This window comes from Aegilops tauschii, chromosome 7 (assembly GCF_002575655.3).
Source record: "Aegilops tauschii subsp. strangulata cultivar AL8/78 chromosome 7, Aet v6.0, whole genome shotgun sequence".
Lineage (NCBI taxonomy): Eukaryota > Viridiplantae > Streptophyta > Magnoliopsida > Poales > Poaceae > Aegilops > Aegilops tauschii.
Genome location: NC_053041.3, coordinates 15487656 through 15559744, shown reverse-complemented (window position 1 = coordinate 15559744; position 72089 = coordinate 15487656). Strand labels below are relative to the sequence as shown.

At 43.4% G+C, this 72089-nt stretch overlaps 3 protein-coding genes across 8 annotated transcripts; 2 read left to right on the top strand and 1 right to left on the bottom strand.

Annotated features, from left to right (window-relative positions):
* Window positions 1-28672: 28672 nt before the first annotated feature.
* LOC109768940 (uncharacterized) lies at window positions 28673-33163 on the top strand. Of its 6 annotated transcripts, XR_012190366.1 has the most exons (8): window positions 28673-29300; window positions 29508-30596; window positions 30906-31118; window positions 31258-31610; window positions 31756-31847; window positions 32204-32308; window positions 32598-32695; window positions 32843-33163. XR_012190366.1 is itself a non-coding variant. In XM_073505975.1 (7 exons), exons 4-7 carry the CDS (start codon window positions 31272-31274, stop codon window positions 32917-32919), a joined length of 498 nt encoding a protein of 165 aa, XP_073362076.1. In that variant the 5' UTR covers window positions 28725-29300; window positions 29508-30596; window positions 30906-31118; window positions 31258-31271; the 3' UTR covers window positions 32920-33163. The 6 variants fall into 6 exon arrangements, 3 of the variants coding, with proteins under 3 accessions (XP_073362076.1, XP_020183260.1, XP_073362077.1); XR_012190367.1 differs by lacking the exon at window positions 31756-31847 and having other exon boundaries at window positions 28725-29300; window positions 31258-31489; window positions 32598-32769; XM_073505975.1 differs by lacking the exon at window positions 31756-31847 and having other exon boundaries at window positions 28725-29300; window positions 31258-31489.
* An 11138-nt stretch (window positions 33164-44301) lies between these two features.
* Window positions 44302-46111, top strand: LOC109768942 (uncharacterized). Its single transcript, XM_073505845.1, has one exon. It carries the CDS (start codon window positions 44317-44319, stop codon window positions 45832-45834), a length of 1518 nt encoding a protein of 505 aa, XP_073361946.1. The 5' UTR covers window positions 44302-44316; the 3' UTR covers window positions 45835-46111.
* Window positions 46112-46827: 716 nt separating this feature from the next.
* On the bottom strand, window positions 46828-48486 carry LOC109768939 (dolichyl-diphosphooligosaccharide--protein glycosyltransferase subunit DAD2). The gene is made up of 6 exons (XM_020327669.4): window positions 48289-48486; window positions 48013-48113; window positions 47865-47912; window positions 47334-47421; window positions 47200-47243; window positions 46828-47117 (listed from the first exon to the last, which is right to left on the bottom strand). Exons 2-6 carry the CDS (start codon window positions 48091-48093, stop codon window positions 47034-47036), a joined length of 345 nt encoding a protein of 114 aa, XP_020183258.1. The 5' UTR covers window positions 48094-48113; window positions 48289-48486; the 3' UTR covers window positions 46828-47033.
* Window positions 48487-72089: the final 23603 nt, after the last annotated feature.

Genomic DNA, 72089 nt, shown 5'->3' with positions numbered 1-72089 from the left:
TCAGAGGAGGAGGCTAGTTAAAGAGTTCGCTCTTCAGAAGATGGGCGAAGCATTCCGGAACTTCAAGAAAAATTTAACCCGTGACTATGTCAACAAGGGCAAGACTCCGGATTTCAGTGGACAACATGAGAAACTGAAAGATGATTGGCCAGAATTTGTGAGGCAAAAGCAATCAGAGCATTTCAAGGAAATATCGAAAAAAATAAGGATAATGCGAGTAAGAAAAAGTTCCATCATATTATGGGGCCAGGAGGATACCGCCTTTCGGAGCCTAGGTGGCAGAAGATGGAGGAGGACCTGAGGGTGCGAGGAATCCCTCTAGGTACAGAGGGATGGGACCCAAGGGCCAAAAGCTGGTGGTACGGGCATGGGGGATCGCTAGACCCGGAGACAGGGGTGTGTGTTCACCAGCAGAGACAGTTTGCTCCCACCCAAGCCCTTATTGCCGCAATGACCCAAGCTCAAGAGGGCTTGATCAAGTTCAACAGAGAGAAAGACGCACTGACAACAGCCCTCGGGAATGATGAACACGGAGGACGTGTACGAGGCAAAGGCAAAGTTCCGTGGAAAGAGGGTTTTCCTAGGACAATGACCCGTACTGTTACAGAAGCCGTAAGAGAAAGACGGACCGGGATGCAGATCTTATGACGAAGTTTGCATCGGAACTCCATGAGTTGAAGCAGACCGTGCATGAACTAGTAAAAGAAAAATCGGCTGCAGGGCCGCATGAAGATCATGAAGCGGATCGCGGAAGCCAGCAGCGGAGAAGCAGCGTGGCTTCCACGGATGCACCGCCTGGTGCTAGTGCACCGATGATCGAGATTCGTGCACCGGAGCCTCACTACCCCGTGGATGATGTAAAGGAGATGAAAGCATGTGATCTGCATTATCCCGTGGGGAACGTTTCCACGAAGGTAGCTAGCGGCAGTGCTTTACCCTGTACACCTGGAGCACTCCACCACAACAACCCCATTGCATATGGCTATGCTCGTGTCACGGTGGAAGACATAGTCCAAGGGTTTGAGGACCTGGAGATTGACAAACCTACACCCGAAGGGGAGAGAAGACTTGGAGATGTCAAGCGCCAGATCATTCTATGGAAAAAGAAGTACATAGTGTTTCCAGGCGAGGCGCCAAGGCTAGCAAGTCCACCCCCTCCGATGGTGGTGGTGGTGGTGGCGGTGGTGGTGGTCGTGGTGGTTCACCTACACCTCCTTCACGCCATTCGACGCCGTTCCCCGATCCACAACCTCCGGCGGGTACGACGCCCCCCAATCCTCCTCCGGCGGGTACGACGCCCCCCAATCCACCTCCGGCGAAGAAGCAGAAGCAGGCGGACAGCAAGGAAACCCGCTCCTGGACTATTAACCCGGACCCTTATGTACCTAAAACCACAAGGGTACCGGAGCCATCACTGAAGCCTCTCCTCCCAAGGCCTTGGGAACTTAGTGAAGCTGAAACCAAATTGGCCGCGTCTGCTGATTATGAGAAATGGAAGGCGGATATGAAGGCGATAAAAGAGCCTGAGCCCAAGCAAGTATTCACTGAGAAGCAAAAGAAGTGGGCTAAGGATTTTTTGACGACACCGTCCCAAGCCGAGCTGAATATGCCTGACGACTATGGACATGAACTTCGTAGGCAAGCAAAAATATTGAAGGAGGAGAAAGAAGAAAGTAAAAAAAGCGGGAAACAAGTTGACCAGCTCGGGATGCAGAAGAAACAATCGATCCCCCCGCTCATAGTGAAAGCCGGTCCGGAAGAGGACCCCGAGATCATAGCAGCTGCGGCAGCACTTGGATTGACTGTAGCGAGTGCCATGAAACAAGCGTCCGAGATGGGTTTGACTCTTCGTGCCTTCTTAGGCCTTGAGGATGCGCCAGTATGTGAGATAGCATTACAATATGTGCGGAATGGGCCTCTCGTCGAGCCTGCGCGGGAAAAGAGTCTACCACCACAAATGCGAAATCTGCTACGTTGGTACAAGCAATTCATAACATGGGCCGACAAAGAATATGTTTATGCGGATGTTACAGATGAGCATCACACCAAACGGTACTCTGTACAAGTTCATATGAGTGAATTGTTCCAGCTGTTCAATCTGCGCGACCTCGACAAATCTATGCTGAGTTGCTACGTTCTGTAAGTGATTTATTTCTACCTCATCTCGTTCTTCATTGCCTGCATTATATATATATATATATATATATATATATATATATATATATATATATATATATATATATATATATATTGTCCTAACTATATTGTTGCGTACGCTATTATGCAGATTGAAGATTTGGGAATGCAAAATAAGAAACATCCATGATGTTGGGTTCATTGACCCACATATTGTTAATGGACATGTGTTACAACATCACCCCGAAGACGTGGAGAAAGACTTGTACAAGTTTCTTAGAAAGCATCAACTCAAAAGTCATATTCTATTTTCTTACCATTTTGGGTGAGTGTTTCTCTCTTGTGCCCATTCTCTTTTGTTTACTCCATGCATGGTATGTCTAATCGATGAGTTATGCATGACTGTGCATGTAACGTGTCCGCAGGTTCCACTGGATTCTGCTAAATATTGAACTTCACACCTCCAGAGTTCTAATCATGGACTATATGGATTCGGATCCAAAGCGTTGGGCCGACATGAGAAAAATGCTGCAAAAGTAATTATTTTCAATCATTTGAGCTCTATATCGATCGGTCTCTTTCGTTCATTTCCTAATATCAAGTAACTAATAACTCCCTTGTTCATTTAATTTTCTTTGCCCTGTAGGGTTTGGAGACGGTTCTCAGAAGAAATTGTCGGTGAATTCAAACATGAGCTAGATTTCAGAAGGTTAGTTAATGTGGATAAGCAGCCACCGGGGACCAATCTATGTGGATACTATGTTTGTGAGAACATCCGGAGACACACCTCTGAGCGGAAGGCATCGGATAGCGTGCGGAACGCGACAGATAACTTGCGGAGGAGGCTTAGTCCAGAAGCTCGCTTCCGACCAATTCAAGAAGAATTAGCAGGATTTTTCATGAGGGAAGTCATCAATCCTAAAGGAGAACACTATACCGAGGACGAAGAAATTTATATGCATACCCGAGATTGAAACTTGTTCGAAGTTGTATATGGTCATCCATCCTAATTGTGTATGGAAACTTGTTCGAAGTTGTATATGGTCACCCGAGATTGAATATATATTATATATTCCTCTTGAATTCTTCTTGTTTGAAATTTCATATGCATGTATATAGTAGTGTAGAATATGTGTACTGAAACTTCATCAAAATTAAAATAAAACACAAAATAAAATATAAAAGAAATAAAACACTACAAATTAAAAAGAAACCAGGTTTAGGGGGGCTAAAACCCTAAACCTGCGGAGGAGGCCTTTAGTCCCGGTTAGCCACGAGAACCGGGACTAAAGGTCCTCCGCCCCGATGGACCCCTGGCGCCCACGTGGACGGGCCTTTAGTCCCGGTCCGCCTCCCTAACCGGGACTAAAGCCTTTAGTCGCGGTTCGTAAGAGGCGCGACTAAAGGGGGGGGGTCTTTAGTCATGCATATTTAGTCCCGGTTGCACAGCCGGGACTAAAGGCTGTTGCGAACCGGGACTAAAGGGCTTTTTTCTACCAGTGGTTGATCTTCCCGAATGGACAATTCATATATTTTTTTTCTCGATGCCTCCTAATCCCCAAAATATGTGTAGTGGTTTGTGAGAAAGAGTGGCATGGACACAAAAGTGATGGATGTGAAGTGTTACTAAACCTATGCTAGGATCGTTTCTGTTGTCGTGCATGTCTTGTATATGATGGCATGTGAGAATGGATAAATATTTAGAAGCACATGCACTCCAATGCGTCCTGGTACTTTCCGTGGCCCAAATATGCTCTACAGCCTAGTTGCACACTAGCATTGCTCATGTGTGTTTCTGAAGCTTTATATCAAGTTCCGACCTGGTCCATAGTAATTGTTGTAATATGCTACACCAACTTCAGTACCTTCTTAGATTATTTTTGAACTAGCAGTAGTGAAGTACCATTTGTTTCACATTATGCCTCTACATTTGTAAAGTGCTCACCAACTACATAATGAAATTCAAATAAATGTGAACTCCAAAACAAATAAACGACTCATATTTTATGTATTTCATAGTGGCAGCAAACCCACTAGTTGGTGGAGCATTGGAGACTAGAAATTGGAATCACATGGATGGTTTTCATCTACCGTGTGGATGACACAGGCATTATTTTCTAATGTGATAGCCCACCTTTGCATCATGATGTAGACAACCATAATTTATTGAAGTGCACAAGTTTTACGGTGAAGCTCAGTATAAATAAAAAAAATAGAACCACAACCGGTGGGCAAAAGGATACATTACTCAACAACATAATCTGTGCACCCTCCCACAAAAACTCTATAAGGGCAGTATGATCATTTGACCAACAGCCGATCCACCGGCCCATCAGACAAACCAGCGCCCACACTCTCGTCCTGGGCCTGGCCCATTTATTATTTTATTATGTTTTAACATTCAAAAAATAGGTGCATGAGATAGGATTCAAACTCCCAACGTCTTGATTTACTTCTACCCACTGTAAGCAATTGGGACAGCTCACTTCTCATGCCTATTTCTTCTTTTATTCGTCAGGTTGTGTATCTTCTCAGTCTGGTTTTCTACTTTTTTGGTTTTGTTTGGCCTTTTTTCTTCTGTTTTAATTATTTTTATATTTTTCTTTATCCCTTCTTCTCTTTATCCTTCTATTTCATTTTTTCTTAAATTCTTGAATATTTTAATAAATTCATGAACTTATTTTAAATCAAAACCGTGCACTTTTTAAAAATGAATAAATGTTTTTCAATTTCGTAAACTTTTAAAAATTTGTGAACTTTTCTTGTCAAATTCATGAACTTTTTTTCAAATCGATGATTTTTTTCATTTCAAAAACTTTTCCAAATTTGTGAACTTTTGTCAAATTCATGAAGTTTTTTTTTCATATTTGGTAACTTCTTTCAAACAGATGAACTTTGTGTTTCAATTTCTTGAACTTTTTTATCACATTCGTGTCCTTTGCATCTTAAAAAGTTCACAAATTTGACAATAAAGTTCGCGAAATTGAAAAAACGTACATTGATTTGAAAAAAAGTTCATGAATTTTATAAAAAGTTTATGAATTAAATATTCTTTTTACTGGAGGACGCCCGATTGGGCCGGTTCATTGCTGCCGTGAAAATAGCGATAATTAAAATAACAGTTGTATGTACCTATTTAAATTATGATTTTAAATACTTTTCTTCAAACCTGGTATAGATATATACCATGGGCATGCCCACCTTTTCTGAGAGCACGTTGTTGTCTCGACATCCTTCAAATGGCCCAAATTATTTTCCACTAGCTTCTATAAAAAATTCAAGGTACCATGACAAGTTGTTTGACTTTTTGACAATTCTTCCATTTTTTGGAGTTTACTTGGTGCAAAATGGTTGATAAATGGCCGAACATGACACAACTTGCATACTTTGTTGGAATTCGTTCAAAATTGGCATGGATGCCTACCATGGGCATATGCCCAATTGCTGAAAAAAAATTGTGTTATTTCATGCATCTCCAAAAGTAGACCATCTTCAAATTAGAGTTATTTCGGGTAGGCCTGAAGGGTCTATTTGAGAACATGTTTTTTTTAGCATCTGTCAAATGACCCCAAATTTTTTTCCATGAGCTTATATGGCCAATTGAAGGCAATATGCCAAATAAATTGGTTTTTGATAAATTCAGCATTTTCTAAAGTTTTGTCGGTCAAAAAGGTCAATAAATGGCCGGACGTGTTGCAACTTGCACATAGTGTCAGAAATCGTTTGTACCTAACATGGATGCCTACCATGGGCATGCCCACCTGGTTGCAAAATTTGGGGTCATTTCAAGAATGTCTAGAAGTAGACCATGTTCAACGATGGGTGTCTTGATGGGACAAAAGGCTCCGTCTGAGGGCATGTTGTTTCTAGACATCCTTGAAATAGCCCCAATTTTATCATGGCCTTGTATGACCAATTCAAGGCACCATGCCAAGTTGTTTTTGTTTTCGACAAATTTTGCCTTTTCTCGAGTTTTCTCGGTCAAAAAAGGTCAATAATTGACCGGTCGTTTCACAACTTCCATATTGTGTCAAAAGTCGTTCAAACCAGGCATAGAGTTGGATTCATTTGAGGGATGTCCAAAATTTGATCATGTGCAATGGATGGTGTTCGGGTAGGGTCGGAAGGGTCCTTTTGAAAGCACGTTGTTTTTCAACATCCGTTAAGTGGCCCCAAATTTTTTCCACCATCTTCTGTGACCAATTCAATGCGTCATGGCAAATTGTTTGGATCTTTTACTGTTGGGGAACGTAGCATGCAATTTTAAAAAAAATTCCCATGATCACGCAAGATCTATCTAGGAGATGCATAGCAACGAGAGGGGAGAGTGTGTCCACGTACCCTCGTACACCGAAAGCAACAGCGTTAGGATAATGCAGTTGATGTCATTGAACGTCTTCACGATCCAACCGACCGAACTACCGAACGTACAGCACCTCCGAGTTCAGCACACATTCAGCTTGATGACATCCCTCGAACTCTTGATCCAGCAGAGGGCCGATGGAGAGTTTCGTCAGCACGACGGCGTGGCGACGGTGTTGATGATGTGATCCGCGCAGGGCTTCGCCTAAGCACTACGACAATATGATCTTGCATCAACGTAACCATTTACGACGAGCTCTTTGTCACCTCCATAAACGAGAAACATATCCGTAGTCCTTTTCAGGTATTTCAGGATGTTCTGGACCACTGTCCAGTGATCCACTCCTGGATTACTTTGGTACCTCCCTGCTAAACTTATAGCAAGGCACACATCAGGTCTGGTACACAGCATTGCATACATGATAGAACCTATGGCTGAGGCATAGGGAATGACTTTCATTTTCTCTCTACCTTCTGCAGTGATCGGGCATTGAGTCTGACTCAACTTCACACCTTATAACACAGGCAAGAACCCTTTCTTTGACTGGTCCATTTTGAACTTCTTCAAAACTTTATCAAAGTATGTGCTTTGTGAAAGTCCAATTAAGCGTCTTGATCTATCTCTATAGATCTTGATGCCCGATATATAAGCAGCTTCACCAAGGTTTTTGATTGAAAAATTCTTATTCAAGTATCCTTTTATGCTATCTAGAAATTCGGTATCATTTCCAGTCAATAATATGTCATCTACACATAATATTAGAAATTCTATAGAGCTCCCACTCACTTTCTTGTAAATACAGGCTTGTCCAAAAGTCTGTATAAAACCATATGCTTTGATCACATTATCAAAGCGTATATTCCAACTCCGAGATGCTTGTGCCAGTCCATAAATGGATCGCTGGAGCTTGCACACTTTGTCAGCAACTTTAGGATCGACAAACCTTCTGGTTGCATCATATACAACTCTTCTTTAAGAAATCCATTAAGGAATGCGGTTTTGACATCCATTTGCCGAATTTCATAATCATAAAATGCGGCATTTGCTAACATGATTCGGACAGACTTAAGCATCGCTACGGGTGAGAAGGTCTCATCGTAGTCAACTCCTTGAACTTGTCGAAAACCTTTCGCAACAAGTCGAGCTATGTAGACAATAACATTACCTTCAGCGTCAGTCTTCTTCTTGAAGATCCATTTATTCTCTATGGCTTTCCAATCATCGGGCAAGTCAACCAAAGTCCATACTTTGTTCTCATACATGGATCCCATCTCAGATTTCATGGCCTGAAGCCATTTCGCAGAATCTGGGCTCATCATCGCTTCCTCATAGTTCGTATGTTCGTCATGGTCTAGTAACATGACTTCCAGAATAGGATTCCCGTACCACTCTGGTGCGGAACGTACTCTGTTTGACCTACGAGGTTCGGTAGTAACTTGATCTGGAGTTTCATGATCATCATCATTAACTTCCTCACTAATAGGTGTAGGCATCACTGGAACTGATTTCTGTGATGTACCATTTCCCAATTCGGGAGAAGGTACAATTACCTCATAAAGTTCTACTTTCCTCCCACTCACTTCTTTCGAGAGAAACTCCTTCTCTAGAAAGGATCTGTTCATAGCAACGAATATCTTGCCTTCGAATCTGTGATAGAAGGTGTACCCAACAGTCTCCTTTGGGTATCCTATGAAGACGCATTTCTCCGATTTGGGTTTGAGCTTATCAGGTTGAAGTTTTTTCACATAAGCATCGCAGCCCCAAACTTTAAGAAACGACAGCTTAGGTTTCTTGCCAAACCACAGTTCATATGGTGTCATCTCAACGGATTTAGATAGTGCCCTATTTAACGTAAATGCAGCCATCTCTAAAGCATAACCCCAGAACGATAGAGGTAAATCGGTAAGAGACATCATAGATCGCACCATATCTAATAAAGTATGGTTACGACGTTCGGACACACCATTACGCTGCGGTGTTCCAGCTGGCGTGAGTTGCAAAATTATTCCACATTGTTTCAAATGAAGACCAAACTCATAACTCAAATATTCACCTCCACGATCAGATCGTAGAAACTTTATTTTCTTGTTACGATGATTTTCCACTTCACTCTAAAATTCTTTGAACTTTTAAATGTTTCAGACTTATGTTTCATTAAGTAGATGTACCCATATCTGCTCAAATCATCTGTGAAGGTCAGAAAATAACGATACCCGCCGCGAGGCTCAACACTCATCGGATCTCATACATTAGTATGTATTATTTCCAATAAGTTAGTTGCTCGCTCCATTGTTCCGGAGAACGGAGTTTTAATCATCTTGCCCATGAGGCATGGTTCGCAAGTATCAAGTGATTCCAAAAGCCCATCAGCATGGAGTTTCTTCATGCGCTTTACACCAATATGACCTAAACGACAGTGCCACAAATAAGTTGCACTATCATTACTAACTTTGCATCTTTTGGCTTCAACATTATGAACATGTGTATCACTACGATCGAGATTCAACAAAAATAGACCACTCATCAAGGTTGCATGACCATAAAAGATATTGCTCGTATAAATAGAACAACCATTATTCTCTGATTTAAATGAATAACCGTCTCGCATGAAACAAGATCCAGATATAATGTTCATGCTCAACGCTGGCACCAAATAACAGTTATTTAGTTCTAAAACTAATCCCGAAGGTAGATGTAGAGGTAGTGTGCCAACGGCGATCACATCGACTTTGGAACCATTTCCCACGCGCATCATCACCTCGTCCTTCGCCAATCTTTAATCCGTAGCCCCTATTTTGAGTTGCAAATATGAGCAACAGAACCAGTATCAAATACCCAAGCGTTACTACGAGCATTAGTAAGGTACACATCAATAGCATGTATATCAAATATACCTTTCACTTTGCCATCCTTCTTATCCGCCAAATACTTGGGGCAGTTTCGCTTCCAGTGACCAGTCCCATTGCAGTAGAAGCACTCAGTTTCAGTCTTAGGTCCAGACTTGGGCTTCTTCCCTGGAGCAGCAACTTGTTTGCCGTTCTTTTTGAAGTTCCCCTTCTTCCCTTTGCCCTTTTTCTTGAAACTAGTGGTCTTATTAACCATCAACACTTGATGCTCCTTCTTGATTTCTACCTCCGCAGCTTTTAGCATCGCGAAGAGATCGGGAATTGTCTTTTCCATCCCTTGCATATTATAGTTCATCACGAAGCCTTTATAGCTTGGTGGCAGTGATTGAAGAACTCTGTCAATGACACTATCATCAGGAAGATTAACTCCCAGCTGAGTCAAGTGGTTATGGTACCCAGACATTTTGAGTATATGTTCACTGACAGAACTATTCTCCTCCATCTTGCAGCTATAGAACTTGTTGGAGACTTCATGTCTCTCAACTCGGGCATTTGCTTGAAATATTAACTTCAACTCCTGGAACATCTCATATGCTCCATGACGTTCAAAACGTCTTTGAAGTCCCGATTCTAAGCTGTAAAGCATGACACACTGAATAATCGAGTAGTCATCAACACGTGACTGCCAGGCATTCACAATGTCTACAGTTGCTGGGGGGTGGCACACCTAGCGTTGCTTCAAGGACGTAATTCTTCTGTGCAGCAATGAGGATAATGTAGGAGATATGCCCTAGAGGCAATAATAAATGATATTATTTATCTCCGAGTTCATAATTATGTTTATGTTCCATGCTATAGCTGCAATGATTCTCGAGTCTACAATATCCACGAGGCTAGGAAGACTCAAATGCACGTGTGGAATAATAAACGGTAAGAAGTATTCCTAGTCTGGCCTCTAAGACTAGCTCAAGTGTTGCATGATGATTCTGTTTTCCTGGTCATGGGCATGTCTATGCCAGCAACTTTGAGGGCACAATGTTAAGAGAACATTTGTGTTGAATCGACCCGGATTGATGTTATGCTATGAGATTCATTCGTCACAAGTTTATTGGTACATAACACAGAGATGGTTAACGTTTGCATGATTCCTTAGACCATGAGAGTATCGAGTTTCTTCATGCTTGCTTCATGAACTTTGGGGTTTGTTAAACGTCATCCGTAAATGGGTGGCTATTACGGCGGCTTACGGGTTCATGTAAAAGTGTGTCAAGTAACTTGATAGCTCAAGATTGGGATTTGCTCCTCCGACGATGGAGAGATATCTCTGGTCCCTCTCGGTGTTACGGTATCCATCATCGTCTGGCCAGACACTTTGTGATTTGATCACGGGGATGCCGGAACACGATAACGAGAAAAGAGAACAATACCGGTAACGAGGTAACTAGCATAGTGGACAAGTTGTTGATCCACGGGAATGCCAACATGTCTCACCTCGGGTATTTGTAACATATCGCGAAGCAACAGGAATAGCACACGGCAACTGGAGGTTCACTCGAATATTTATTCGTGTGGGTATAGGGGTCAATATGGGTGTCCACGGCTCCGATGTTGATCATTGACCGGAAGGGGTTCCGGGTCATGTCTATACTTCACCGAACCTATAGGGTCACACGCTTAAGGGTCATCTATCTGCTGAATTCTAGACAGGGAGTCTGAGAGAAAATCACCGAAAAAGTTTCGGACAGCGGAATCGTACCGCAGAGAGAGGTCATCGGATAAGTTTCGATGATACCGAAAAGTTGTTTCGGGATACACCATTAAGTCAAATTGGTTTCGGCACATGCCTGATAATTCTTGGAGGATGCCAGAATCATTCTGGAAGCTTTTTGGAATTTTCTAAGATAAAAACCGGAAATGTTCCGGAGCTGCCGGAGCCACTTCAGATGCGTTTCGCAGATGAAAATCACTAAAACCGGAATTGTTTCGGAACGCGTTGAAAATCATTTTAGTGGGTACTGGAAATGTTCTTAGCCCACATAAATATTTTCAGTTCGATCAGACGCTGAAAAATGTCGTCGTGAATAGTGAAAATCAGCTTTATGGTTACTTTATGAAAAGCCACATTTTGGGGCTTTGCTCCAAAAGATCTTGGGGATGACATGGATGGATAGGAGCCATTTTTTGGGCCCCTCATGGGGGTGTGGCCGGCCACATGGGGTATCCCCCCTTGGGGACCCTCTTGTTCCTTGGTTTCACTCCTAGGTCCTTGTGGAAGGACTTCATTCATGTGCATTTTGGGTTTTTTGTGAAACTACCCTACCCCCTTGGGATTTCCTATAAATAGAGGTGGAGGGGCAGCCCTCCACACTCATCCCTTGCTCTCATACACATGCCATGCATTATCTGGCTTCTTCTCTCCCTCCCACGAAAAGAGTTTCGTAGAGCCGTAAGGCTGTCTGGGTTCCGGCAGGAACTAGTTCTGGACGGCGAAGCCCTACCGGATAGATGACACCGTATGTGTGCAACTCTGTAGAGAGATCGTAGTTTCGGTCTTAGTTCGTGAGTGCCTCCCGAACGGCTGTCCGTGTGACCGTCCGAGTTTCGAAGGTCCTCCCGAAGGGCTGTCCGAGTGACCGTTCGAGGTTCGAAGGTCCTCCCGAAGGGCTGTCCGCGACACCGTCTGGGGGGCTGTTCGACCGCCTCCCGGAGGGCTGTCTGAGGAGCAGATGAGGGTATACATCCTCGCGGTTGGGAGGTTGTAAATCCTAGCTGCGGGGATCTGCACCGCCGATCGTCATCGACTCTACTTCCCGCTGCGCTACGAGTCGGTAAAGAAAAAGATCAAACCATGTATGCAGTCTCCATAGTGGTCCTGGGCTGGTGCGTAGGTCGGAAAATTTTTGTTTTCTGTCGCGTTCCCCATCAGTGGCATCAAGAGCCGTGCTATGCGTAGATGCAGGTTTCGATCTAGAATACATGGAGATGTATGGGTATTGCATAATATAATTAGGTAGTGGATGAGATCTATTGCTGAAAATTATTTATGCGGGTGACAGATGAAATCTGTTACCCGAGGTTCTTCTTGCTTCCCTAGAATTTGCGTTTGCTCAATCTCGAGACAGCATGGTGGAATTTGACAAAGTTCTGGCAATCCGTGATCCTGATTGATCATGGAAGTGCTATCAGTTCTTTGGGTTCTGCCGTAGTCAAAAGAAAGATGAAATTCGCAGATGAAAGGGCATTGCAGATATGATCTGCACGGGGGTCATGCGTATGACGAAGTTTAGTATGGGGCTCGAGATTTAATTATCCCGTGTTTCATACACCCCGAGATGTTAATCTAGCAACTTGAATAATCATACTTGATGATAAAACGTTGGTCGCTGCGGTTTAAGTTAAAACCTTAGAAGCCACGTAAAATAAATTTTGCATAAACCGATTAGAGGCGTCTAACTTGGTTTTGCAGGATGTGCATATGATGTGGTATAGCAGTGCTCATACTAATTCGATTATGTATGAGATGACTATATGATGTAATTTGATTAACATGACCTGCGTGTCATGATTCGGCATGATGGTTGGAGCCATATGATTGCACTTTAATGACCTGCGTGTCAACCTTGTTGTAATGCATTATTTTGTTAGCTATAGAGATAGCAATATTATCTGGTGCATCGACAAGGTGGTGGCAATCTTCGCGAAGGTGAACACCGACGCGAATGCCGAAGACGAAGAAATGAAAGACTTCTCCGTCAGAAAGGGCTATACCATATCATGCTATTATGAATTGCCTGAGATGTTTATCCCTTATGATGCACCCTTCTTGATTGCGCGGTAGTCGCTTTTATTAGGGTGATCTCTCACTTAAAATACCAAGTAGTTAGTGTTCTCCCAAGTGTAGCACCGTCACGGCACCTATCTTTTCGGGGTGCGCCGTGTCACACGGGTACGAACGATTAGAGAAGTGTGAGGCGGGTGAGTTGAGACCTCGCAGCGAGATCACTTGGTTGTCTTGACGTTCAGGCATGACCGTCATGAGCTCGGAACACACGCATCGAAAGATGAACAAGAGTCACATAGAGATGTGATTGGCAAGTTGGCCTACCGGTTGAGATTTTTTGTCATCAGTGGTGTTACACCAATGGCGAACAATTGAAATGTGGGTCTTGTATCACTCACAATCAATTTTGAGAGATATTGATTTGAGTGGGAGCGCACTGTTGAATTAACATGTTTAATTCTTAGTGCAATTAATTATGAACATTGTCTAAGTGTTATATGCAAAATAGTTGTAGAATAATGGCTCGCGTTTCCACCTTCCCTGTTAAAATGGAATAGCTGTTAAATATCTGGTTAAAACTTTACGATTGGTAGCGTAATATGAGGATTGTCCTCAAAAGTGCCGAGAAGGACTTTGCCCTATCGCATGCTTTCCGTATCCTCCCGCTAATGCTATGGATCATGTGACTCTCGTCCTTTGATCCAAAAGCTAGAATTCTGTTACGGTCAAGTGGAATATGTTTGCTTCCATGAAACCCAAACTTCGAAAGTTGGGATAGTTATATGATATTCATGGAACTGAAAATTATTTTCAGATACAAACAAAGCAATGTTTGTTTGCAAGTATTAGTAAAAGTGTTTACTATGCATTTGACTGTTGGGAAAGGGATCCAGAAGAACGCCTGTCATATAATGAAAGGTGAATAAAACAACAACTTAAAGAGAAAGGAAGTGTCCAAAGGGTGTTAGTATGACTTACACGCCTAGGAAGTCCGGGGCTAATGCCACTCTTAAGTTGGGTGCTTCTTCTGAGAGTAGGAGAAATACTAAAAGTTAAACTGCTAGAAGTATAAAGGCAAAAGGAAAGAAGACTGGAATATCCAGCTCATGTATGAATGTCATACAAGTTTTTGATGTATAGAAGGCTGGTCAAAGATATAGTTCTTGCGAATTATGGTTAAACATGTTAATCACTAATTCTTGGGTATTGTGAGTTCATCACAAAAATGCCCGCTCGATTGCATTCTGTTGCAACTCGATGTAAGAACTACTATGGCCTGAAAGACTAGCTAGAAATGAGGTTAAGGTATAGACAGGGAACATAGTAAATGTTACTATACCTTCCATCAGTGTATTGCCGTCTGTATTTATTTTCATAATTCATTTAGAGTTTTACAAACTCTATCCCATTTCATAAGGCATCTTGCAAGAAGGTTGTTCATAAGAGAACTTTTTATGTTCGATGTTATGAATAACACAAGGGCCATACTTTCATTATGAATGAGATGTATGTTATGAATATTGATAATAATACAATACCTCTGGGTTTACTTTCATAATTCATTTTAGAGTTTCATACACTCTAGCCCATTGCACAATGTTTGTTGCAAAAGAGTTGTTCATAAAAAGAACAATTGTTGTTAAGTATTATGAATAACATAAGGGCCATACTTCCATCATCGATGGGACGTATGTTATGAATATTGAGGGTAATATGATACATCCATAACACTGACGCTAAATGTCGCAAGACTAAAAGAATACCACACAAGTGGGGCACTACATTTGGTCACATTGGAGAAACCCGCATGGAAAATTCCATTATGATGGATTTTGAAGTCTTTTTGATTTTGAATCATCTGACACTTGCAACTTTCCACCGAAAAGTGAAGTGACTAAAATACCGTTCACAGGCCATAAGGAACGAACAACAAACTTATTAGTGATCATACATTTGATGTGTGTAGTCCGATAAGTGTTGTTAGTGGTGGATTTATTTATCTTCAGAAATGACTCAAGTAGATATATGAATATTTACTTGATGAGACGTAAGTCTGGATCTTTTGAAATCATTCGAAAGGTTCTCAAAAATGAAGTAGAAGTTATTGTAACAAGAAAATTATGTTTCTGCAATTTGATTGCACAAAGGAATATTTGAGTTACATGTTTAGCGAATGTCTGATGAGTTGTGAAAGGGGTTTCATAAACTTGCACCTCCCGGAACACCACTGCAAGTGGAAAGTCCGTGGAGATGTAATCAAACCATTTATGACATGGTAAGGTCAAAGATGACATAAATAAATTTGCCATTATCCCTTTTAAAGTGATGCTTTAGAGACTGCGGCTTTTACACTGAAAAGAGCTACATCGGGTCTGTTGAAATGAAGCCATGGTATGGTACGCCCAACCATGTTATATCTTTTCTTAACATTTGGAATACGGGGCTTGTGTAAAAGGTTACAAACCTATTCCAAATCAGACAAGTGCTACTTTGTAGGTTATACCAAAATGTTGGGTATTCCTCCCTCACTATACCGAGGCAAATAGTTTTGCCGCGAAACGGTGTGCTTTTAAAGAGAATGGTTCTTTCTAAAAGGTGAGTGGGAGAATAGTGCAACTCGACGAGATAAACAGTATCTTCATCAGACCAAAGGAAAGAGACCTTGGAAGAAATTCCAGAGTTTCCTACTGCGACTGATACAGAAGTCTCTACAATAAAATGTATGAACTTCGGTCGAACTTGCAGCTGAACCACGTAGGCAAGGCTCGTGCAAACCTCTCAGGTGCGCAAACGAGATATTGTTGTTAGACAACATTATACCTAGGATACACAAGGAAGCGTTGATGGGCCCTGACTCCGGAATTGGCTAAATGCCAATACAACCCGAGTTAGTTTCCATATAAGTGATTCAAGATTAAAACCTTGATACACCTTTCGGAAGACTTAGAGTCTAACGAATATTTATGGAACTTAAAACTGATACGGATAAAATGTTTTATCCATAAAGCTCGACTTGTTGAAATAATACGATGTTGTTTTCATCGTAGCGATGCTTAAAGTCGGTTCGGGTTGAACTAGCAATTAATACATATTTCAATCATGAGATATGAAACGTGGATGATAAAAGGATTTCCATCTGATGGAAATGAAAGCTAGGACTTGTATATGATACAGTCCAAAGTAATTTGTCGATCCAGAGGATGCTAGTAGGTATGCAAACTTCAGAGTTCCAGCAATGGACAGAAGAGAGCAAAATGGAGTTGGAATCTTCGTGTTTTGATGAAATGGTCAAAGGGGTTTTGATTTCATCAATGGGTAACGAAGATGCTTGCAATTCAAGAAAGTAAGTGGGAGCGTAATAATATTTCTAAAAACCTTATGTGCTTGGCACATTGGTAATTGGAAATAAATTTCTTGACACAAATTAGGACTTCATTTGAAAATAGTTTCTCGATGAAGTGCTTAGGCTAAATAGCCTCAATATTAGGCATGATGATCTATGGAGATAGATTTACCTAATGGGGCTAAGCAATGAATACATATTGACAAGATGCTAAAACCTTTTAGCATTTAAAACGCCAAGGAGTGATTCTTGCCAAAGTCACATGGAAAGAGTTTTTGCAAGACTCGGTGTCCCAAAACACTGATGAGTAAAATACATGATGCAGATTCCACACACTTTTGTGTTTGGATTAATCATGTATTCCATGGTATGTAAAACAACCAGATATGTCCGATACTCCCAAGGTGTTGCGAGTATGGATACCAAAGTGATCAAATTACTGATCATGGGACAACAGTGAAAGATGTCACAGAGTACTAGAGTAAGTACTGATGACATGGTTTTCTCGCAAGCAGAGATCATGAAGAGTTCGTTGTAAAATGTTACATCGATAGAGTCTTCATCTTTTCTCCATGCGATTTTCGATTTAAATTAAGGGTTTTGTGTAACACACAATGTGGTGGCACAGTTAGTTGGAATTTGTTCAAACTAGTTACTGTGGCGAATTCTATAACAAGGGCTAAGTATGTTGACGCTTTAGAAGCGACAAAGAAGATGTTGAATCATATAGTTCATTCGTGAACTTAGTATAGTTCCAAGATGGCTTTTGACAATGGGACACTACTGCAGGTAGTTGCTCCATAACTCAGTCTGAGGAATCCAGGTTCGACCTGTGATTCACATACATACAAAGCCAAGTCCACACAAACTATGAATTTTGTGAAAACGTCAAAACGCGAGGACATGCAAAGATACACACGGAACTGAAGTCGTCAGATCCGTTGGACATCAGGCTATACCACAAGCGAAGCATATTTACACCGGTGTGCCACAGGTGTGAAGTGCATTAGCATAAGCTAGATTATTGACTCTAGTGCAAGTGGGAGTCTGTAGGAGATATGCCCTAGAGGCAATAATAAATGATATTATTTATCTCCGAGTTCATAATTATGTTTATGTTCCATGCTATAGCTGCAATGATTCTCGAGTCTACAATATCCACGAGGCTCGGAGGAAGACTCAAATGCACGTGTGGAATAATAAACGGTAAGAAGTATTCCTAGTCTGGCCTCTAAGACTAGCTCAAGTGTTGCATGATGATTCTGTTTTCCTGGTCATGGGCATATCTATGCCAGCAACTTTGAGGGCACAACATTAAGAGAACATTTGTGTTGAATCGACCCGGATTGATGTTATGCTATGAGATTCATTCGTCACAAGTTTATTGGTACATAACACAGAGATGGTTAACGTTTGCATGATTCCTTAGACCATGAGAGTATCGAGTTTCTTCATGCTTGCTTCATGAACTTTGGGGTTTGTTAAACGTCATCCGTAAATGGGTGGCTATTACGGCGGCTTACGGGTTCATGGAAAAGTGTGTCAAGTAACTTGATAGCTCAAGATTGGGATTTGCTCCTCCGACGATGGAGAGATATCTCTGGGCCCTCTCGGTGTTACGGTATCCATCATCGTCTGGCCAGACACTTTGTGATTTGATCACGGGGATGCCGGAACACGATAACGAGAAAAGAGAACAATACCGGTAACGAGGTAACTAGCATAGTGGACAAGTTGTTGATCCACGGGAATGCCAACATGTCTCACCTCGGGTATTTGTAACATATCGCGAAGCAACAGGAATAGCACACGGCAACTGGAGGTTCACTCGAATATTTATTCGTGTGGGTATAGGGGTCAATATGGGTGTCCACGGCTCCGATGTTGATCATTGATCGGAAGGGGTTCCGGGTCATGTCTATACTTCACCGAACCTATAGGGTCACACGCTTAAGGGTCATCTATCTGCTGAATTCTAGACAGGGAGTCTGAGAGAAAATCACCGAAAAAGTTTCGGACACCGAAAAGTTTCGGACAGCGGAATCGTACCGCAGAGAGAGGTCATCGGATAAGTTTCGATGATACCGAAAAGTTGTTTCGGGATACACCATTAAGTCAAATTGGTTTCGGCACATGCCTGATAATTCTTGGAGGATGCCAGAATCATTCTGGAAGCTTTTTGGAATTTTCTAAGATAAAAACCGGAAATGTTCCGGAGCTGCCGGAGCCACTTCAGATGCGTTTCGCAGATGAAAATCACTAAAACCGGAATTGTTTCGGAACGCGTTGAAAATCATTTTAGTGGGTACTGGAAATGTTCTTAGCCCACATAAATATTTTCAGTTCGATCAGACGCTGAAAAATGTCGTCGTGAATAGTGAAAATCAGCTTTATGGTTACTTTATGGAAAGCCACATTTTGGGGCTTTGCTCCAAAAGATCTTGGGGATGACATGGATGGATAGGAGCCATTTTTTGGGCCCCTCATGGGGGTGTGGCCGGCCACATGGGGTATCCCCCCTTGGGGACCCTCTTGTTCCTTGGTTTCACTCCTAGGTCCTTGTGGAAGGACTTCATTCATGTGCATTTTGGGTTTTTTGTGAAACTACCCTACCCCCTTGGGATTTCCTATAAATAGAGGTGGAGGGGAAGCCCTCCACACTCATCCCTTGCTCTCATACACATGCCATGCATTATCTGGCTTCTTCTCTCCCTCCCACGAAAAGAGTTTCGTAGAGCCGTAAGGCTGTCTGGGTTCCGGCAGGAACTAGTTCTGGACGGCGAAGCCCTGCCGGATAGATGACACCGTATGTGTGCAACTCTGTAGAGAGATCGTAGTTTCGGTCTTAGTTCGTGAGTGCCTCCCGAACGGCTGTCCGTGTGACCGTCCGAGTTTCGAAGGTCCTCCCGAAGGGCTGTCCGATTGACCGTTCGAGTTTCGAAGGTCCTCCCGAAGGGCTGTCCGCGACACCGTCTGGGGGGCTGTTCGACCGCCTCCCGGAGGGCTGTCTGAGGAGCAGATGAGGGTATACATCCTCGCGGTTGGGAGGTTGTAAATCCTAGCTGCGGGGATCTGCACCGCCGATCGTCATCGACTCTACTTCCCGCTGCGCTACGAGTCGGTAAAGAAAAAGATCAAACCATGTATGCTGTCTCCATAGTGGTCCTGGGCTGGTGCGTAGGTCGGAAAATTTTTGTTTTCTGTCGCGTTCCCCATCAGTGGCATCAAGAGCCGTGCTATGCGTAGATGCAGGTTTCGATCTAGAATACATGGAGATGTATGGGTATTGCATAATATAATTAGGTAGTGGATGAGATCTATTGCTGAAAATTATTTATGCGGGTGACAGATGAAATCTGTTACCCGAGGTTCTTCTTGCTTCCCTAGAATTTGCGTTTGCTCAATCTCGAGACAGCATGGTGGAATTTGACAAAGTTCTGGCAATCCGTGATCCTGATTGATCATGGAAGTGCTATCAGTTCTTTGGGTTCTGCCGTAGTCAAAAGAAAGATGAAATTCGCAGATGAAAGGGCATTGCAGATATGATCTGCACGGGGGTCATGCGTATGACGAAGTTTAGTATGGGGCTCGAGATTTAATTATCCCGTGTTTCATACACCCCGAGATGTTAATCTAGCAACTTGAATAATCATACTTGATGATAAAACGTTGGTCGCTGCGGTTTAAGTTAAAACCTTAGAAGCCACGTAAAATAAATTTTGCATAAACCGATTAGAGGCGTCTAACTTGGTTTTGCAGGATGTGCATATGATGTGGTATAGCAGTGCTCATACTAATTCGATTATGTATGAGATGACTATATGATGTAATTTGATTAACATGACCTGCGTGTCATGATTCGGCATGATGGTTGGAGCCATATGATTGCACTTTAATGACCTGCGTGTCAACCTTGTTGTAATGCATTATTTTGTTAGCTATAGAGATAGCAATATTATCTGGTGCATCGACAAGGTGGTGGCAATCTTCGCGAAGGTGAACACCGACGCGAATGCCGAAGACGAAGAAATGAAAGACTTCTCCGTCAGAAAGGGCTATACCATATCATGCTATTATGAATTGCCTGAGATGTTTATCCCTTATGATGCACCCTTCTTGATTGCGCGGTAGTCGCTTTTATTAGGGTGATCTCTCACTTAAAATACCAAGTAGTTAGTGTTCTCCCAAGTGTAGCACCGTCACGGCACCTATCTTTTCGGGGTGCGCCGTGTCACACGGGTACGAACGATTAGAGAAGTGTGAGGCGGGTGAGTTGAGACCTCGCAGCGAGATCACTTGGTTGTCTTGACGTTCAGGCATGACCGTCATGAGCTCGGAACACACGCATCGAAAGATGAACAAGAGTCACATAGAGATGTGATTGGCAAGTTGGCCTACCGGTTGAGATTTTTTGTCATCAGTGGTGTTACACCAATGGCGAACAATTGAAATGTGGGTCTTGTATCACTCACAATCAATTTTGAGAGATATTGATTTGAGTGGGAGCGCACTGTTGAATTAACATGTTTAATTCTTAGTGCAATTAATTATGAACATTGTCTAAGTGTTATATGCAAAATAGTTGTAGAATAATGGCTCGCGTTTCCACCTTCCCTGTTAAAATGGAATAGCTGTTAAATATCTGGTTAAAACTTTACGATTGGTAGCGTAATATGAGGATTGTCCTCAAAAGTGCCGAGAAGGACTTTGCCCTATCGCATGCTTTCCGTATCCTCCCGCTAATGCTATGGATCATGTGACTCTCGTCCTTTGATCCAAAAGCTAGAATTCTGTTACGGTCAAGTGGAATATGTTTGCTTCCATGAAACCCAAACTTCGAAAGTTGGGATAGTTATATGATATTCATGGAACTGAAAATTATTTTCAGATACAAACAAAGCAATGTTTGTTTGCAAGTATTAGTAAAAGTGTTTACTATGCATTTGACTGTTGGGAAAGGGATCCAGAAGAACGCCTGTCATATAATGAAAGGTGAATAAAACAACAACTTAAAGAGAAAGGAAGTGTCCAAAGGGTGTTAGTATGACTTACACGCCTAGGAAGTCCGGGGCTAATGCCACTCTTAAGTTGGGTGCTTCTTCTGAGAGTAGGAGAAATACTAAAAGTTAAACTGCTAGAAGTATAAAGGCAAAAGGAAAGAAGACTGGAATATCCAGCTCATGTATGAATGTCATACAAGTTTTTGATGTATAGAAGGCTGGTCAAAGATATAGTTCTTGCGAATTATGGTTAAACATGTTAATCACTAATTCTTGGGTATTGTGAGTTCATCACAAAAATGCCCGCTCGATTGCATTCTGTTGCAACTCGATGTAAGAACTACTATGGCCTGAAAGACTAGCTAGAAATGAGGTTAAGGTATAGACAGGGAACATAGTAAATGTTACTATACCTTCCATCAGTGTATTGCCGTCTGTATTTATTTTCATAATTCATTTAGAGTTTTACAAACTCTATCCCATTTCATAAGGCATCTTGCAAGAAGGTTGTTCATAAGAGAACTTTTTATGTTCGATGTTATGAATAACACAAGGGCCATACTTTCATTATGAATGAGATGTATGTTATGAATATTGATAATAATACAATACCTCTGGGTTTACTTTCATAATTCATTTTAGAGTTTCATACACTCTAGCCCATTGCACAATGTTTGTTGCAAAAGAGTTGTTCATAAAAAGAACAATTGTTGTTAAGTATTATGAATAACATAAGGGCCATACTTCCATCATCGATGGGACGTATGTTATGAATATTGAGGGTAATATGATACATCCATAACACTGACGCTAAATGTCGCAAGACTAAAAGAATACCACACAAGTGTGGCACTACATAGTGGTCCTGGGCTGGTGCGTAGGTCGGAAAATTTTTGTTTTCTGTCGCGTTCCCCATCAGATAATCCTCAAGTTACGGACCCAGTGCGTGTAGTTGGTACATAAAAGTAATTTTTGTGGCTTACGATTTTAATAATCCTTCTAGTCATTCCTAGCCTGCTCGGCTATGTCATTATTGTGCCGATTTTAACTGTGCTACCTGGACCTTCCCAGCACACAAATTTCGACAGTGAGCTAATCTTGCGTCGATCTTCCTCGTCATATCACTTCTCCTTGAACTGCAAACTTGATTTCGAGTTTGTGTCCTAACCGTGGTTCCAATAACCTTTCACTTTCATCATTCCTTTGACTTGATGTCATCGTCGATTAATTACATCTTCTTGAAAACCTCTCGACAAACTTGGCGTGATCATTGTCAACAATTTGACTTCTTCCAAGTTGTGTGTCGAAATTCAGGATGAGAAATACCATCCTTGCCCCTCGATGAATTGTGTTATCATCGACAACATTCTTGCCTCCCCTCAACACAAACTTGTTCATATTTTGTGTTGTATCTTGATTTCCCTGCTATCCAACCTATGTTATGTTCTACCGTGGAGTATTACCATCTTTGATGTCAAGAATGTCGTGAGCATTACTCCACCTCTTAAGAATTCTTGGTACAGTGATACTTCTCACCATCACCATTCTTTCTTGGTCCCCATGTTGTTTCTAAACGAAATACCGACAAATGGTCTGTGACGTGTAAATTCTAAACTTCTAGCAACCCTATTGCTTTGAAGTTATTGGTCTATAGTTTCATTCTACGTCTATGGCTTAATGAATCATCTTTCGAACATTGATTGTGCTACCTAGCCCATATTTCGGGTGCACATTTCAACCAATGTTTAACTGTGTATGTTTTCCTCGAGCATACATCATTAAGTCATTCAATCTAGCTAATGTTATCTCCTTGTTCACATAGTGGGGGAAATCCATCTTTTGGAAATCTCAATGGATTGTCGCTGAGTCAATCAGTCACCTCCTCACCTCTCCTTGATGTAATGATGAACCCTTGTTCGGAACTCGCTTCCATAGTTCAATTCTCGAGAATCTTACAATGTCATCTCGACAATTCGTGTTGCACTTTTCTTCTCAGGCATCCTGAGTCTGAGTTATCCTGACACCAATCAGATCTGAATCTCGGTCAGATATGATGGTTGGAACATATTTCCAAGAGTTGTAACATTGGTCTATTCATGACCCGGTAAGGTGATGTCATGCCTAACACACCTGGCCAGAGGACCTATTGTTATAAGTTTTCCTTTTTAGCAAGGTTAGCTGTTCTTCCATGAGGAAATTGTAAGACTTATTCTATAAGTTGTTCCTGATGGATCCTTTTTGTTTCCAAATTCTGATCTTCACCTGTTGACCATGTCAATGCTATCTCGAAGCATGTCTATGGTACTCCGATTTTCAACAGGAACATTTGAAGCCCAATGCTGAATGTTTCTTGCTCAATTATCCAAACACTGTTGTATGGGTAATGTCATGAAATTTCTCTCCCGTACCTAAGGAGTTTTCTACATTATATCATGTCATGGATATCATGCTCTGCTTGTCCTTGGGAAGGATATACCCTTGAAATATGTGTTTAAACACATTTTCCTTTCCATTCTTCTGTTTAATCTGATAATCATATTTTCCTTTCCATTGTTGGTTTAACCTTTCTGGTGATCTATATGATCTAAGCAGTAATATTCTCCTGCTTATGTAAACACCTCGGTGTACAACTCTGTCAGTAAGACCCTGTTACTATTGTTGGTGACATTCCGGTAACCACCGATGGACGAGAACTTTGCCTATTGGTCCGCCTCGTTTCAACGAGTAGGAAAATGGTTCTCCTCGTCCCTCGCCCTTGGTACCGACGATGTTGCTGACATATAACTGACAGGCTACCCTCTGACATTCCTTGCTATCATGATCATGCAAGATGTCACCGTCCTTCCTACTTTAACCACATGGTGGGCCCATAACCCACAGTTCCACAGGATCAAAACCTGACTCTCCCGTGCACCCCTATTCCCAAATTAATTCATCGCGCGTGGCCTCGTATGTAATTCACGAGCCACCTTCAAGTCTGATATCAGACACAATACTTATTCCCGTTGCTTTGAACCCCTTTCACGCCCTGTAACAGGCATCGAATGATTGCCTACCCGCTCGAAACTTCCCAGGATACCTCCTTACTTTGCTCTCGATATTTCCGTAAGTTTCAATTCGAGAGTTACTTTCCGCACCGTCGACGACGACACCTACGACACTGGAGGTGCCTACTACTACGTGCAGCCCGCTGACGACGACCAGGAGTAGTTACGAGGATCCCAGGCAGGAGGCATGCGCCTCGTTCGATCTGTATCCCAGTTTGTGCTAGCCTTCTTAAGGCAAACTTGTTTAACTTATGTCTGTACTCAGATATTGTTGCTTCTGCTGACTCGTCTGTGATCGAGCACTTGTATTCAAGCCCTCGAGGCCCCTGGCTTGTATTATGATGCTTGTATGACTTATTTATGTTTTAGAGTTGTGTTGTGATATCTTCCCGTGAGTCCCTGACCTTGATCGTACACATTTGCGTGCATGATTAGTGTACGGTCAAATCGAGGGCGTCACAAGTTGGTACCATCATCTTTCAACTTAGCTTTCTCTAGGAACGCATTAAAATTCAAGGGAACGGTAGCACGGGCCATTGATCTACAACAACATAGATATGCAAAAACTATCAGGTACTAAGTTCATGATAAATTAAAGTTCAATTAATCAAATTACTTAAGAACTCCCACTTAGATAGACATTCCTTGAGTCATCTAAATGATCATGTGATCCATATCAACTAAACCATGTCCGATCATCACGTGAGATGGAGTAGTTTTCAATGGTGAACATTTCTATGTTGATCATATCTACTATATGATTCATGTTCAACCTTCCGATCTCAGTGTTCCGAGGCCATATCTGCATATGCTAGGATCGTCAAGTTTAACCCGAGTATTCTGCACGTGCAAAACTGGCTTGCACCCGTTGTATGTGAAAGTAGAGCTTATCACACCCGATCATCACGTGGTGTCTCGGCACGATGAACTGTAGCAATGGTGCATACTAAGGAGAACACTTATACCTTGAAATTTAGTGAAGGATCATCTTATAATGCTACCGCCGTACTAAGCAAAATAAGATGCATAAAAGATAAACATCACATGCAATCAAAATATGTGACATGATATGGCCATCATCATCTTGTGCCTTTGATCTCCATCTCCAAAGCACCGTCATGATCTCCATCATCACCGGCTCGACACCTTGATCTCCATCGTAGCGTCGTGGTCACCTCACCAACTATTGCTACTACGACTATCGCTAACGCGCAGTGATAAAGTAAAGCAGTTACATGGCGATCGCAATTCATACAATAAGAAGACAACCATATGGCTCCTGCCGATTGCCGATAACTTACAAAACATGATATATCATACAACAACTTATATCTCATCACGTCTTGACCATATCACATCACAGCAAGCCCTGCAAAAACAAGTTAGACGTCCTCTACTTTGTTGTTGCAAGTTTTACGTGGCTGCTACGGGCTTCTAGCAAGAACCGTTCTTACCTACACATCAAAACCACAACGATTTTTTGTCAAGTGTGTTGTTTTAACCTTCAATAAGGACCGGCCGTAGTCAAACTTGATTCAACTAAAGTTGGAGAAACAGACACCCGCCAGCCACCTGTGTGCAAAGCACGTCGGTAGAACCAGTCTCATGAACGCGGTCATGTAATGTCGGTCCGGACCGCTTCATCCAACAATACCGCCGAATCAAAGTAAGACGTTGGTGGTAAGCAGTATGACTATTATCGCCCACAACTCTTTGTGTTCTAATCGTGCATATCATCAACGCATAGACCTGGCTCGGATGCCAGTGTTGGGGAACGTAGCATGCAATTTCAAAAAAAAATCCTACGATCACGCAAGATCTATCTAGGAGATGCATAGCAACGAGAGGGGAGAGTGTGTCCATGTACCCTCGTAGACCGAAAGCGGAAGCGTTAGGTTAACGCGGTTGATGTAGTCGAACGTCTTCACGATCCAACCGATCCAAGTACCGAACGTAAGGCACCTCCGAGTTCAGCACACGTTCAGCTCGATGACGTCCCTCGAACTCTTGATCCAGCAGAGGGTCAAGGGAGAGTTCCGTTAGCACGACGGCATGGCGACGGTGTTGATGATGTGATCCGCGCAGGGCTTCGCCTAAGGACTACGACAATATGACCGAGGTGGTAAACTGTGGAGGGGGGCACCGCACACGGCTAAGAGAATTGTGGTGTCCTTGGGGTGCCCCCTCCCCTGTATATAAAGGAGGGGGGAGGAGGCCACCGGCCTAGGGGCGCGCCATAAGGAGGAGTCCAACTAGGATTCCCAATCCTAGTTGGATTCCCCTTCCAATGGAGGGGTGGGGGAGTGGAGAGGGAGAAGGAAAGAGGGGGGCCGCCCCCTCCCCTTGTCCAATTCGGTTTGGGCAAGGGGGCGCCACCTCCCGTGGCATGCCTCCTCTCCTCCACTATCGCCCATTAGGCCCATTTACTTTCTCGGGGGGTTCCGGTAGCCTCCCGGTACTCCGAAAATTCCCCGAACTTTATCGAAACCATTCCGGTGTCCGTATATAACCTTCCAATATATCTATCTTTACCTATCGACCATTTCGAGACTCCTCGTCATGTCCGTGATCTCATCCGGTACTCCGAACAAACTTCGGTCATCAAAAACACATAACTCATAATACAAATCATCATCGAACGTTAAGCGAGCAGACCCTACGGGTTCAAGAACTATGTAGACATGACCGAGACACATCTCCGGTCAATAACCAATAACGGAACCTGGATGCTCATATTGGTTCCTATATATTCTACGAAGATCTTTATCGGTCAAACCGCATAACAACATACGTCATTCCCTTAGTCATCGGTATGTTACTTGCCCAAGATTCGATCGTCGGTATCATCATACCTAATTCAATCTCCTTACCGGCAAGTCTCTTTACTCATTCCGTAATGCATCATCCCGCAACTTATGCATTACTCACATTGCTTGCAAGGCTTGTAGTGATGTGCATTACCAAGAGGGCCCAGAGATACCTCTCCGAAACACGGAGTGACAAATCCTAATCTTGATCTATGCCAACCCAACAAACACCTTCGGAGACACCTGTAGAGCATGTTTATAATCACCCAGTTACGTTGTGACATTTGATAGCACACAAGGTGTTCCTCCGGTATTCGGGAGTTGCATAATCTCATAGTCAGAGGAATATGTATAAGTCATGAAGAAAGCAATAGCAATAAAACTTAACGATTATAATGCTAAGCTAACGGATGGGTCTTGTCCATCACATCATTCTCTAATGATGTGATCCCGTTCATCAAATGACAACACATGTCTATGGTCAGGAAACTTAACCATCTTTGATTAACGAGCTAGTCAAGTAGAGGCATACTAGGGACACTCTGTCTGTCTATGTATTCACACATGTACTAAGTTTTCAGTTAATACAATTCTAGCATGAATAATAAACATTTATCATGATATAAGGAAATATAAATAACAACTTCATTATTGCATCTAGAGCATATTTCCTTCATTTACAAGTTTTGCATTTTCTGGAGTTTTCTCGGTGAAAAAGGGCTAATAAATGGCTAGACGTCTCGCAACATGCGAAGGGTGTCGCATGTCCTTCAAACCTGGCATGGATGCCTCATATGTCTGTGTCAGGCTGCTGCAAGAAGTCGGGGTCATTATTCATTGTCCCAAAAAAAACCAGTTGAGAGAAGTTTGCTAGACTAGGCCAGACGGGTGCATCCATGAGCATGTAGTTTTTCCTAATTTAAATGCCTCGATTATGTGCAATCACAGTCATTATTAATCAACATCAAAATTTACTCAACCCGGGAGGTGGGATCTCGGTTTGGCCGAAAATAATCGAGGGAGCAAGAGTAATATTATTCCTTAACTAGATAGGATTGTAAAAATATATGGAGTGACGATTGTAGGAGAAGCTGGGGAGGAGGCGATTCTGGGAGAACCGCCCAAAAGAATTGGCCCATAATATTATTCTATTATTGCACCCGGTCACATAAATTATATATATAGTGAATTTACCTCATAATAGATAGTTTCATAGGTCCACTCCAAAAGTATGAAATTCCCCGTGTTGAAATTCGAAAACCAAAATAATAGGTAAACGCTGGTGGCCGGTCGCACCACTCCACTCGCAGTAGTATTCACATGGGTCTGTTGAAGCCTCCAGTCCACTCGTTCCATTGCGTGTCTTATCTTATCCTCTATTCCCTCTTGCCACCGCATCTCAGCCTCCTTTTTCTTCGATCCCCGTCGGCGAGCTGCCGTCTCTCCTGCATCTAGCACACCCGGCGCACACCCCCACCCCTGGCTTCAGTCTGGCTCGCCGGCCGTTACCCCACTCTCAGTTCCTTTCTAGCCACCCCCACCAGCCATGGTTACACGCTGCAAGGGGCGGACATCATGGTAGCTCTCTGCGCTATGTGCTGGGAGAGTTCGCACCGGAGCTACGACGAGCGGCAGCGCACGGTGTTGCAACCGGTGATGCTTCAATATGGAGGGCAATCTGCTACAACCGATGGAGATTTTTGCTACTACCCGCACGACGGGAAAATCTACTACAACCAATGGTGGCACGCGAGGGGGGGGGGGGGGGGGGGGGGAGCTGCTGGTGGTGGGGACGACACCCTCATGTGGTACAACCGATGGCCATTTTTGCTGGAACCGTCACAGCAAAAAGCTACATCCAGCACTACCGGCGATGGAGATGACATCCTCTGGTGCTGCATCCAGCGAATTTTTTGCTGCAACCAGCCGGCGAAAAAGTTGCATCCACACCAACTAGTGGTGGAATCAGACGACCAGGCAAGTCATTTTGCTAGCACCGACATTTTGTTTTGCTACTACTGGCAAAGTATTTTGCTGCTTCGACGACATGTTTCGTCGCGACGGTCGCCGGCGAGGACAGGAGGTGGAACCATTGATGTGTTTTGATGGAACTGTGGTTCTTTTTTGCTACTACCGGCGACAGTGGCTTTTTTGTTGCTGAGAGATTTTTTTCCTTTTTGTTAGAACATGGTAGTGGGAACCGATGATGCGGCGAGCCAGAGGTGGACGACGCAAGAAAATTCCACAACCATGATGCATGCTGGAACCGACCATGGAGAGATGGAATCGCAACAGAAGATGGAGCTCACCTGCATCCATGTTGCAAATTCCCGTCAGCCGCGCGGCGAAAGGCCGCAGTGTTGTAACTGGAGGTTGAGGGAGGAGGGGGAAGAGAGAGTCGTGCGCGCGCGTTTCTACGTATCTCATCTAACGGTCAGGGTTAGACCGGCCCAAAGTTTGGGCTGGCTGGCCGGCGGAGAATTCAGCCCGAAATAAAAAGGGACATAGATGTCTTTCATAAATCTCTCCCTAATAATAAAGCGGTTAGGGCTGCTGGTCGAACGTCGTCGGTGGTTTTTCGAAAACGCCCCTCCGTTACTTTGAAATAAACCCGCAATCCTGTTTAAGTGGATCTGATAAAACCGTTTTCACAGAAAACACCCTGCCGCATTTGCCCGTGTCCGCCGCCACCGACCGCACACCGTGCCTCCACGCGCGGGCGGCTCGCGCTCGTGCCTCCCTGCCGCCCCGCGCCGCCGCCCACCGGAGCTCCGCCGCCGGAACAACGCGCCGCCATGCCCTCCTCTCCTTCTTCCTTCCCCTCCCTCCTGTTCTATTTCTCACATCCCCCTCTCTCTCTCCTTCGCAGGAAGCGGAAGCCATGGCCCTGGACCTCCATGCTGGACCGCCGACCCGCGCCGGCCGGCCATCGGAGCGCCGCCGCTGGACCAACACGCCGCCCTGCCCTCCTCTCCTTCTTCCCTCCCTTCCCTCTGGTTATATTTCTCACATCCCCCTCTCTCTCCCCTTCAAAGGAAGCGGAAGCCATGGCCGTTGGACCTCCAACTGGACCGCCACCCCATGCCGGCCGGCCACCGGAGCGCCGCCGTCGGACCAACGCGGGTTGCCGCGCTGGACCGCAGCCTGGACGAAACTCCGGCGAGGCCATGAGCTCCCGAGTCCCAACCCGGGCTTAGGAGCGTACGGGAGCGCCGTCGTGGATCATGCGCGTCCTAGGTCCGCCGAGGCCACGGGCTCCCAAGCCGGGCATAGGTGCGTACTGGAGCAACGCCCGCCTGGGCGAGGTCCTCCTGCTTCTGGAGAGTTCATATGTCTCTTCCTACCGGAGCGTTCGTAATACTTTGCCTGATTCTATTATGGATTACCCATTTACAAGTTGACGTACTTTATTAATTTGGTGTCATATTAACTACACCGGATTCTGTTCTTGTGCAAAGGAAATTTGATTGGGATTGACCGCACATCTTAAATGCATCTAGAAAATTAACCACACATAGATTTCACTCTTATCGCCCTTTTATTCAATACATTTTGATTGCCGAAATTTGAAACAATGACCAGGTTCTGTAGGAAGCACAAGAAAGTGGGTATGAAAGCTATGAGACGATGGCCAATACAGATATTGACAGGGCTGGAAGTCCGGAGCCAACGAATATACATAGCGACTTAAAGTGTGACAATATATTCATAAATAGTCCTGATGGAACAGTGAAGAATGGCGACTATATGGTCTGGCGACATTATTGCATCAATGGAAAAAGCAAAGTGTCAAAGGTGTGTGACATTGTGTTTTTCTGACAGCTACAGATCTGTGAAAATATACCTATTCTATTTACTGTGGATATACTCTCAGGTTACTTTGTTTAAAAATTTATTTTAGTCGTGTACTAACAACCATTGTGTTAAAATGCAGGCGCATTAGACTTTATGGCACCAGAACGCTTCACTGGCAATTACAATGAGTTGGGTATTCCAACCCCCTTGCTGAACCCTGTGCTATTCGCAGCCTCTTCTGTCAATCCAGCAGCACACCGCTGCCCTTCGCATCCTCCCTGCATCACTGCGACTGGGCCGTGCTCACATTGTCCGCTGTCACATGCGCAATCTCTGCACTCGACGCTGCCTCCACCGAGATTCATTGCAAGGTCTGTTCGTAGCCACGGTTCTTGCTCCGTACCATTGTTGATGCTCCTGTTAAAGGAGCATCAGTTTTACGCATGCTTCCTGGGTCCTTGGTGAGAGGCCTCTGTGATGTTATTCTTTTAGGTAAGCTTTACTCAGGTTGCTACTCATGTCACAGTGTCTGTAATTTAGCCAGAGTCAGGTTCAGAGTTGTTGACTGAATTTTTTGGGCACAACCATCAAGCAACCTGAGTAAAGCTTACCTAAGCCAATGATTTTGTTCTATTAGCTAGAGCCAGGTTCAGATTTGTTCACTCTGGATTTTTTGGGCACAACCATCAAGCAAGCTAGGACGTATTGTTTAACTGAAGCAAAGGGCAGGTAAGCTATGAATGCTTCATTCTTCGTTCTGAACAAATGCAGCTACTATTTGTATTTGATCTGAGCAAAGGTGCAACCAATTGAAGTTATTTTGAAGAACCTGCACCTGAGTCTATATGTTCTGATTTTATAGCCTGCAGAGTCTGTAGAGTAAAGTTTGTACATTTTGTGAATCGCTTTGTTCCGGTTTCCCCTGGTGGTCTATACTGTATCAGGTTATTTACTATGTGCAGATTTGTTTGTGCCATTGCCGATCATGTACTTCTTTCTGTGCTTGGAAGCATAGTCTCATCGTATCCCCTAGATCTGTATAAGTATATTTAGCTCACATACACTTGGCATTTGTTCTTCAAAAGGCGCCACTCCGTGTCCTCTCGCCCTGCACGATCTTCCCTAAAGGCCACGAGATCAACATCAAAGAGCTGTGTGGACTTTAAGATGTCCTCGATGCTGGACTCCTGGTAACAGTTTATTACATGTTATTTCTTTTTCTTTTTTGGTGAGTCTTTTCTTGAGATTTAGGATTATGGAGTTAACGGGTGTTACTTTTGACCTGCTAATACCTCTGCGTTAAACTTTTTGCTCTTCGAAAGCAACTATGTAAGTCTGACGCTAACATAATGTTTACTGCTATAATACTTCAGTTTAACTTAGAGTCAGGAACACAAGTAGAATTTCATAGAAATCTGTCTAGCTCCTGTAGATGAAAGACTTCCTGCAAGTGAGCTCTTGAATAACTCTTACCTCCAGGAAGATGAGGTCTATTCCAGCGCCTCCAATTTTAGTCTCTCTGGTCTCAAGTGTGACTGAAGATGGGTGGCAATCTGCAAGTTTCGTGCTTTGGAAGGGTGAATTCTTACTGAAAAACCATATGCATCTTACGACCATATTAATTTAGTGCTAAGGTTTCCTCATACCAGTGGTAAATATAGCACTGAAGAAACTTTTAAATCAAACTTTACTTCAGTCTATAATGACACTACGAATTATTGCAGGCTGTTTAAAGAATGCTGAGTTGTCAAGCGAGGTGCTGCAGTGGCTGGCGTTGCCGGGCATGGGACGACGTCCCTAGGCTCCTGCCTGAGGCAAGCCTCTCTGGCCTCCTCGGATGCCCTCTAGGAACTGGCACTGCGTATGATGGCCTCCTCACCTAGCACCTAGGTTGACCTAGCCACCGCCATCGAAGCGGAGAGTTGACAACATATGTATGATTGTTGGACGTGTCAGTCCTGCTCAGTCCTGCCATTGGCATGTTCAAAACTATGAATTGAGTGACTACAAATATGGTTTGATCAATGAAATGAAAGGATGTTCTGTTACATCTTGTTATGCAGATATAGGGCTTGAATTATTTTCGGTCGCATCATCTTGGCCCTAAAATAAAAAGGCGAGTGTTGGAGGGCGCAACCAATTGCTACCAGTATCAAGGTGCACTTGATGTGTAGTTATCAGTCAATGAGAACCATAGAAAAATGGAGGCACCGACTCTAGGAGTATATATCCGCTCCAAAAAAAAGGGTGTGCTATATAATGAATAAAAGTTCAATATAGGTCAGTGAGTTTGAGGCAGCAAAAAGCTTTAGAGCTAAAATCAATAGGAAAGGGTATTTGTTTCTTAAGAAGTTTTTTTGATAAATGTAAAAAAGAAAATGAATTAGTTAGTTAGTAATAAGACTATAAGAGAGAAAAGGAGACCATGACTTGATTGTCTATTTATCCTTGCTCCATATCCGAATTTTCTGCTAGCGGCTGTCGTCAACCTGCCCTTGCATGCCATCTACTTCCAATTCACTTTGGCGAGAGGTGCGTGCCCGGCCGTCGACACTGACACATCCTCTCACTCAACATCGTGTCTCCGCAGGACGGAGCTGACAGATCGGTGAACCGCATAATGATCAACAAAGAGGCAAAATGTAGATGATTTTGATGCTTTCGATGGTGCATGCGGAGGTATAGCAACACACGGGTCTTCTGCTAGATGAGACAGGGGCGAAGCCCACCATCATTATAAATGTGCATAATTACAAGTCGGTGTAGGGAGGGGCTCACGAAAGTCGCGTGCTAGAGTGTGCTGACCAATCCCCGGTTCGGCCGTTGGCAACCATCAACAATGCACAGCGGATCAGACTTTGAGTGACCCTCCACGACCCAGTTCCTTGATCCCGCTCACGGTAGTGAAGCACTGCGATGGCCGCCAATGACACCCAACTCAGGGTGCTACTTTCCTCGACGGCCTCCCTGTTGTCACCGTAGCGGGATGCGTGGGACCAAGGTAGGGAATAGCTTGCGGAGAGCGGTCCTCATGTCTAGCTCGACAAGATTAGTTTTTAATGTTTTAAACATTCCATTGTGATTGCACGTTAATGACATGTGTGTCATGCAATGGCTGGGATTGACGAAGTCCACACATGTTGTGATTAGAGGACACTGCGGTAATCGCCGGCGGTGAGGGACTAAGGTAAGTGGTGAGACGGTGTCGGCGAGGGACTAAGATAAGTGGTGACACGGGTGGGACACCGTGTTGAAATAGAGGACGTCGAATTGTGGGGGTCTTGAGCCTTATTTATCGGGCCCGTTGCAACGCACGGGCATGTTTACTAGTATCAATAAAAGAGAATAGGTTTCTCGGCCACCAATCGGAATAATTGAAAGTTCAGTTCACCAGTCTTGCAGCAAGTGTGTACCCACAAAGCAATTCTTTCTTTGAGTCATCTCTTAGTAGTTCCACAGGGTTCTCTATTACATTTGTGTCAGGTGTAAGTAAGAAATCAAAGAGTAGAGAACCATGGTGTTTCTATGGGAGGTGGCACTATTAGGATGTCAAGTGCACGAGCCATTATCTGAAGAAAACACCCCTGAATTGAAAAGCTAATCGGCACTTGGATAGGTTGTCTCTGGAGTTAAATTTTATGCTCTCCCCATTAGCGACCTCTACTGATATAATATAGTTGTGTACGGGACTACAGATCGATTGAAACATTGAGTACTTTCTAATTTGTATGGTACGTACTGGATGCATGTCCCGCCTCTACTCTACCTCAACACGGAAGGCTTTGACAAGTACAGCGCCGCCGCCGCCATCGCCGCAGCTGACTGTGGCCGTCATGGATTTGCCGGCAAGACAAACCGGTTGAAACCGCGACGTCATTGGAGGAGAGCTGGAGGTTCTCGTGGACCAGTCGCCGCCCTCGTTGAGGCCGGTTTCCCATGACCTTCGGCCCTCCTACTCACCATCGTCATGTCCCGTGGGAGAAGAAGAGGGAGCGATGGTGGGGCCGAGTTGAGAGAGAGGGGCGGGAGGGCAGGGAACTCTTGCTCCCTCGCCTGGTGTGCCTCGAAGGGCAGGGAACATATTTTGAGTACCAGAAATTTGATGAAACGGAAGTTAATCAATGTTTCATCAAAACGTTGGCACTCATATGTAAATTGGGCATGAACTTTGCTTACAAAGCTAAACAATATTGTCGTGGCAAAAGAAATTCGGCATGAACTTTGCTAACATAGTTGACGTATGGAGTAACAGAAATTTGGCAAAACGGAAATGAATCAATGTTTCGCAAAAACTTTCTCACTCTTTTTAGCCACTTGGTCATATTTAGCAATCTTCCAAATATTCAGAGACCTGCTGCCCTTGCTGATGTGATGCTTGCTCGTTATATGATGTAAAACTAGTTAATCTACAAATTAATAAGATGCAAATTCTAAACCCTAGAGCATAATTTAGTCACGGAGATGTAGTATACCGTTGGCCGCTTTTCCGGCCACGGACGTGATGACAGTCGAGGCAGATGGCGGCGGCGGCGATCAAGGCGGGCGGCGGTGGCGGCGGTCGAGGCGGAGGACGGTGGCGGCGGTCGAGGCGGATGACGGGGCTGCGCGCGGTCGAGGGCAGACAACGCAATGACGAGCAGATCCGGTGATGCTAACAGCGTTGGACGCGTGGAAGGCGGCGCCGGCTAGTCGGAGGGATGGCGGCCGTGGCGGTCGAGGTGCACGACAACGAGGAAGGGGACGAGGGGGAGGAAATGGTAGAGAGAAAGACGAAACGTTGGAAATGAGAGGTTTGGGGACGGTTGCTGGGCGGGCGCGGAGGCGGAACTGTCCGTCGTGAGCAGTGGCGGGTGGGCACGTGCACCCGCCACAGGAGACATTTCCAAAATTTGGGGAAGTTGGCCCGCTTGCCAAAATATAGATGTGGCGAGCACCTACCAACGCCCACCACTGCGTGCCCACAATGTAGTGGCGGGCGCTAGGTTGGCGCTCGCCACTGATGTTTCCATCCGGCGGGCATACTCGGAAGAGCCTAGCTGTGGCGGGTGAACTCTGGCACCCGCCACAGGTATGCCCGTAACTGTGACGGGCAAGTCCTGTCACCCGCCACTGCTATTTTGGAAAAGTAGCAGTGACGGGTGACATGCCCCGCCCGCCACTATTTATAATTCACCTATAATCCCTTTTCCGGTAGTGCATCCAACATTGCTTATTCTCGTGTTTGCGTGCGAGGGAGGTTTTGTCAACTTTATGTCTAACTGAGATCATCAACAAGGCGGTCAGTGAAGACCATTCAGGATCTATCACAATGGATGTTCTCTTACGGCAGCAACAGACGATTGACGGTATGAACTCGGCTGATATGGTGATCACTGCTTCTTGGTATATATGGCGGCAACAAAGGCAAAGTACAAAGGGAGAGACCATCCAGGCTGGGGATCGCACTTCTATCTCAATCCGGGTTATGGTGACGAATTACACAACCGGTGCATATACGCCAACACAACCGGTGCAACAGTATGATCATATGTGGAAGAGGCCGCTGACGGGATTACTAAAGTGAATGTTGATTCTTCCTTCCACTATGAAACAATGTCCGGTGCAACTGGGACTCTTGCCCGAGACGACCATGGAAATTTTATAGCAGCAGCTGCATGGGTTTCGCCACAAATTTCCAGTGCTGAATCTGCGAGATCAATGCTATTCGAAACGACCTATACTTAGCATCACAGGTGGGTTGTGATCACGTGTTAATCGAGTCAGATTGCAAGGCGGCCGTTGACGTGGTGATGGGCATAGAAGATTATCTCGGTACTGATGTTTCAGTAGTTGCTGAATGTAAACTTTTAGCTCTAGATTTTGCTAGTATTGGCTTTGCCTTTTGTCCTAGAGAACCTAATGAGGTAGCAAATAGTTTAGCTAAGCATTCTTATTGTACTAGATCTTCCAACTCTTGGGATACTACCCCTGACTTTTATTCTCTCCGACATTGTAAACCATATGGCTACCATTTGAGGAATAAAGTCTCTTATTTATTTATTTTTTAAAAAAGGTAAACACCTCCCATGCCATAGTGGCAAAGCGACGCATAGACAATGTATAGTGAATTGACTACTTTTTTTTTGCAAAAAAAAATAGAAACCACACAGAATAACGATAAAATTTGTATCCACACGTATATTTGAATACATAACTTTGAATAACTAGGCGTGATTGGTTCTGGCATCGCCACTACCATGCTACCTTGTCTATTTGTGTACTCGTTGCTGCCACAAGGCATGGTCGGTTGGTCGCCAGAGAGGGCCAGGTTTCTCCTGCAGATCCGGCACCTTCAACTGCTGACACACTGCATAGGACTACTCCGATTTGCTCTGGTTCCCCTAAAACACGTACTGCAGCTGCCTCTGCGGGGTCCGCCTCACCTTAATCATCAGTGAAACTTGCCTCCTCAGCAACAAGCATGTCCTCTGCGACGAGGTGTGGTTGCTTCTCTACAGCATGCATGCAACGGCGAGTTCTGACTGACAGCTGCGAGTCGGGCGTGGTACTGTCCAGGGAGCACCTGTTCATGACAATGCTGGGGATGGTCTCACGCATGGTGCTAGTTAAGAATTTGTTGGATCTTCGCCATTGGACAATTCATATTTACTTTTCTTGATGCCTCCAAATCCCCAAAATTTAGAGAGTGGTTTGTGAGAAACAGATGCATGGACACAAAACTGATGGACGCAAAGTGTTATACTAAACCTATGCTAGGACTGCTTATGTTGTGGTGCATGTCTTATATATGGTGGCCCTGTGAGATGGATACATATCTGGAAGCACATGCACACATGTGCGTCTTATTACTTTCCGTGGCCCAAATTTGCTATGCAGCCTCAGCTTGGTGGCACACTACCTCATGTGTGTTTCTGAAACATTATAACCAGTCGGCCTGGTCCACAGTAATTATTATGATATGGTACAACAACTTCAGTACCTTTCTATATTCTTTTTGAACTAGCAGTAGCGCAGTACCTTTTATTTCACGTTATGTCTCGGCATTGTGTAAAGTGCTCACTGACTTATAATGTAATTGAAAAAATGTGAATTCCAAAACAAATAAAAGACTATCTTTTATGTATTTCATAATAGCAGCATACTCACTACTTGGTGGAGCACTGGAGACAAAAAAAATTGGAATCACATGGCTTTCATCTACCATGTGGATGACAAGGGCATTCTTTCTTAAAGGGGATAGCCCCGACATCTGCATCATGATACAGACAACCATAATTTATTAAAGTGCAGAAGCTTTACACTGGAATCTCAGTAGAAATAAAAATAAAATGCTAGAACCACAACCGGTCAGCAAAAGGATACATGACTCAACCACATAATCTTTTAGTTACACACAATCAAAACCGGTTGAATAAAGCCCGTGCAACCATCTCCAGACAGTTGCACCCAATGAACGTAATGACCACATAGAGATTGATGCGGTGACCCTGCAAGATAACCTACAAATTTTTTGGAGAGTGTTATGTTAAAAATACAGTCATTTAGGCAATTCCAAATTGCCCATAGTAAGGCCCAAACTCCCACAGAGATATTTCCCTTAAGATTGTTGGTGAAAACCATCTAGCTAATTCCCAAACAAATTTGTGATACTTGTTGATGGTGTCAATTTGTACGCTACACGAGCGTTTGTAATACTGCTGCAAACCTTCTTCATGCATGTAAGCTAGTGCGTTTATGATAAAAAGGCTAAAACAGTGCCTATGTAACTTCGCTATATTACATTATCGCCCTTGTTGTGCACGGGCTACCGTGTTAGTTGACATAACAATAAATTTGAGGGCATGTACAATCAGCCTTGTTTGATGATGTGCAGCAAATCAAACATTACCAAAGCCATGCTTAGCTGGTAAACTTAAATTGAACAACACTGCCATAATTGAAGATGTTAACTCGCAAAATGTGAAATATAAACAAACTATTAATAACTTGAACCAACAAAACACAAGAAATGGTGCCGATATTTGACAGAAATCAAAGTTGGAGAGGCAATTTTGAACTACATTTGTTGAAGGATTTTGCTAAATAAAAGCAAAAGTGGAAGGAGTAGATGAAGAAAGAAAGTGCCAGGGGAAACCGGAGCATAAGCTAACAACGGTCAACAGATCGATCGCCTGTGAGACACCTACACACGTGCTTGTGGGCCTACATGCTAAGTGAATTGCTGAAAGGTTGCAACCAGCAGTCGGCTTTGTACAGATTTTCTTTGTACATGGTGCCCATGTACATTAAATATTCTATTGCACCTTACATATAAAATATATATTCCCCTAAAGACATATAAAATATATATTAATATAAATGAGGTGTACAACGGGTTTAGGTACCACCAGGATTTCCACCTTGTCCAGTGCACCCCCTTGAGTGTTCATATGTCCGCCTCTGACCTCATCGCCATGATGCCACACAGTCGCTTCATCAGTGACCTTCCTGTGCATTATAGTGGTACCTCGTAATGTACTTCTAGTTTGGGTCCTTCCCCATCGTGGTTGGCTAATCACCTGATAGGCTCCACCTCCGTACACATGGCACCATGCTTGTTAGCCTCCTCCAATGTCCGAGTCGACACCGTCACACCACATATGACCAGTCTTACATGTTGTGATGTCCCAACGCTGCACATTGGTGCGGCCTCCGTATGTTGTGCCAATCGCGGCTTCCGACCGCCATGCTGGAGCATTGGTGGTCAGGGAGCATGGGTTCACAACAATGTTTAGCATGATCACGTGCTGGTGCTGGGATGGAACTCGGTGGATCTTTCCGAATGTACGACCCATATTATTTTGTTCTTGATGCCCCCTAATCCCCAAAATATATGTAGTGGTTTGTGAGGAAGAGAGACACGGTTATAAAAGTGATTGACATAAATATCATACTAAACTTACGCTAGGACTACCTATGTTGTGGGACATGTCTTATATATGATGGCCATATGAGAGTTGATTTCTGCAATATACGTTTAGAAGCATGTGCACCCCGATGTGTCCTAGTACTTTCTGGGGTCCAAAAAAACTCTTCGGCTTGGTGGCACTAGTATACCTCAAGTATGTGTGAGAAGCTTTATAACCAGTATAACCTTGTGAAACATCACTCAGTAGGAACGTACATAGGGCCTCTTCATCATCTTTTATGATCTCCTTGAAAGCCTCCAACTCCAATGCAGACCCTTGAAAACTGAAAGTAGTACCAATCCTATTATGTTAAGAAAAATTGCATGGATTATTTTCAACACAATATACATGTGCATGATTCTGTTGGGATTTTTTGAAAACTTAGAAATATGTCTTTTTAAGTTGTAGATAGAAAGTGGGTACCCTTGAATCCATGATCATTCTTCTATTTTGCAAAGATACTCGGTGCAAATGGTATTACTTCTATTGCCAGTTGCTACACTCTGACATGTTCTGCACAGAAATCTCTAAAAGGCTAGATGGCAGAGATAGGAGGTGATGGTACCTTCGAGGTTGCAGAAATTTTTCACTTATAAAAAGGGGATAGCTAATTGCATGCCCTTAGTTGTGTCCCACTCGACTGTTTTGCTCCTAGTTTCCAAAAATCCTCAGCCATGCCCAGCCACTTCTCTCATCTTATGCATTTTCCCTTTGACCGTTTGACTGCCACTTTGAAAATTTCATAACAAATTCATATTAACTCAGAAAAATGCAAGTAAGACATCAAAATGTTCGGAAAAATATCACTTGTATGTGCATGTATTTCGCATTCAGGAAAAAGTGATGTTTAAAGCACACGAGGTTACTAATATTATTAAACCTAAAAATATATCAACAACACTTTTGTCATGAATGCAAATGATATGCACATTTAGGTGATGTTTTTCTAAACATTTTGATATCTTTTTTGCATTTTTTCCGAGGTAATATGAATTTTTTATGATGTTTTCAAAGCGACGGTCAAATGATGAAAGGGTGTTCAAAGGACATAATCATAAGAGGAGTGAAGTGTCTTGGGCAGGACCGAGGGTTTTTGGAAATTAGGGGGAAAATAGCTGAGTGGGACACAACTAGGGGCATAAAATTAATTATCCCTATAAAAAACTTGCTAGTGCATGGAACCAACTAAAAATTGTTGAATCTTTCCATGTGTAATTTATAAGGATTAATTGAAATAATTAGTAATTATTCTTAAAAAGTTCATATCCTTAGGTTTAGGGCTGATGCTGAGTAGGAGGAAGTTGGCTAGTTTGTGCCTAGTTTGCAGATATGGATTCTTCAATTCTTGTCGAAAATCCTGTCTGTGATTTCTTTGTGATCAATATTCATGTCCCACCACGTGTTGCGCTAAAAAAGAAAATATTGATTTGCCAAACCTTACAATGCTACGATATAAGTTACTTAGAAGTGACATTATTCTTTATGGTAGTCAACCTAAGCAAGCAAAGTGATGCTCATTGATAATAGAACTAGCATAGCCTTCTAAGTACCTTTTAGGTGTTCTAACGCAAACATACTAAAAAAGTTCTTCGATGGTCTCAATGCTTTAGTGCCGTCACCAAGTAACTATGACATTTGTGTGAGTTACCCTAGGAGGATTTAATTCAGATACCTCCTAATCCTATAGATTGAACTAGCATTCGGTGGACTGTTTTGTGCGATCATGTATGATAAATGATTTTAGCTAAAATATACAAAATTCATATAAATTTTTGAGACCGTATCCATAGTTATGAACATGGATACATGCACTTTGTTGTCTTTTATGGGGCTCCCACAAGTGGTTGGTATTATTTGGCACCCAACCTGACATCGATATTCAAGCACTACGTACATTAGAAAATTTGCTAAAGTTTGTAGTACATACAAATGGGCAACCATGACATACAATTCACAGTATATGAGAACTAGTGACGAGCTAACTAACCAGGTGATATATGTGATGTTAATATAGTTCTAATGAGGTTTTCTTGAGCTCGTTATAAGTATACTATTCGATTAGAAGTATGTCTCTTTCTAAGTGTGATTAGATGGGTCCGTCACATGTACGCCATAAGTCTTGCCAATGTGTGCAATGAACTGAAAATTGAGGCACGTATTCATGTGTAAAAATTGGATCTGCTACCACATATTTATTTTGAAGTCCCAAATTATGTAAAACCAAGTATTCTCATGTTTGATTGTATGTGAGAAGGTCATAATTTGAAGGAAACTATGTATTATTTATTAGGTATTGTTTAAAAAAAATTGTGTTATGCAAGAGATGTGTGTTGGTTGACAGCAAAATGTGGATATGTCATTGGGTGACACATGGAAAGATACCATATGACATGGAAAGATACCATATGATGTATGCCATGTGCCAAGGAATAAGATTCCCCTAAAAAAATATGATCCTTCATTCTTATGAAGGCAAATCGATCAATAGCTACATGTTTGCACACTTGTTGAAAAAAATAGTTTTATTCTTTCCAAAACATCCAAATTTGTCCGTCAAGACATGTGGTAAAACAGTAAACTTTATAGTAATTAATATTACCTAGAGTTATGTGCATGAAAAGGAAGGTCATGCCACTTTTTGAAGAAGAGAAAGAGACGGCAACCATTGATCAGACCTCATTGGATTTGATACCATGGGCAGGCAGGGTTTCGAGCTTTTAATTTGCAAAGTATCACCATGAAATGCCAAGCACAAGCTAGCTCTGCCTGGAACATTAAAGAGTATCTTTATTCAGACACAATGTATTAATTTAATCATTTTTAAATACAAACGTACAATATTACACATTTGTTTCAATCGTAGGTATTTGGGATTTTGGGCCATGGTTCGAACGGAAAGCTGGAGCCCAAGAATGACAACCTTGTCGTTGGCTTTCAAGTTTACACCTTTAGACCATACTGCACATGCTCTGGTATACTCCCATCAACAGAAGAAACTCAAACAATATGTCAACTGCCAAATGAATAAATGACCAATTTACATTGGATATTATGTAATGGGGTCGTTGGACTACTTTATGGAGCATTCGAGACAGGAAATTGGAAGGTTTCGTCTACCTTGACAATGTTCTCACCATAAAGCCATGGCCTCTTGAACTGATGCCAATGATAGGGGCACCTTTCCGGAAAAAAGTATTAGATTTTTGGTGGTCAAGGTCAAGAGTATCCATTGAATTTCTTACTTCCAAATGTTTATGCAGGTAATTAATGTTTTGAATTTTTTTAATTAAAGAACGAGCAACTTGCAAGTAAACAAGTATTTGGATCCATGTCTATTTGAAGGTTTCTTTCGTGATATTGGCTGGTTTTCTTGGATTGGAGGAACTAAAAATGGTATATTGCGCAAGCACACACACACACAAAGAGAGAGAGAGAGAGAGAGAGAGAGAGAGGAGGTGTCGGCTCTTAGGGTTTAAGTAGGGCTTGCATCAAGGAAAGCAGTTTCAGGGATACAAAAGGAGATAACATTCAGACGAGGGAATATAGGATGCAACTGTATCGGGACGTCGATCTTTTCGAGGAGGTTGTAACATGTAGACCATTCATGAACTAGTGGAGACATGCCTCAAATTTGTGACGGTCATGCATAGTTTAGCTGCCAATGTGGCTTGTTAGAACTAACCTGATCCATGCCCTACCCCTAGCCCAACCATCTGGCTTGTTAGAACTAACCTAATCCGCGACCCTAGCCCAAGCCCAACCGCCTCGTATAGCTAATTTTGTAGGTGGGGTGGAGGGAAGGGGGTAAGATAAACTGCATTGAATGGGTGCCCTTTGAAAGGCATATCTGCACTATTGAGCCATGTCAGCTAAACACCTCCCATGCCACCTTGTCCAGACAACATCCGGCACTCCCTGCCCGTACAAACCAAAGGTCTATATCTTCATGCCTGTGCAGAAACAATATGTTTTTGATAATTTCTCTATTCCATCTCCATTGTAGGTTATACTCTCACATAGTCGTCGACTTCATACTTGGTCCGCGGATGACCCGACCTGGAAACTGATCGGCAAGCACAGATGACTTCAGATCATTTCTACGTGAAATATAATCAAAAGGTAGTGATCGACACTAAACCATATAAACAAGTAGATTATGAAAAAACAATATGCAAAATCTGGTTAGAACAAACAAAATGCCAATCGCAAAAAATGAAATCTCCATTCACAGGCCTGGACGTTGGTTGCAGATGTTAGTTTTCTACATAAAGCCCAAACAAAGACGACCCAGCCCACCTACGACACAAAGCTGCCTTACTCAACTCTCACTCCAAACCAAAGCCCAAGCCCTGACCGAACCCACCCAACCAAAGCCGCGAGCAAACCCTCACGCCGGCGGCCGCCGCCCCCGGCCGACGACGATGCCCGGCGACGCCTCCTCGCCGACCTCCACGGCGGCCGCGGCGCTGGCGCAGGCGGAGGCCGACCTCTCCGCGGGCCGCCTCCGCGCCGCGCAGAGGCACGCCCGCCGCGCCGCCCGCCTCGACCCCGACTCCGCAGCCGCCTCCGTCCTCCTCGCCGCCACCTCCGTCCTCCTCGCCGACGCCGGCTCCCCCCGCGCCACCCTCCTCCTCCCCGAGGACCCCAAGTCCTCCCTCGCCAGCGACCCCGACGCCATCCGGCGCCACTACAAGTCCCTCTCCAGATCCCTCCGCCCCGGCGACGGCGCCTCCTCCTACCCCGCGGCCGCCGCGGCGGCGCAGGAGGCGCTCCGCCGCGCGGCCGACGCCTACGCCGCGCTCAAGGAGGAGCGGGAGGCGCCGCCCACCTTCTGGACGGCCTGCGCCGGCTGCCGCCTCCTCCACGAGTTCGACCGGCAGTACGTGGGCTTCCGCCTCACCTGCCCCTCCTGCCGCCGGTCGTTCCTCGCCGCCGAGGTGCCCCCTCCTCCGCCGCCCAAGAAGCACAAGGCGGAGAAGACGCTCGCCGAGATGCAGCTCCAGCTCGCCAAGAGAAAAGGGAAAGACCAGAGGGCCGCACAGAGCTCATCCAGTGGCGATTCTGACGAGCCGTCGGAACTGGAGGTGCCCGAGGAGGAGCCGGATAGCTATCACTCGGGGCAGATGGCTGTGGAGGACTCAGACTTCTACAACTTCGACGCCGACCGCATGGAGAAGTGCTTCAAGAGAGGCCAGGTCTGGGCATTGTATGGGGACGACGATGGAATGCCGCGGCACTATGCGCTGGTGGAGACGGCATCGCCGGGCAGGCAGTTCCGTGCCCAGATACGGTGGCTGGAGCACCAGCCTGACGGGAAGGAGGGGAAGCCATGTGGGGCATTCAAGGTCGGGAGAGAAGTGACCGTGCACTCGGTGAACGTCTTCTCGCATCTTGTCGCCTGCGAGAGGGTGGCAAGGGAGGCATACCGTGTTTACCCCAAAAAGGGGTCAGTCTGGGCGCTCCATGCCGGAGAGTACGCCGACACCGGGAGGCCCAAGTATGACTTTGTGGTGTTCCTTAGCGGGTACAGTGAGGTCCACGGCATCAGCTTCGGCTACCTGGAGAAGGTGGAGGGTTTCAGGAGCATCTTTGCCCGCCGCGAGATCGGTGTCCGTGCCGTTCAGTACCTCCGGGAGGGCGATGTTGGGTTGCTTTCGCATCAGACACCGGCGAGGAAAGTCTCCAAGGGTGAGGCCTCGACGCTGCCTCGTGGTGATTGCTGGGAGCTTGACCCTGCATCCTTGCCTGCTGAATTGCTGCATGCCTAGAGGCAGAAGAGGTGGCTTTGGAGTGATAATGTTGACAGGCCCGTTAGGATTGCTAAGATTCCAAGTAGTTTAGAAGTAGGGGAAGGTCGCTTGGTTTGGTGTCAGATGCTGTGATGTTGCTTCTGTTTGCAAATTCTAGATGGATATTGGCCTTCTTCAATTTGAGACTTAGAAATCAATTGATACTTATCGCTGTTTCAGTGTTCAGAGTTCAGTGCTTAGTGTTGAATTCTACTACCCCACAACATTGCAGTGTGTGAAATGGATTATCTTTATATGTTGTCTGACTGCAAACACTAACTACTCTGTTAATGTGAATGAATGAATTTTAGGAAATTATTTTGAACCAACATGTTCAGCCAGAGCAGCATGTGTTCATCAGGTGCCTTCCAAGCAAAAACTATGCCTGAAGACGCAGCAAGTAGCAAACTGTTCGCAAGTTCTGATGAGAGAATGCTAATGTGTCACTGGTCTTCGTAATCATGGATACTTGTAGGTGTTCTCCTGAGTATTGAGTGTTGGGTTCCGTTAAACACAAAATTGCAGTGTGAATATTTTTTGTATTGTTTGATCATGAACAATTCACTACTCTATTAATATGTTCAATCAGACCATTACTGTGATGTCAAGTGGTTCTGGATTGTCTTCCAAACAAACAATAAGCCTGAAGACACAAGAAGAAAATGTTTATCAAAACATGAGATGGGGGAATGCTAATGTATAGCTGGTCTTGCAACTTCAGATTGGATGGCGAGGACTATTGGTACAATATATGTTCAGTGGATTGAGGTTTTCTCTCTCAATCAGCCTGAAGAGAGTTGCAACGTTCCATGAAACACAAGCTGTATCTCATATTTCGCTGTTGGCTACAAGCGTTATGCCATATCTGAATTCAGGTTTACTGATCCATGTGCATTGCAGCCATCAGATGTGCATTTAAGCACGTCCCTTAAATTTTTTTCTGCACAGCATCAGGTGTGAACAATGATAATATTTAAGTGATCACTTCTCCCAGCCTTCACTCCCTCAAATAAGTTGTCATGTTCCACAAAGTTAACGCTAAATCCACTGAATTCTTATAGTTCATAGAGAAACTCTCGGATTACATAGCTGTGTATGATGCCACATGAATATCTAACATGCTGACAGTCTTAGACATTAGGACGCTACAAAATCTCGACAGCTTGTATGACAGTTGCTCATCCGAGGAAGTTCATGATCACCAGGTGGAGCACCAGATTGCACAGGACGAAATCAGCAAAGGCTCTTTCCGGGGGAAGATCCTGCAGATGATGTTTAGAAATACAATGTTATGCCTGAAACCAAAGAATAATTTGCATGATGTAACAGTGGAAGTATAGTTACCTTGAATTCCTTGTTGTCCTTGTTGACTTGGATACGGAGGCAAACTGTAAAAACATTGACAGTTATATATTACATATCCTGGAGACAAGGAAGAATGAACTCAATCTGGAGGGGTAAAAGAAAGAAATTCCTACCACCAAGCACTGCAGTTCCAATGCATGACAGGACACCAGACAGGAAAGAGTTGAAGGGGAATGACCCAACTATTCCCATGTAAACGACCTGTTTTGCCACATACAAGAGCATTTCAGAAGCTTGCAAATGGCTCTGTGCTACCATACCAAGCCATGGTTTATATTGCAACTAGGGGGGACACAAGGCCAGCGAGTAAAAACATTTGCTCAGATGGAAATTGCTGAAAGAATCTGGCCAACAGTCAGTCAGCACAAACAAGTGCCCGAACCAAAGAATGTGGCTAGACGCATATCAGACACTGTTACTAGGTGCATCAGATTCTTGCAACCTGAAAGCCCACTGCTGCTGAAAGATGATGAAATCTTGTATAAAAAGCATACAAGACACATGCCACCATGGAATCAGTGCATAGTTCTAGCAGACCACCAGCTATGGCGCTATGACGCCTAATGAATATCCTAAACTCAGTATGCTACTCTTCTCCATCCCAAATCAGGGCTCGCGAGTCCCCGGAAAGCATCGAAAATTACCTGAACCAGGGCAGTTGCGACGGCGAAAACCACGTACAGGTCAATGATCTGCGGAGCACGAGAAGTCGAGAAGCACATCAGTAACCCGGCAGCCGCCAGCGGCAGAGGAAAGAAAATACGAGTACTGGGGAAAGAAAACGAAATTTACCTTGAGATTCGTGGGCGTGGCGGCGTATGCCTTGGTGAGGGACTGGATCAGGAGCTTGGCGTCCCCCGCGGGCTTCGGCATCCTTGCTTCCCCGCTTCGAGCTGGTAAATCGGAATTCGAGGAATCAGATCACGGCGGAGGGAGGATGGACAGCACGGCTCCCAGATCCGGCGGTCCGGGAGGGGAAGGGGGAGGGTGCAGGGTGGGACGCGGGAGGATCTAGGGGAGCTTGAACCCTAGGGCGACAGAGATCTGTGGGAGGGAGAGGAGACTGACCTGTGCTGTGAAGACGACGACGCGAAGATTCAGAGGTGAGAATTGCGAGCTCCGGCAGCTTTGGCTTGGGATTTTCCTTTTCTTTCCTGCGGTTTATCGCGCCGATGGGAGTGGATGGGGCGATTTCCGGGCCCAGCCGGCCCTGAGACTTGAGCCCATTGATCTCGAAGTGTTTGTTTTCTTTGACTGCCCTCAACAGTGACAATGTGTTCCTAGAAAATCCTCAAAAAAGATGTGTGTTACTCAAATAAATTGGCTCGGGCGCGGTGTGTGGTGATAGCTCGGCCAACTTCCAGGGCCCATCGACGCTAGATGCCCGGCTGTGCTGGTGTTGCCGAGGGGTCTGCACCGCAAAGATTGCCTGAATAAGCCATGGTTCAAACATCTAGGAGATGATCATAGACATAATTGAGTAACATATACATATTTCGACCAAAGTAGTAGAAACAATCAACATATAATTTTTGTGCATAAGGTTTCACAAGACCATATGATGTATGTAATTAATTTTGTTTTCCTATATATTCTTATGTTTCGTCACAGTAAACAATCCTTGATGGGAACAGGACCGAAGGTTTTCATTTGCATTACAAAATGTAATGATCGGTGATGAATATAACACACTTCTTCATGATATTCACTACAATATGCAAGCGAGGTGCATACAGGAATGAACGTGATAGTAAGTGCAAGAATTGTTAATGCCGCACGATGCAGATGATTGAATGTCCTTAGGGCACAAAGAAACAAATGGGATGTGTCTTTTCCGATGCCTTTGGTTACCTAGAGCTTTAGGCCATGTCGTAACGATGTTTTATTTTACAAATTGAAGATTTCCACTCTTTTGCAGGCTTTGTTCATCTCCATCAATCATCTGTGATCTTTGTTTACATTGCAGTAACAGGAGCATCGTGAGTAAGTTGTGCTAGCTACATCAGCCTGGAGCAACTTACCAAAGGCTTTTATATCCCAACATGGTTTGTGGTTTAGCAATGCCTAAATTTGCATTGTGTTGGTAGCTTGTTCCTTATGGTTTTGTTTTTGAGACTTGTCATACTTCTTAATTACTCAGGTGTGTGCACCCTCAAGTGTAGAGACATGGATACTAGTTCATCGACATCTTGAAAAATGACTACCACAACTATTTTTGTTTTCTTTTGTTCATTTGTACTGAGATCCTCGCGCTTCACTAGTTCCTTGGTTTGGTTAGAAAAGTGCGTGTCCATTCTTACAGCTTCTATGTTGCTACTTCGAGAAAGATGATTCCGTGTATATAAGCACATCCACATGATGCATTGTCTCTCCATACGTAGGTTTATTCATCTTTTGGTTGGCATGCATTCATGTACACGCCGTTTCATCCCGATTTCAAGCCAATTATTATTTAGAACAGATTGCGGTTTCATGTCATGACTTGTGTGTATGTGCGCGCGCGCGCGTGTGTGTGTGTGTCATACACATCCAAGATAGAATGTGAAGTCATTTCGGTAAGTCAATTGTTGATAGCATGATGTATAGTGTTCATTCTAGTATGCAGCTAAGATCATACATTGGACGAGAATCACTGAATTTTGTTTTGTTGTCTAGTTGTTCATTGGAGAGCATAAATACGCACCATGTTGCATCGGCAGTTGTTTCCATTTTTAGGTCTTATCATTATGATAAGACAGAGAGACATATTTGCACATACTGACATAGAGACACCTCATGTTCCTTAGTGATTTTTAATATTCTTTTTTCCCAGACTCTCCATACCAGTGGCCCATGCATATTTATTCTCTCAATCTAGCGCTTATTTGATTATGGCAGAAAAATGTTATAACCAGTAGAGATTGGGACTACTTCTTGGATGATGATGGAATGGTATATATGCACACATGAAAATCTAGAATATAATTCATGGTTTGACATTGTTGGACTATTATTATTTTTGCATTGATTTTCTTTGGTGGCTGGAGTGTTCCATAATTATGGAGTGAGCCAATCCTATATGGTATTGCAATTTAATCATCCAATTATGGCTGCCGAAATGTGTTACATACATATGTATACTACCTTGGGAGGTGTGATGAAAATGTGGTTTGTTGCTAACTAATTTATGAAGGAAATATGCCCTAGAGGCAATAATAAAGTTGTTATTTATATTTCCTTATATCATGATAAATGTTTATTATTCAAGCTAAAATTGTATTAACCGGAAATTTAGTACATGTGTGAATACATAGACAAACAAAGTGTCACTAGTATGCCTCTACTTGACTAGCTCGTTGAATCAAAGATGGTTATGTTTCCTAGCCATAGACATGAGTTGTCATTTGATTAACGGGATCACATCATTAGAGAATGATGTGATTGACTTGACCCATTCCGTTAGCTTAGCACTTGATCGTTTAGTATATTGCTATTGCTTTCTTCATGACTTATACATGTTCCTATGACTATGAGATTATGCAACTCCCGAATACCGGAGGAACACTTTGTGTGCTACCAAACGTCACAACGTAACTGAGTGATTATAAAGGTGCTCTACAGGTGTCTCCGATGGTGTTTGTTGAGTTGGCATAGATCGAGATTAGGATTTGTCACCCCGATTGTCGGAGAGGTATCTCTGGGCCCTCTTGGTAATGCACATCACTATAAGCCTTGCAAGCATTGTGACTAATGAGTTAGTTGCGGGATGATGCATTACAGAACGTGTAAAGAGACTTGCCGGTAACGAGATTGAACTAGGTATGAGGATACCGACGATCGAATCTCAGGCAAGTAACATACCGATGACAAAGGGAACAACGTATGTTGTTATGCGGTTTGACCGATAAAGATCTTCGTAGAATATGTAGGAACCAATATGGGCATCCAGGTTCCGCTATTGGTTATTGACCGGAGATGTGTCTCGGTCATGTCTACATAGTTCCCGAACCCGTAGGGTCCGCACGCTTAACGTTCAGTGACGATCGGTATTATGAGTTTATGTGTTTTGATGTACCAAAGGTAGTTCGGAGTCCCGGATGAGATCGGGGAAATGACGAGGAGTCTCGAAATGGTCGAGACGTAAAGATTGATATATTGGACGACTATATTCGGACATCGGAAAGGTTCCGAGTGATTCGGGTATTTTTGGAGTACCGGAGAGTTACGGGAATTCGTATTGGGTCTTAATGGGCCGTACGAGAAAGGAGAAAAAGGCCTCAAGGGTGGCTGCGCCCCTTCCCCATGGACTGGTCCAAATTGGACTAGGGAAAGGGGGCACCCCCTTCCTTCCTTCCTTCTCCTTCTCCCTTCCCCTTTTCCTATTCCATGTGGGAGGTGGAATCCTACTAGGACTAGGGAGTCCTAGTAGGACTCCACACTTTGGGCGCGCCCTATGAGGGCCGGCCTCCTCCTCCCTCCATCCTTTATATACGGGGGAGGGGGCACCTCATAGACACACAAGTTAATCAGTTGATCTTTTAGCCGTGTGCGGTGCCCCCCTCCACCATAATCCACCTCGGTCATATCGTAGCGGTGCTTAGGCGAAGCCCTACGTCGGTAACATCATCATCACCGTCATCATGCCGTCGTGCTGACGGAACTCTCCCTCGAAGCTCTGCTGGATCGTGAGTTCGAGGGACGTCATCGAGCTGAACGTGTGCTGAACTCGGAGGTGCCGTGCGTTCGGTACTTGGATCGGTCGGGTCGTGAAGACGTACGACTACATCAACCGCGTTGTCATAACGCTTCCGCTTTCGGTCTACGAGGGTACGTGGACAACACTCTCCCCTCTTGTTGCTATGCATCACCATGATCTTGCGTGTGCGTAGGAATTTTTTGAAATTACTACGTTTCCCAACAGTGGCATCCGAGCCAGGTTTATGCGTAGATGTTATATGCACGAGTAGAACACAAGTGAGTTGTGGGCGATACAAGTCATACTGCTTACCAGCATGTCACGCTTTGATTCGGCGGTATTGTTGGATGAAGCGGCCCGGACTGACATTACGCGTACGCTTACGCGAGACTGGTTCTAACGACGTGCTTCGCACAAAGGTGGCTAGCGGGTGTCAGTTTCTCCAACTTTAGTTGAATCGAGTGTGGCTACGCCCGGTCCTTGTGAAGGTTAAAACAGCACATACTTGACGAAATATCATTGTGGTTTTGATGCATAGGTAAGAACGGTTCTTGCTCAGCCCATAGCAGCCACGTAAAACTTGCAACAACAAAGTAGAGGACGTCTAACTTGTTTTTACAGGGCATGTTGTGATGTGATATGGTCAAGACATGATGCTAAATTTTATTGTATGAGATGATCATGTTTTGTAACAGAGTTATCGGCAACCGGCAGGAGCCATATGGTTGTCGCTTTATTGTATGAAATGCAATCACCATGTAATTGCTTTACTTTATCACTAAGCGGTAGCGATAGTCATAGAAGCAATAGTTGGCGAGACGACAACGATGCTACGATGGAGATCAAGGTGTCGCGCCGATGACGATGGTGATCATGACGGTGCTTTGGAGATGGAGATCAAAGGCACAAGATGATGATGGCCATATCATATCACTTATATTGATTGCATGTGATGTTTATCTTTTATGCATATTATTTTGCTTAGATCGACGGTAGCATTATAAGATGATCTCTCACTAAATTTCAAGGTATAAGTGTTCTCCCTGAGTATGCACCGTTGTGAAAGTTCGTCGTGCCGAGACACCACGTGATGATAAGGTGTGATAAGCTCTACGTTCACATACAACGGGTGCAAGCCAGTTTTGCACACGCAAAATACTCGGGTTAAACTTGACGAGCCTAGCATATGCAGATATGGCCTCGGAACACTGGAGACCGAAAGGTCGAGCGTGAATCATATAGAAGATATGATCAACATAGTGATGTTCACCATTGAAAACTACTCCATCTCACGTGATGATCGGACATGGTTTAGTTGATATGGATCACGTGATCACTTAGATGATTAGAGGGATGTCTATCTAAGTGGGAGTTCTTAAGTAATATGATTAATTGAACTTTAATTTATCATGAACTTAGTCCTGGTAGTATTAGCATATCTATGTTAGTAGATCAATAGCTCGCGTTTAGCTCCCCTGTTTTATTTTTGATATGTTCCTAGAGAAAACTAAGTTGAAAGATGTTAGTAGCAATGATGTGGATTGGATCCGTGATATGAGGATTATCCTCATTGCTACACAGAAGAATTATGTCCTTGATGCACCGCTAGGTGATAGACCGATTGCAGGAGAAAATGCAGACGTTATGAACGTTTGGCAAGCTCGATATGATGACTACTTGATAGTTTAGTGCACCATGCTTTACGGCTTAGAATCGGGGCTTCAAAGACGTTTTTGAAACGCCACGGAGCATATGAGATGTTCCAAGAGTTGAAATTAGTATTTCAGACTCATGCCCATGTCGAAAGGTATGAGACCTTTGACAAGTACTTTGCCTACAAGATGGAGGAGAATAGCTCAGCTAGTGAGCATGTGCTCAGAATGTCTGAGTACTACAATCACTTGAATCAAGTGGGAGTTAATCTTCCAGATAAGATAGTGATTGACAGAGTTCTCTAGTCACTATCACCAAGTTACTAGAACTTCATGATGAACTATAATATGCAAGGGATAACGAAAACGATTCCCAAGCTCTTCGTGATGCTGAAATCGACGAAGGTAGAAATCAAGAAAAGCATCAAGTGTTGATGGTTGACAAGACCACTAGTTTCAAGAAAAGGGCAAAGGGAAGAAAGGGAACTTCAAAAAGAAGGGCAAGCAAGTTGATGCTCCCGTGAAGAAGCCCAAAGCTAGACCCAAGCCTGAAACCGAGTGCTTCTACTGCAAAGGAAATGGTCACTGGAAGTGGATCTGCCCTAGATACTTGGCGGATAAGAAGGATGGAAAAGTGAACAAAAGTATATTTAATATACATGTTATTGATGTGTACTTTACTAATGTTTATAGCAACCCCTCGGTATTTGATACTGGTTCAGTTGCTAAGAGTAGTAACTCGAAACGGGAGTTGCAAAATAAACAGAGACTAGTTAAGGGCGAGGTGATGATGTGTGTTGGAAGTGATTCCAAGGTTGATAAGATCACCATCGCACACTCCTTTTACCTTCGGGATTAGTGTTGAACCTAAAATAAATCTTATTTGGTGTTTGCGTTGAGCATGAATATGATTAGATCATGTTTATTGCAATACAGTATTCATTTAAGTCAAAGAATAATTGTTGTTCTGTTTACATGAATAAAACCTTCTATGGTCATACGCTCAATATAAATGGTTTATTAAATCTCGATCGTAGTGATATACATATTAATAAATATTGAAGCCAAAAGATGCAAAGTTAATAATGATAGTGCAACTTATTTGTGGCACTGCCGTTTAGGTCATATTGGTGTAAAGCGCATGAAGAAACTCCATGCTGATGGGCTTTTGGAATCACTTGATTATGAATCATTTGATGCTTGCGAACCATGCCTCATGGGCAAGATGACTATGACTCCGTTCTCCGGAACAATGGAGCGAGCAACTAACTTATTGGAAATAATACATACTGATGTATGCTGTCCGATGAGTGTTAAGGCTCGCGGCGGGTATCGTTATTTTCTAACCTTCACAAGATGATTTGAGCAGATATGGGTATATCTACTTAATGAAACACAAGTCTGAAACATTTGAAAAGTTCAAAGAATTTCAGAGTAAAGTGGAGAATCATCGTAACAAGAAAATAAAGTTTCCACGATCTGATCGCGGAGGCGAATATTTGAGTTACGAGTTTGGCCTTCAATTAAAACAATGTGGAATAGTTTCACAAAGTCATGCTACCTGGAACACCACAGCGTAATGGTGTGTCCGAACACCGTAACCGTACTTTATTAGATATGGTGCGATTTATGATGTCTCTTACCGATTTACCGCTATCGTTTTGGGGTTATGCATTAGAGACAGTTGCATTCACGTTAAATAGGGCACCATCTAAATCCGTTGAGATGACACCGTATGAACTATGGTTTGGAAAGAAACCTAAGCTGTCATTTCTTAAAGTTTGGGGCTACGATGCTTATATGAAAAAGTTTCAACCTGATAAGCTCGAACCCAAAATCGGAGAAGTGCGTCTTCATAGAATACCCAAAATAAAATATTGGGTACACCTTCTATCTCAGATCCGAAGGCAAGATCTTTGTTGCTAAGAATGGAGTCTTTCTAGAGAAGGAGTTTCTCTCAAAAGAAGTGAGTGGGAGGAAAAGTATAACTTGATGAGGTAAATGTACCTGCTCTCGAATTGGAAAGTAGTTCATCACGGAAATCAGTTCGAGTGATTCCTACACCAATTAGTGAGGAAGCTAATGATGATGATCATAAAACTTCATATCAAGTTACTACCAAACCTCGTAGGTCAACCAGAGTAAGGTCCGCACTAGAGTGGTACAATAATCCTGTTCTGGAGGTCATCTTACTTGACCATGACGAACCTACGAACTATGAGGAAGCGATGATGAACCCAGATTCCGATAAATGGCTTGAGGCCATGAAATCTGAGATATGATCCATGTATGAAACAAAGTGTGGACTTTGGTGGACTTGCCCGATGATCGGCAAGCCATTGAGAATAAATGGATCTTCAAGAGGAAGACAGACACTGATAGTAGTGTTACTATCTACAAAGCTCGAATTGTCGCAAAAGGTTTTCGACAAGTTCAAGGTGTTGACTACGATGAGATTTTCTCCCTCGTATCGATGCTTAAAATCTTTTCGAATCATGTTAGCAATTGCCGCATTTTATGAAATCTGGCAAATGGATGTCAAAACTGCATTCCTTAATGGATTTATTAAAGAAAGTTGTATATGATGCAACCAGAAGGTTTTGTCGATCCTAAAGGTGCTAACAAAATGTGCAAGCTCCAGCGATCCATCTATGGACTGGTGCAAGCATCTCGGAGTTGGAATATACACTTTGATAAGTTGATCAAAGCATATAGTTTTATACGGACTTGCGGTGAAGCCTGTATTTACAAGAAAGTGAGTGGGAGCACTACAGCCTTTCTGATAAGTATATGTGAATGACATATTGTCGATCGGAAATGATGTAGAATTTTCTGGAAAAACATAAAGGAGTGTTTGAAAGGAGGTTTTCAAAGAAAGACCTCGGTGAAGCTGCTTACATATTGAGCATCAAGATCTATAGAGATAGATCAAGACGCTTGATAAGTTTTTTCAATGAGTACATACCTTGACAAGTTTTTGAAGTAGTTCAAAATGGAACAGTCAAAGAAAGAGTTCTTGCCCGTGTTGCAAGGTGTGAAGTTGAGTAAGACTCAAAGCCCGACCACGGCAGAAGATAGAGAGAGAATGAAAGTCATTCCCAATGCCTCAGCCATAGGTTCTATAAAGTATGCCATGTTGTGTACCAGACCTATTGTATATCCTACCCTGAGTTTGGCAAGGGAGTACAATTTTGATCTAGGAGTAGATCACTGGACAGCGGTCAAAATTATCCTTAGGGGACAAAGGAAATATTTCTTGGTTATGGAGGTAATAAAGAGTTCGTCGTAAAGAGTTGCGTCGATGCAAGCTTTGACACAAATCTGGATGACTCTAAGTTTCGATCTAGATACATATTGAAAGTGGGAGCAATTAGCTAGAGTAGCACCGTGCAGAGTATTGTAGACATAGAAATTTGCAAAATACATACGGATCTGAATGTTGCAGAACCGTAGACTAAAACTTCTCTCACAAGCAAAACATGATCACACCTTAGTACTCTTTGGGTATTAATCACATGGCGATGTGAACTAGATTATTGACTCTAGTAAACCCTTTGGGTGTTGATCACATAGCGATGTGAACTATGGGTGTTAGTCACATGGTGATGTTAACTATTGGTGTTAAATCACATGGATATGTGAACCAGATTATTGACTCTAGTGCAAGTGGGAGACTGAAGGAAATATGCCCTAGAGGCAATAATAAAGTTGTTATTTATATTTCCTTATATCATGATAAATGTTTATTATTCATGCTAGAATTGTATTAACCGGAAACTTAGTACATGTGTGAATACATAGACAAAGTGTCACTAGTATGCCTCTACTTGACTAGCTCGTTGAATCAAAGATGGTTATGTTTCCTAGCCATAGACATGAGTTGTCATTTGATTAACGGGATCACATCATTAGAGAATGATGTGATTGACTTGACCCATTCCGTTAGCTTAGCACTTGATCATTTAGTATATTGCTATTGCTCTTATACCTGTTCCTACGACTATGAGATTATGCAACTCCCGAATACCGGAGGAACACTTTGTGTGCTACCAAACGTCACAACGTAACTGAGTCATTATAAAGGTGCTCTACAGGTGTCTCCGATGGTGTTTGTTGAGTTGGCATAGATCGAGATTAGGATTTGTCACTCCGATTATCGGAGAGGTATCTCTAGGCCCTCTCGGTAATGCACATCACTATAAGCCTTGCAAGCATTGTGACTAATGAGTTAGCTGCGGGATGATGCATTACGGAATGAGTAAAGAGACTTGCCGGTAACGAGATTGAACTAGGTATGAGGATACAGACGATCGAATCTCGGGCAAGTAACATACCGATGACAAAGGGAACAACATATGTTGTTATGCGGTTTGACCGATAAAGATCTTCATAGAATATGTAGGAACCAATATGAGAATCTAGGTTCCGCTATTGGTTATTGACCGGTGACGTGTCTCGGTCATGTCTACATAGTTCTCGAACCCGTAGGGTCCGCACGCTTAACGTTCGGTGACGATCGGTATTATGAGTTTATGTGTTTTGATGTACCGAAGGTAGTTCAGAGTCCCGGATGAGATCAGGGACATGACGAGGAGTCTCGAAATGGTCGAGACGTAAAGATCGATATATTGGACGATGATACGTCTTCGTCGTATCTACCTTTCCAAACACTTTTGCCCTTGTTTTGGACTCTAATTTGCATGATTTGAATGGAACCAACTCGGACTGACGCTATTTTCAGCAGAATTGCCATGGTGTTATTTATGTGCAGAAACAAAAGTTCTCGGAATGACCTGAAACTTCACGGAGATTATTTTTGGAAATAATAAAAAATACCGGCGAAAGAATCAAGGCGAGGGGGCCCACACCCTGTCCACGAGGGTGCGGGGCGCGCCTGCCCCCCTGCCTCGTGGGCCCCCTGGAGCTCCACTGACCTCAACTCCAACTCCATATATTCGTGTTCGGGGAGAAAAAAAATTGAGAAAGATTCATCGCGTTTTATGATACGGAACCGCCGCCAAGCCCTAAACTCTCTCGGGAGGGCTGATCTGGAGTCCGTTCGGGGCTCCGGAGAGGGGAATCCATCGCCGTCGTCATCATCAACCATCCTCCATCACCAATTTCATGATGCTCACCGCCGTGCATGAGTAATTCCATCGTAGGCTTGCTGGACGGTGATGGGTTGGATGAGATTTATCATGTAATCGAGTTAGTTTTGTTAGGGTTTGATCCCTAGTATCCACTATGTTCTGAGATTTATGTTGCTATGACTTTGCTATGCTTAATGCTTGTCACTAGGGCCCGAGTGCCATGATTTCATATCTGAACCTATTATGTTTTCATGAATATATGTGAGTTCTTGATCCTATCTTGCAAGTCTATAGTCACCTACTATGTGTTATGATCCGGCAACCCCGAAGTGACAATAATTGAGACCACTCCCGGTGATGACCATAGTTTGAGGAGTTCATGTATTCACTATGTGTTAATGCTTTGGTCCGGTACTCTATTAAAAGGAGGCCTTAATATCCCTTAGTTTCCAATAGGACCCCGCTGCCACGGGAGGGTAGGACAAAAGATGGCATGCAAGTTCTTTTCCATAAGCACGTATGACTATATTCGGAATACATGCCTACATTACATTGATGAATTGGAGCTAGTTCTGTGTCACCCTATGTTATGATTGTTACATGATGAACCGCATCCGGCATAATTCTCCATCACCGATCCAATGCCTACGAGCTTTTCGCATATTGTTCTTCGCTTATTTACTTTTCCGTTGCTATTGTTACAATCACTATAAAACACCAAAAATATTACTTTTGCTACCGTTACCACTACTATCATACTACTTTGCTACTAAATGCTTTGCTGCAGATATTAAGTTATCTAGGTGTGGCTGAATTGACAACTCAGTTGCTAATACTTGAGAATATTCTTTGGCTCCCCTTGTGTCGAATCAATAAATTTGGGTTGAATACTCTACCCTCGAAAACTGTTGCGATCCCCTATACTTGTGGGTTATCAAGACTATTTTCTGGCGCCGTTGCCGGGGAGCATAGCTCTATTCTTTGAGTCACTTGGGATTTATATCTGCTGGTCACTATGAAGAGCTTGAAAGATGATAAAACCAAAATCTATCCCTCAACTACGAGGGGAGGTAAGGAACTGCCATCTAGCTCTGCACTTGATTCACCTTCTGTTTTGAGTAAGCTTGCGACACCTAAACCTGCTTCTGCTATCAATTCTGATATGTCGCATGTTATTGATGATGCCACTTTTGCTATGCATGATACTTATGATGAAACCACTTCTATGCTTGATACTACTATGCCACTTGGTGAATTTCTTGATGAACAACTTGCTAGGGCTAGAGAGAATGAAATTATTGAAACTGATAATATTGATGAAAGTGATGATGAAGACTCCCCCTAAATATGAATTGCCTGTTGTGCCTGAGGCCTATGTTATGGATGAAGAAACTGCTAGACACTTTCTTGCTTGCAATGATAGAAGTGATCTTAAGAAATTATTAGCTAAGCTAAAACAATAAACTCTGAATGCTAGAATGAAATATGATCCTGCTTATGCTACTTCACCTATCTTTGTTACTGATAAGGAGTATGCATTATCTGTCGACCCTGATATAATTACTTTGGTTGAATCCGATCCTTTCTATGGCTATGAATCTGAAACTGTTGTGGCACATCTTACTAAATTAAATGATATAGCCACCCTGTTCACTAATGATGAGAAAACTCGCTACTATTATATCCTTAAAATATTTCCGTTCTCATTAAAGGGTGATGCTAAGATATGGTTTAATTCTCTCGATCCTGGTTGTGTGCGTAGTCCCCAGGATATGATTTATTACTTCTCTGCTAAATATTTCCCTGCTCATAAGAAACAAGCTGCTTTAAGGGAAATATACAATTTTGTGCAAATTGAAGAAGAGAGTCTCCCACAAGCTTGGGGGAGGCTTCTCCAATTACTTAATGCTTTGCCTGATCATCCTCTCAAGAAAAATGAAATACTTGATATCTTTTATAATGGACTAACCGATGCTTCCAGAGACCACCTGGATAGTTGTGCTGGTTCTGTTTTCAGGGAAAGGACACCAGATGAAGCTGAAATTCTATTGAATAATATGTTGACAAATGAAAATAATTGGACACTTCCTGAACCAACTCCTAAGCCAACTCCGAAGAAGAGGGGTGTTCTTTTTCTCAGTCCTGAAGATATGCAAGAGGCAAAGAAATCTATGAAAGAAAAGGGTATTAAAGCTGAAGATGTTAAGAATTTACCTCGTATTGAAGAAATACATGGTCTTAATTTACCGCCTGTTGAAGAAATATATGATCTTAATTCATCACCTATTGAAGAAACACATGGTCTTTATAATCCGACACAGGTAGTAAAGGTAAATTCTCTCTATAGATATGATAAAGCTGAAATCCCTCCTACTAAATTTGCTAGTCAATGCTTAGATGAGTTTGATGATTTTATGGTTAAGCAAGAAAACTTCAATGCTTATTTTGGTAGAGAATTAAAACGCAATGCTTATATGATTGAACACTTGAGTGATTATATGTCTAGAGTTAAAGGTGAACTTAAACTTATTAGTAAACATGCTTCTATGGTTACCACTCAAGTAGAACAAGTACTTAAAGCTCAGAATGATTTGCTCAATGAAATGAATAGTAAGGATAATGATTTTGCTGTTAGAGTGGCTACTAGAACTGGTAAAATGACTCAGGAACCTTTGTATCCTGAAGGCCACCCTAAGAGAATTGAGCAGGATTCTCAGAGAAATAATATACATGCACCTAGTTCCTCTAAAAAGAAGAAAAAGAAAAATGATAGGACTTTGCATGCTTCTAGTGAACCTATTGTTGACACACTTGAGAATCCTAATGATATCTCTATTTCTGATGCTGAAACACAATCTAGTAATGAACATGAACCTGGTGATAATATTAATAATGATGTTCATGTTGATGCTCAACCTAGCAATGACAATGATGTAGAAATTGAACCTGCTGTTGATCTTGATAACCCAGAATCAAAGAATCAACGTTATGATAAGAGAGACTTTGTTGCTAGGAAGCACGGTAAAGAAAGAGAGCCATGGGTTCAGAAACCCATTCCTTTTCCTCCTAAACCATCCAAGAAAAAGGATGATGAGGATTTTGAGCGCTTTGCTGAAAAGATTAGACCTATCTTCTTGCGTATGCGTTTGACTGATATGCTCAAAATGAATCCTTATGCTAAGTATATGAAAGAAATTGTTACTAATAAAAGAAAGATACCGGAAGCTGGAATTTCCACCATGCTTGCTAATTATACTTTTAAGGGTGGAATACCAAAGAAACTAGGAGATCCAGGAGTACCCACTATACCATGCTCCACTAAAAGAAACTATGTTAAAACTGCTTTATGTGATCTTGGAGCCGGTGTTATGCTCCATTAAGTGTTATGCCTCTTTCTTTATATCGTAGACTTGATTTGAATAAGTTGACACCTACTGAAATATCTTTGCAAATGGCCGATAAATCCACTGCTATACCTGTCGGTATTTGTGAGGATGTGCCTGTTGTGGTTGCAAACGTTACTATTTTAACAGACTTTGTTATTCTTGATTTTGCGGAGGACGATAGTATGTCTATTATTCTTGGAAGACCCTTTTTGAATACTACAGGGGCTGTTATTGATTGCAACAAAGGCAATGTCACTTTTCATGTTAATTGCAATGAGCATACGGTGCACTTTCTGAGGAAACAACCTCAAGTTCATAGTATAAATTCTATTGGAAAAATTCCATCAATTATTTTCGGAGGTTTTGAATTTCCTCTTCCTACTGTCAAAAAAAGATATGATATTCTTATTATTGGGGACGTGCATATCCCGTTTGAGGTAACTTAGTGTTATTCGAAAATTCTCCGGTTTCATGTAACTCGGAATGAGTTTGTTAACAAGACCTGATCAACCTTGTTAGTGGATTCTTTTGATGAGCATGAGATGGATGAAGTTAGAAAGCACAACCTTTTGTACCCTCTTTTTACTTTCTGTTATTTAGATTTAATAAAGTAAAAGTAGTATTTTCTGTCTGTTTTCTGAATTATCCGTGCAATAAAAAATACCCCGAAAACAAAAGTTCTGCAAATGCCCTGAAATTGAAATATGATTTTTTCTGGAATATTTGAGAATATCTGGCACTGAGAACACAGCAGGGGGAGCAAGCACCTGGGCACGAGGGTCCAGGGCGCGCCCACCCCCTGGGCGCGCCCCCCTGCCTCGTGGGCCCATGGTGGCTCCCCTCCACTTATTCCTGCACCCACACACTCCTTCTTCTTCCCCAAAAAATCACCAACCAGCTCAAGCACGAGTTCTAGCTCATTTTGCTGCGATTTTCGATCTCCTTGCTCAAAGCACCTCTCACAAAACTGCTTTGGGGGATTGTTCCTTGGTATGTGACTCCTCCAATGGTCCAATTAGTTTTTGTTCTAGTGCTTTATTCATTGCAAATTTGTGCTGCCTAGGTGACCATGTTCTTGAGCTTGCATGTCAAATTTGTTTGGTCCCAAGTAGTTCTAATGCATGATATAGTCTCTAGGCACTTGTAGGAGTAGTTGCTATCAATTTTGTTGAGCTTGGTTCACTTTTATTTGAAGTTACTAAAAATTCCAGAAATTTTTCAGAGGAAGAAATATGTTTAGGAAAATGTACCAAGGTGGTTCTTCAAGGAAGCAAGGACCCAGGCTTGCAATGCGCGATGCCGATGATGAACCACCAAGGGACGCTCCAGTGCGGGCTTGTGAATGGCCTTCAGAGGACTTCATGGATCAAGCAGGAATCAAGGAAGAATTTAACGCATATGTGCGTAACGCTGATCTTGTGAGCTTCGAGGCAGATAAGTGCCGTGAGTACCACTATCTCACTAGTTCCTTTGTGAGGAGGTTTCAATTTTCATAATCACGCAATTCTCAAACTGTCCTGTTTGATCTTTATGAAAATTCTTATACTATGGACTTAGAGGATTTTACCACTGCTTGCAAACTTCCACAATGGGGTAATACTAGTGAACCTCGCAAATCTGAATTTAGAGATTTTCTTGCTAGTATAACTGTGGGGGAATCTAGAGACATAGCACAAGCTACTATAGGGAGTATTCATTTTCCTGCTATACATTATTTTGCTCTCTTCATAGGTAGGTGCATAAATGGTAAGGATGAAGCATGTCACATGTGTGTCCCTGACCTCAGTGTTCTCAGGAGTGCTGTGTTAGGGGATAAACATTATAATTTGGGAGCCATTGTTGCACGTAGGTTGCATAATAATAGATTTAATGAAGATTTCTTTGGTGGAATTTATGCAACCCGTTTAGCTAATTTTCTTGGTGTAACCATACGTGAGCATGATATTGAGTTGCCTCCTGCTTATTTAGATTATGAGGCTATGGTTCGTCATCGTTTTGTTGAGAGGAACGATCAGTTCCTCCAGTACCGACTAATCTTTGATAGACGACGCACCTATCACGTCGCTCTCCCTGCTTCTACTTTCTTTGACTTTCAGGAAAAGGGGAGACACTTCATAACTAGGGAGGAGGCGACCGAGTACGAGAGGAGGGCTGAGATAGCTCGCTTCCAAGCTGCAGCCCATGATGCAATGACTATTGCATCACAGTACGACCCCAACTACAACTTTGGATATCCGCCAGGCCAGCCGTGGCAATAGACCAACTTAGGCCAAAAGCCTAAGCTTGGGGGAGTACGTATCTCTCACCGACATTACATTTATGTTTACACACTCATTGCTAGTTGTCGGTGCTCATACTTTTTCACTGTAATATCCATGCTAGTTTATTTTCCTTTTTATGCTTTCTTCTTGTGTGTTTGATAAACCTTAAGAAAACTAAAAAAATTAGTTGTGGCGTTTAGCTAGTTTACCTTTCTTGCTGTAGTAGTAGTAATTAAAAGAAAACCCAAAAAGATTTCCCGTTCTTCTTTTGCTTGTTGGGAGCTTTCCCGTGTAAATAGTTTTATTTCTTTTCTTTTCTTTGGGGGTTGATAGGAGAAGACCATGATGAAATTGTTGAAGTGGCTCTTATATGCATTATCGTTGATTTAACCAAGAGCCCATATTAACTTGTCTTCTCCTGTTTATTGAATGCTTGCAGATTCCAGCTTAGTCCAATGCACGTGCACTCTTATTATTATTCACATCGTTCAGTCGTGCAAGTGAAAGGCAATTATGACGATATATGATGGACTGATTGAGATGGGAGAAACTGGTATGAACTCGACCTCTCTTGTTTTTGTAAATATGATTAGTTCATCGTTCCTGATTCAGCTTATTATGAATAAACATGTTTGCAATGACAATTAGAGATTATAGTTACTTATGCCATGTTTAATTAGCTAGGAGCTTATAATGGTTTACCTTGCGTGCCAACATGCTATTAAAATGGTTGTGATGTGGTATGATGGGGTGGTATCCTCCTTTGAATGATTTAAGTGACTTGACTTGGCACATGTTCACACATGTAGTTGAAACAAAATCAACATAGCCTTCATGATATTTATGTTCATGGTGGATTATATCCTACTCATGCTTGCACTCAATGTTATTAATTTTAATGCATGTTCATGACTGTTGTCGCTCTCTAGTTGGCCGCTTCCCAGTCTTTTGCTAGCCTTCACTTGTACTAAGCGGGAATACTGCTTGTGAATCCAATTCCTTAAACCCCAAAGTTATGCCATATGAGTCCACTATACCTTCCTATATGCGGTATCTACCTGCCATTCCAAGTAAATTTGTATGTGCCAAACTCTAAACCTTCAAATGAAATTCTGTTTTGTATGCTCGAATAGCTCATGTATCAACTAGGGATGTCCGTATCTTCCATGTTAGGCGGCACTAGTAGAAAAAGGGGCTTTCGTTCGGGCCTAGCCAGCCCATTAGTCCCGGTTCTTATACGAACCGGGACCAATGGGTGCATTCGTCCCGGTTCGTGAGCCCAGGTGGCCGGCCGGGGCCTCGTGGGCTTTGGTCCTGGTTCGTCTGGAACCGTTTGTCCCAGTTCTAGGCACGAACCGAGACCAATGAGCCTTGCTCCTGGCCCACAACCATTGGTCCCGGTTCCAGCCACGAACCGGGACAAAGGAGTTGCCTATATATATAGCCCATCGCTGGCGAGCAGAGCACTCCACACTGCTCTGTTTTTTACTGGCCAGCGAGGGGAGGGCATTTGGGTGCTCTAGCTCACCTCCTATGCACATGAGGTGTTCGATGAAATGTCCGAGTCACACTAGTTAATATTTCTTCTCTCGAAACTCGACCTCCGAGCTCCATTTTCCCCGATATTTTTCTAGGTTTAGCGGTCTGTCACGTCCCGTCCCCGTCTTCACCGCCGTCGATCGCCCGCGCCGATCTCGTCGCCGGCACCATCGTGGTGAGCCTCTTGTTCTTATCTTCTTTCTGAAAGAAAAAAAATTCTTACTTCAGATAGATACTTGTCTAATTTTCTTACTTTTATTATTCCTTGTTATTATATAGTGCGATGGTTCTGGTATCCGCCCCCGTCGGCCCTCGTCATGTCTATGATTCGGATGTGGTATATATTATCTTTTTATAACTATTTGGTTCATTTATTGTTTATGACAATTATGCCGACCAACGTGACATAGATTTTATTTACGTAGGAGGTGGTTGAACCTGAAATTCCAACCGACCCTATTGTCGAGAGGTTAAATTTAGTTGAAGAAGAAAAAAATTACTTGAAGGAAAAAATTTAAAAAATTGAGGAGGAGAAGATGATATTGGAGTTGCATGTTGCGGATGTCGTCGATGATCACAAGATCAAGATGGATGCAATGCGGTTGAAGATTAGAAAGATTAGAAAATATGCCATTCATACCGAGGCTTGGTATCATTATGCCGTTGGATCAATTGTTACCTTAGTTGTGATTATGATCGCATTTGTTGTTGCATTGAAAGGTTTTACATAGTTTCAATGTATGGTTTAACTAGATGCTCTGGAGAGCTATATGTTGTTCAATTTGAACTATGTCTGTACTTTGGTTTTAATGTGATGATGAACTACTATTAATTTGGTCACTTATCTATCCATGTTCATTTGTAGTGCTTTTCAATTTCAGGGTCTTATAGCTGAAAAAAATCAGTAAATGCATGGAAAATATCAAATGAAGTCAGAATGGGTTGAAAATTGATGATGTGGCTTTGAATGGTGCATTTTGAACACAGAAAAACTATGGAGTTCAAATAAGTTCAAAAAAATGAAATCCCTTTGTAACAGACGAGTTTCCGTATGAAACCCTGATACTTCGAAAGAGATTGTCCGTTTTGTACACGAAGTGCATCCAGTTTATGCCGTAAGCCTCTCTACTTTCTTGCACATGCTATGTGGGTGAAATGATGATACCATGCCAACTTTCAATCTTTTCAGAGTTCATTTGTAGTGCTTTTCAATTTCAGGGTCTTATAGCTGAAAACAATCAGTAAATGCACGAAAAATATCAAATGAAGTCAGAAAGGGTTGAAAATTGATGATGTGGCTTTGAATGGTGCATTTTGAACACAGAAAAACTATGGAGTTCAAATAAGTTCAAAAAAATGAAATCCCTTTGTGACAGACGAGTTTCCATATGAAACCCTGATACTTCGAAAGAGATTGTCCGTTTTGTACACGAAGTGCATCCAGTTTTTGCCATAAGTCTCTCTACTTTCTTGCACATGCTATGTGGGTGAAATGATGATACCATGCCAACTTTCAACCTTTTCAGAGTTCATTTGTAGTGCTTTTCAATTTCAGGGTCTTATAGATGAAAAAAATCAGTAAATGCACGAAAAATATCAAATGAAGTCAGAAAGGGTTGAAAATCATAAACAATTTTTTTGTTACAAACTTTAATAGCAAAAAGAATTATCATAAAATAAAATAAATAAGTAATTAGAAACAAAATAATATAAACTATAATAAAATATATAAGTAGAAACAAAATAAAATAAAATATAATAAACTTTAATAACATAAATGAAATTTATGAAACTAAAATTATCAAAGTATTTTCTGTTCAAAACATTATAAGCAAGCTCTACTAAAATTATATAAAATTCATGCAACTAAAATTATCAAAGTATTTTCTGTTCAAAATCATTAAAAGCAAATAGAATTTTCATAAAGAACTTTTTTTGTTAGAAACTTTAATAGCAAAAAAAAATTATCATAAAATAAAATAAATAAGTAATTTGAAACAAAATAAAATACAATAAAATAAATAAGTATTTTGTTTTAAGTAGAAACAAAACAAAAAAAAGCAAAAAAGAAAGCAAAAGAACTGGGAAAAAATAAAAAATTTGCCACGTACTGTGCCACCACGGCCTGAATACGACTAGAAACCCATCAATGGGCCAGGATTCAGGCCCGCAGAAGGCCCAGTAGGCCCATCTAGCATAGCAGTGACAATTAGGCCTGTAAGCATGCAATAGAGAGGAGCTCGAGAGGGGTGGGGTAGTGGGGCTTATAAACCACTACGAGCCCCTCTCAACTAGCGAGGTGGGACTAAACTCCCACCACCACGCCGCTATGCGCGGCCTTTGGTCCCGGTTGGTGCCACCAACCGGGACTAAAGGTGGGCATTGGTACCGGTTCGTGCCACCAACCGGAACCAATTCCCCCCTTTAGTACCGGTTGGTGCCACCAACCGGGACCAAAGGCCGCCGCTTCCCGCCCTTTGGGCTGCTGAAAAGAGACCTTTGGTCCCGGTTGGTGGCACCAACCGGGACTAAAGAGGGGCATTGGTCCCGGTTGCTGCCATGAACCGGTACCAATGCTCTCCGTATATAAGCAGGAGTTGTAAATTTTTCAGTTTCATCGACCATTTGCCCCCCGACGACGCCGAACTCATCGATGCCGCCAGGCTGCCCGTGCTCGCCGTCGCCGCCCCGCACCCTTGCTGCTCGTGCTCGCCGACGCCGCCGGGCTGCCCGTGCTCGCCGTCGCCGCCCGCTCCTCGTCGCCGCCCACTCCTCGTCGCCGTCGCCCCGCGCCGTTGCCCTGCCCCGACGCGCCGCCCCGGCCCGCGCGCCCCTGCCCCGATGCGCCGCCCCGGCCCGAGCCCCTGCCCCGACGCCGCCCCACGCCCCCGGCCTGCCCCAACCACACGCCGCCGCCACGTTCGGTCCGGCCGCCGGCCCTCCTTTCTATTTTTTTTCATATATATGATATTTTTTTTTCAGATTATGTGCATATGTGTGATTATATGTATGTGTCTATATATGATTATATGTCCTGTTTTTTTCTTCAGATTTTTTGTTCATATATATATATGATGATTTTTTTTGCATTTTTATAAAAATGTATATATGTATGCATGTTCTCTGTGTATATATGTTCATATATGCAAAAGTTAGATTTTTAGAAAAGTTTTATCTATATATGTTCTCTGATTTAGTACATTTTAGGTTAGTTTCATTTTTAGAAAAGTTTTATATATTTAGGAAGAAGGAAGAGAAGGAAGAAGGAAGAAGAAGAAAAAGTTTTATATATGCAAAAGTTACATTTTTAGAAAAGTTTTATATATCTAGCTAGGAAAGGAAGAAGAAGAAAAAGAATGAGAGGAAAAAGGAAAATAAGAAGAGGAAGAAAGGAGAAGAAGAGGAGAAATAAATAAGAAGAGGAAAAAACAAGAAAAAGAAGAGGAGAAGAAGAAAAAATGGTCTATTTTTTCTTCTTCTCCTCTTTTTTTTTTCTCTTTTTTCTTCGATCTTCTCCTCTATTCCTTTCTTCTTCTCCTTTTTTTATTTCTTCTTCATCTTCTTATTTTTTATCGGGTATGTCGTTGTCGATATACCCCCTCCCGATAACTTCAACACGAGGGGGGGGGGTCGATATACCCCCTCCTCGATTACATTATTTTCCCATGTATGTATGTCGTCGTTGTCGATATAACCCCCTCCCGGATAACTTCGACATGAGGGGCGGTCGATATATATACCCCCTCTCGACCGTGATAACTTATACCACGGGAGCACCCCCCCCCCCGGGCCCTCTCGCTCGACCAAAACTCTCGAGGACACACAAACCCTAGAAAAAAACGATGTCGGTCTCCTACCCCCTCCCGCCGCGCCCCTACCTGATCGACAAACTCTCTTGAGGCCACCCAAATTTACCAAGTTAAAAGAGCGTTGTCGTCGAGGCCACCCCGAACCCCTTGAAGCGTTGTTGAGGCCACCCCAAACCCTTGAAGCGTTGCCGTGTTGTAAATATTTGAATAATAATTGCCATGTTGTACATATTTGCAGAAACTATGGATCCGCATCCCCGAGACGAAGCAAAAGAAGCGGTGTTGGGGGAGATAATCGCACACGGAAGTGATGCCGTCTTGTCGTTTCTCAACGACACATGCACCGATGGTCTGGAAAGACAGGATGAAGAAGCAGGCTACGACGATGATCAAACAATGGAGGAGGAAGGACACCATGATGAAGGCTCCGGTGACCGAATGGAGGGGGAAGGACACCGTGATGACGGCTCCGGTGACCGAATGTAGGGGGAAGGACACCGTGATGACGGCTCCGGTGACCGAACGGAGTCCGGCCAGGTATATATATTAATTAATTAAGCATGTGCTGACTATATAGCTAATTGATGCATTAATTGTTTTTGGTATGTACACATATTAACTCTCTTCTTTTTCTTCTTTTCTAGCCCTCCGGATTGAGCAACACTTCAGTAACGAGATGATGCCCGAAGAGAAAGTTGCGCACGGATGAAAGGTACACGATCATCGAAATTGATCGCGCTGGCCAACCGATTGAACCCCTCCGGAGCAAGCAAAAATTTAATGCTCAGTGCGGGGTTCTAGTTAGGGACATGATCCCGATTAGCATCGAGCAATGGTTGAAGCCTAAGGACATAGACTCTCAGGTGTCTTATGTCACCGATAGGCAGAAAGCTGATCTTTGGACCGCGCTGCAGGAAAAATTCACCTTCCCGCCAGAGGAAGATCCGGAGAATCCAGTTAAAAAGCCAATGATCAAGGCTTAAGCTCTTAGGAAGATGGCTGAGCTATTCAGGAGGTGGAAGAATGAGCTGAAATCATCATTTGTCGACCAAGACAAGACTCCAGAATTCATCGGCCGATTTGAGAAGATCAAAGATCAGTGGCCCGCATTTGTCACCAAAAAGAAATCTGAGAGAGCAGCGAAGATGTCAGCGACAAACAAGAAGAATGCTGCAAAGAAGAAGCATCACCATCGCACGGGGTCAGGTGGCTACCTAAAAGCCTGGCCGTTGCGGGACAAGGCTGAGAATGACCTCATTGATAAAGGGATCGAACTAGAGACGCGACGCTGGCCAGACCGTTGCAGGACTTGGTTCTTCGGGGTTGGGGGAAAATTGGACCCTATAATAGGGAAGTACGTTTGGACCAACGAGCAGCTGAACACACCCATCGAGAAGCTTCAGGAGTATATAAAAAAAGTGCAGCAAGGGACCTTCGTTCCGGACAGAGAGAACGACGAGCTCACAGAGGGCCTCGGGAATCCTGAGCACCCCGGACGAACACGAGGCACGCAGGCTCCCTTTCGTGGAAGGCTGAATTTCCCAACGTAGGCGGTTACAAATGTCGGGAGAGGAGGAAGAAAAAGGAGTTGACCCAACTACAGGCGCTGCACGCAAGGGTACAAGCGCTAGAGGAATGAGACGCAGTTCGCAGCACGCGACCTGCCGAAGTACACCCGAAGCTACCCCGCCATCTCAGCGGAGAAGCAGCGTGGCTTCCACGGAGCTGCTTTAGGAGCCTGTCTTCACGGCTCCTGCTAGCTACCCCGCAGATGCTATCACAGAGTCTCAGCATTGCCACCTTATGACGCAGTGGATGGAATTGAAAGTCAAGGTGGCTGTTGGCTTTGTTGCACCTCCTGAACCTGGCGCAACTTTTCACTACCGGCCGATTCCATAAGGATATGCTAGGGTGATGGTGGATGAAATCATAGAAGCATTTGTGGACCTCCAGCTTGACCACCCTACAGGTGACGGGGAGACTCGGCTGGGTTCTTGTCTGAAGACTCCATGCCTATGGCGGAAGGAGCTCATCAACCTTCCGAACTGGACGCCTCCGCCTCCTCCTCCTCCTCCGGAGAGTCAGGGCACTCCACCTCCTCCACCGCCTCCTCCTCCGGCGAGTGACGATCAGGGCACTCAGCCTCCTTCTCCGGCGCGCGGTGGCACTCCGCCTCCTTCTCCGCCTGCGCCGGCGCGCCCGATCAGCCACCAGCCTCCTCCTTCTCCGCCTCGCCAGCAAGGGTGGAAGAGACCCGCCGCCGCCTGGGCTGCTCCGGCGCGTCGTAGTCCTTCTCCTCCGCCTCATAAGCAAGCACGAAAGAAGACAGCCGTAGCCGCTCCGTCTGCTCCGGCGTCTAGCAGTACAGCCAGAGGCGGGAGGCAATACAAATACGGTCCACCTCTCAAGCCTCTAGAGAAGTTACCGTACGAGATGACCGTGGAAGAAAACAAGAAG

Bases quoted from the DNA above. Each gene is read 5' to 3' on its own strand.
- LOC109768940 (XM_020327671.4), top strand. From the start codon at position 31,272: ATGGCACCAGAACGCTTCACTGGCAATTACAATGAGTTGGGTATTCCA. The intron at 31,490-32,203 runs GTCTGTTCGTAG...GTTCTTCAAAAG, and splicing joins CCACCGAGATTCATTGCAAG to GCGCCACTCCGTGTCCTCTC. The intron at 32,696-32,842 runs GTGAATTCTTAC...GAATTATTGCAG, and splicing joins AAGTTTCGTGCTTTGGAAGG to GCTGTTTAAAGAATGCTGAG.
- LOC109768942 (XM_073505845.1), top strand. From the start codon at position 44,317: ATGTTAGTTTTCTACATAAAGCCCAAACAAAGACGACCCAGCCCACCT.
- LOC109768939 (XM_020327669.4), bottom strand. From the start codon at position 48,093: ATGCCGAAGCCCGCGGGGGACGCCAAGCTCCTGATCCAGTCCCTCACC. The intron at 47,244-47,333 runs GTAGGAATTTCT...ATGTTTTTACAG, and splicing joins TGGAACTGCAGTGCTTGGTG to TTTGCCTCCGTATCCAAGTC. The intron at 47,118-47,199 runs GTAACTATACTT...CATCATCTGCAG, and splicing joins AGGACAACAAGGAATTCAAG to GATCTTCCCCCGGAAAGAGC.